Source organism: Lytechinus pictus, unplaced genomic scaffold (assembly GCF_037042905.1).
Source record: "Lytechinus pictus isolate F3 Inbred unplaced genomic scaffold, Lp3.0 scaffold_30, whole genome shotgun sequence".
In the NCBI taxonomy this organism is placed as follows: domain Eukaryota; kingdom Metazoa; phylum Echinodermata; class Echinoidea; order Temnopleuroida; family Toxopneustidae; genus Lytechinus; species Lytechinus pictus.
In genome coordinates this window covers 619193-691281 of record NW_026974150.1, presented here as the reverse complement: position 1 = coordinate 691281, position 72089 = coordinate 619193, and the positions used below count along the sequence as shown (strand labels likewise).

General features: G+C 34.8%; 1 protein-coding gene and 1 long non-coding RNA gene across 2 annotated transcripts; one reads left to right on the top strand and one right to left on the bottom strand.

Annotated features, from left to right (window-relative positions):
• Positions 1-28498: 28498 nt before the first annotated feature.
• Positions 28499-30316, top strand: LOC129280204 (uncharacterized). Its single transcript, XR_010296886.1, has 3 exons — positions 28499-28545; positions 29332-29418; positions 29959-30316. It is a non-coding gene; the product is annotated as an uncharacterized LOC129280204 (long non-coding RNA).
• Positions 30317-31465: 1149 nt separating this feature from the next.
• Positions 31466-36669, bottom strand: LOC129281065 (putative nuclease HARBI1). The gene is made up of 5 exons (XM_064115385.1): positions 36589-36669; positions 35834-36047; positions 35069-35352; positions 33910-34058; positions 31466-33539 (listed from the first exon to the last, which is right to left on the bottom strand). Exons 1-5 carry the CDS (start codon positions 36631-36633, stop codon positions 33179-33181), a joined length of 1053 nt encoding a protein of 350 aa, XP_063971455.1. The 5' UTR covers positions 36634-36669; the 3' UTR covers positions 31466-33178.
• Between the last annotated feature and the right edge of the window lie 35420 nt (positions 36670-72089).

Below are 72089 nucleotides of genomic sequence, written 5' to 3'. Positions count from 1 at the left end.
AGACTAGATGTCCTTTCAGTTTCTGTCTGACTTTTCTATTTCTCTCTTTCTGTCTTTCTCCCTCCTTCTCTTTCTTGTTTTTTTTTACACATAATTCTTATATTCTTTAATCTGCAATTTATTGTTTACTTGTGGGTCTTTCTTGTTTCCCTCCTTCATTCCTTTTTTCCCTCTTTATCTTTTGCTACACCACTCTCTACTCTCACCTTTTCACATGCTCACTCTTGCCATTCTTGCTCCCCTTTCTTGCTCCTCACCTGCTTTTTTTATATATACAAATAAAATCTGTCTTATTACATGCAACTCCTCATTCTATTTCTTTTTATACTATTATTGCATTTTAAACATAATGTATATTGTTTTCTTCTTTAATGGTCACTGCATGTTATGTATTTATTTATTTCTTTGTTATGTATTTTTTCAAATGTAAACTCACATTGTTAGTCCTCGGACTTTTTGATGAGTATTGCTTAATAATAAAACCGAATTGAATTTGAATTTGAATTAGTCATAATAATGGATGATGGTCGCCAGTCATAATAGTAGAAAGGGTTCGCCAGTCTTAATGGTAGATGAGGGTCGCTAGTCATAATAGTAGATGGGGTTCGCCAGTCATAATAGTGGATGAGGGTCGCCAGTCATAACAGTGGATGAGGGTCGCCAGTCATAATACTAAAAGGGGTTCACCAGTCATAATAGTAGAAGGGGTTCGCCAGTCATATTGGTAGATGAGGGTCGCTAGTCATAATAGTAGATGGGGTTCGCCAGTCATAATAATGGATGAGGGTCGCTATTCATAATAGTAGAAAGGGTTCGCCAGTCATAATAATGGATGAGGGTCGCCAATCATAATGGTAGATGAGGGTCGCTTATCATAATAGTAGAAATGGTTCGCCAGTCATAATAATGGATGAGGGTCGCCAGTCATAATGGTAGATGAAGGTCGCTATTCATAATAGTAGAAAGGGTTCGCCAGTCATAATAATGGACGAGGGTCGCCAGTCATAATAGGAAAAAGGGTTCAATAGTCATATTAATGGATGAGGGTCGCCAGTCATAATAGTAGAAGGGGTTCGCCAGTCATAATATTGGATGAGGGTCTGGAGTCATAATAGGAGAAAGGGTTCGTCAGTCTTAATAATGGATGAGGGTCGCCAGTCATAATGGTAGATGAGGGTCGCTATTCATAATAGTAGAAAGGGTTCGCCAGTCATAATAATGGATGAGGGTCGCCAGTCATAATAGTAGAAGGGGTTCGCCAGTCATAATAGTGCATGAGGGTCGCCAGTCATAATAGTAGAAGGGGTTCACCAGTCATAATGGTAGATGAGGGTCGTTATTCATAATAGTAGAAAGGGTTCGCCAGTCATAATAATGGATGCGGGTCGCCAGTCATAATTGTAGAAGGGGTTCGCCAGTCATAATAGTGGATGAGGGTCGCCAGTCATAATAGTAGAAAGGGTTCGTCAGTCATAATAATGGACGAGGGTCGACAGTCATAATAGTGGATGAGGGTCGCTATTCATAATAGTAGAAAGTGTTCGCCAGTCATAATAATGGATGAGGGTCGCCAGTCATAATCGTAGATGAGGGTCGCTTTTCATAATAGTAGAAAGGGTTCGCCAGTCATAATAATGGACGAGGGTCGACAGTCATAATAGTGGATGAGGGTCGCTATTCATAATAGTAGAAAGTGTTCGCCAGTCATAATAATGGATGAGGGTCGCCAGTCATAATAGTAAAAAGGGTTCGCCAGTTATAATAATGGCTGAGGGTCGCCAGTCATAATAGTAGAAGGGTTCGCGAGTCATAATAGTAGATGAGGGTCGCCAGTCATAATGACAGATGGGGCTCGCCAGTCATAATAACACATGAAGGTCGCCAGTCGTAATAGGAGAAAGGCTTCGCCAGTTATAATACCACTTATCAATTTCATACATGTAAATCGCGTTGAATTGTTATGTAGTATTTTATGTAGTATGTATTTAACTTCCTGTTATCCTTTCAGTCATTCACCTTCACTTGTTTACAAACTCCCCCAATGTCATCTTAAAATCCCCAAACCCCCAATACCATTTAAATCCTAAACCTTGACCATTAATGACCAACCCCAGTGACGTCAGCTAATTTCAAGGAAGAAGTATGACTCACACTTCCAGCCCGAGTCACTTGCACAGAGCATCGAGCATCACCACACCCCTTATACCAGAGAAAGTTTGATAGACAGTTACCTATAGACCAATCAGAACAAGTTTACACCCCCACCTTAAATTGTTACACCCCCCAAAACTAATGATATAAATAAGACTGTTTGATTATTAGAGAATAGAATACAGAAGAATACTAGACCCACGCTCATCCAGATAGAGAATCGGAAATGTACGCAATTACATAATCAGCTAAAATATTACAAACATGCAGCAGCACTGGCGTAAATCCCGGGGATGGGGGATATACCCCCCCCCCCCCCACTTTTCAAGGAGGGGGAGATGGCCTGTACAAACATCCCCCACTTTTTTTTTTTTTGGTATGTTCTTATTTACATCGTCACTGTATATTGAACAAAAATGAAAAAATAACAGAATGATATACATTAGAATTCAACATAAAAATTGACAACATTATATGAATATAGCAAGAAAGAATACTAGATACATGTTCAATAGTAAGCAAACATAATGCCTAAATTGACTTTTCAATCTTTGTTTTACAATTTTTCCAAAAATATTTTTTTTATAATTGCTCTCCATTTTATTTCTTCTAAGAATATTTCAAATATTTCTTTAAAATTTGATTTTCTTTTTTTGTTGAAAAATTTTATAAGAAGCTAAATTGATTAATACATTAAAGAAAGATATAACGTTGTGTCCATACCACCGTGTCTACCAATCACAATGTCTTTATAACTTATATCCACATTTTTAATATTCAGATTAATGGTAACACAAAAGTTACTGAATTTTAACCAAAAGAGTCTCGAATAATGGCAATCATAAAATAAATGATAATAGTTGTCAATAGTTTTACATTTAAAACAAAGTGGAGATTCTGCCAATTTAAATCGAAACAAATATTAATTTGACATCAAAAGTTTATACAAAAATTTAAAGTTGAATTCAGCTAAACGAAATTCGTCAATGAAAGTAACTTTTTCTTTCCAGATATTGTTCCAAATCAAATTTTCTTTGAAATAAAGTGACCAATATTGTTCAACATTTGGGGTTATAAACTTTTTATCCACAAGAAAATTGTATAATCTTTTAGAAAAATTAACAGATAAATGTTTACTTTGTTTTATATGTAAAACAGGATCATGGTCCTTCAATTGAAAGTAGCTAACAATTGAATGATTTGGGCAATATTTATCTTTAACCAAAATGTTTTTCCATTTTTCTGGTATACAACTCCAAATTAATTTCGATTCACATAAATAATTTCCTTTTTTCTTTAATTTTGCATGAATACGCAGTATATCCAATAGTCCATCGTTGTTAACAATGTCTCCAATCACAAGAATGTCTGAGCATACCCAATGCTTCCAAAACAAACACTTATTCTTATACAAAATGTTTTGATTACCCCATAACAACTGTTGCCTAATATCTCCACCTGTATTCTCAAAAGAGGGTTTGTTGTTACACATTTTCCAAGCAATTATACATTGACGATAAAATAATGGAAGTTGTTTCATTTCAGGCTTTTGACATTCTTTTTCAAAAGACATTTTAAGAACAAGTGAATTCGGTCCAAAGTAATTGACGTGTAGTTCAGGAAGGAACTTCCATCTAAAATTGTGATTCTTGTTTTCAAATAGATTGTTTAGCCAAACTGTTTTTAGGGCGTTACATTGTAAAACAAAATCAGGCATATTTATTCCTCATTTTTCAGTTCTACCAATCATTGTTTTTCTTTTTATTTTATCACGCCCTTTCCATATAAATTTAAATATAATTTGTTCAACTTTTTTATTAATGTGATCAAGCATGGGAAATACAGTCAGTAAATAGGTTATATTTGAAAGAATTAGAGATTTTAGTACAGTAATTTTTCCGAAAAATGTTAAATATCGGCATTTCCACAATAATACTTGGTTTTCAATTTTTGTAACTTTTTTCCTTCCAAGTTTTTTTCATAAGCATCAAACATATTTTTACTGAAATACACCCCTAGAGTTTTTATAAACACACTTTTCCAATCAATCTTTTGAAAAAGATTGCTTTTAAAATTTCCAAAGCTAAAACCCGAGCTTTTCGAAACATTTAACGATGGACAAGCAACTTTGCAAAACCTTTGGACTCTTTCCATTACAGTTTTTAAAGACAGTTCATCCGCTACAAATACTGTGGTGTCATCGTAAAAAAATATTATTGAATCATACAATGCAAAGAACGAGCCAGTTCGCCATTTCCAAACGAAGTACTTATGTCCTTATAATAACATTGAAGAGAAACCCCCGTTTCTTCCAATTCATCAATGTTGGGGTCTTTGGGAAGGGATTAAGATGGAATGTAAAAAAAAAATTGAATGTAATCTCTAATAAATCCATTAAACCGTCATGGGGTAAAAAAGATAATATTGGAAGGGGTTGCCGTATGGACACGCAGTGGCGTAACTACGGGGAGGGGGGGGGGGGCATGGGGGCACCTCCCCCCAATCAGCTGAACAAAAAAAAACGGGGAAAATGAGAAAAGAGGGAGAAAGGAACAGAAACGTAGCGGGAAAGAAGAAAATATTATTCATTATAATGTTATATTATATTATATTAACATTTTAATCATACCTGGTAGATGAGGGTCGCTATTCATAATAGTAGATGGGGTTTGCCAGTCATAATAGTGGATGAGGGTCGCTATTCATAATAGTAGAAAGGGTTCGCCAGTCATAATTGCCACCTTTCGCAATCATCACGGACGCTAATATTAGGGTCCCCTAACACAAAAGTTGACGCTTAATCATACACTTGATTTTTAAGATTGATTGTACATTATAGTCAATAGAATCAAACGTAGAAAACTGCTCTACAATCAATGCTAAGATTTGTGTTACAGGGGGGTTACAGGCCCTACAGATCTGCTTTTCGTGTGCAAATTTTTTTCCCGCGACACCCGCGAGCCATACATGCATGTATTACGACTGATGGCTGGAGATATTCGAAATGCAGGGCCTAAAATATAATATGACATGGATAAGAAAGTGGTTTTTCAAACAAATCGAGTACATATTGAGTGAGGAAAAACTTACTAAATTAAGGCTTAGATATAGATCATTACAGTCCATCGAATCGATATTGCATTTAATGTGGATTATTGGTGGATGATTGGTAATTGATTCCATGGGTCAGATCACCTCTCTAGCCAAACCCATTTCGCATATGTACACAGCGTATGCAATACGTTTGCATGCGGGTTTCTTTTGTTTCTTTTGTTCACTCTTTCTACACAAACGATACGCCTCTAGCACACGATGTAAAGGGTATTATGTTTTACTTTCCCCAGAAATGGGGGTTAGATTCAAAATCCGGGGGGACCACTTCCATTGATGAGTGGATACCAGGCACGACCACGGGGTTTCGAAAAGTACCCTAAACAAGGGAAGCAAGTCTTTTCCAGATTATGAAAATGCATCTTTTAACAATTATTTGGCTTGTGAAACCGTACAAGTATTGGAAATATATCCCTTTTTTCAGTATTTTAATCATCGTTTTTGACACCTTTATAACGTTACATAGGCCTATACGTAACGTACTTACCCACTCTTTCCCTTTTTACGCGTTGTTGCGCCTGGTATCCACTCTTCAATGAAAGTGGCCCCCCCCCCCCCCCCCCCGGGTGGCCTCTCGAGCTCTGGGAGGAACCAAATGTGGATTTGGAAAGTCGTCCTAAATCGGATAGATCGCTGTTACCATAGTAGCAACCATAATTTTGCACACGAAACGCAAATTGAATGTTTCCTTTCCAGATGCGAAACGAAAAAGAAATCTCATGTCACACAATTTGCATTACAGGACAGAGTTTTAAGACCATGACGACGGGCCCAAAAGTCTCTTCTAAAATCAACTAACGTCGTAAATAAGCGTTCGCGTTCTTCCAACGAAAGGTCGTGAATAATGGATGAGGGTCGCCAGTCATAATAGTAGAAGGGGTTTGCCAGTCATAATGGTAGATGAGGGTCGCTAGTCATAATAGTAGATGGGGTTCGCCAGTCATAATAATGGATGAGGGTCGCTATTCATAATAGTAGAAAGGGTTCGCCAGTCATAATGGTAGATGAGGGTCGCTTTTCATAATAGTAGAAAGGGCATACGTCTTCATTGTTCCTGGTGCTCGCATTGTCTGTTTCACGAGATATATAATCCTGTTGTACTAAAACATCCCGTTTTCAAGTCAATATAGACCAAATATGTTTCCTAACACTTGAGTTATCATTGTTTTATTTAGTGACATATGCTTCTTTTTCATGACCCAAAACATGATTGCCCCATGTTAAGGTCTTCGTATATATGAAACATTTCCTTCCGTGATTACGTTCGCTTTAGTGGATTGGTGAGATATGTCAGCTCTTCATGAATTTCTAAAATCTGTTCTTAAAATGTCCCTTCTTCTGATCTGAATATCAAAAATTTTCAGCTCTCGCTCGCATGATTTGGTTAATGAAATACGTATATGGTCCTAGTTAATTCTTACAAAGAAACCTTAGAATGCCCCACTTCAGGTCTACATTATCTAAATTTTCAGCTAGCGCTTCGCGCTCGCAATATTTGTCAGATGCGTATGATAATCATGATTACAATGACTACAAAAATTGTTTCACGTGTTCAGATGTAATTCTAATAAAATCAGCAAGCGCTTGGCACTCGCATTAGATGACTATGGTGAGATATGCATACTCTTAATGGATTCCAAAATTATATTCCTTAAAATCTCGCTGTTTGTGGTCTAAATAATTATACGAAAATTTCAGCTCGCGCTTCGCGCTCGCATTGCTTAGCGAGACAAGTACCTATCATGATTATAATGTCTCTTTTTAGGTGTGAATATAAACAAATTTCAGCTCGCGCTCGCATTATTTGATCAGCGAGATACATATCCGTTTAATGACATTGACCTTGACATGTCTCCCATGTTAAGGTCTTCGTATATATGAAACATTTCTGTTATAAGGTCAGTGATTCAAATATTTTGCTGGTGCCCCCCCCCCCCCCCATGCCGTGACCCACGGTTCGCCACTGTGGAAATATCAGTGACAATTCCTTGAATATCTAAAAACATGATTGCAAAAAAATGCCAAAATATTTCAGTTATCTCCCCACCCATCAACACGGATTTACGCCAGTGTGCAGCAGTCGAAATGCATTGTACAATATCATTTATAAATATTAAAAATAAACCCGGGCCTAATAGTCCCCCTGTGGAATTCCAACTGTAAAATCAATTGGGTTTGACTGTTTACCATGACATCTTACTGATTGCTTGCGGTTTGTAACTTTTGAGCCACAAAAGTTATTTACCAGGTACCCCATACTTTTCTAATTTCAATAACAACATTTCATAATTAAGTGTATTAAGATATATCAAAAAAAAAAAAAAAACAGCGCCTACCATTTCGTGATTATTAAGTGCTTCATACTAGTCATCTAAGACACGATGGAGACAAGTTACTGTAGAGTGATGTTTTAAAAAAGCAGACTGATCACAAGTTATCAAGTCATTGTCAATTAAATAAGAATGAAGACATTTCTGAACTAATTTCTCCATAATTTTGGCAAGATGGCATACAACTGAAATCGGTCTATAATTTGAACATGAATCCTTTGACCCCTTTCCATTATAAATAGGTGTTAGACTTGGATACTTCCAGTCATCAAATACGATTCCATTTTTTAAAGAGAAATTTAAAAAATACAAGTCAACGACGAAAGTATGAGAGATGATGATATATTAGTTTACTATCAAAATCTAAAATGTCTAAGTTGCTTTTCTATTGCAACTAAGATTAGATAAAAGCTTGAAACCCTCACTCTCGGATATAATTTTCATATCAAAAGTATGAATACATCTTTGGTTCTTCCAATTCGGTAGTTTGCAATGATTAAAAGAATTAGTAATATTTCGTCCAACATTAGCAAAGTGTTCGTTTATGTTTTCAGGACTTAGGACATTATGAACAGAGTTTGAATATTTCAAATTACCAGTAGCCATATTAAGTTCTTTCCAAAGCTTTTTAGAGTCATTTTTAAACTTAGGTGAAATTTCAATACGGTATTTCTTTTTTGCTTCACGAATAGACGAGAGAACTTTATTTCTGACTTTACGATATTAATCTTTAAATTCATCATTATCATCAGACTTGTCTTTAAGGTAGTCACGTTGATATATAAGTTTGAGAATATCACTTAGTCATAAATCGAATGTAAAATTTAAAAATGTTATACAATTTTAATGTTTCGCTTATTTAAAGAAAATAGTTCCAAGCACCACTCAGAGGCATGCAATGAGACAGTTGATGATGTCCCTCAATCACTATTTCTTTTATTATATAATAGGCCTATATCATTTTTTCACCAATTTGACTGAACCACCATTGGTTATATAACAATGTTTTTTTCCACATATTTAGGGAGGAATAACACCCTGTTTTCTTGACAGCGAGGGGAAAATAAGAAAAAAAAATATATGCATTAAATAAAATACAAAAGAAATAGTGAGTGGATGATGTCATGAGTTGCCTCATTTGCATGTGCACTGTTTTGTGAAATTAGGCGAAATTTTAAAATGCCATAGGCCTAACTTTCTTATTTTACATCCTATTTTGGTAAAATCTTCACTGTTATTCTTGTGGGATTTTTCTCTTTTTATTCAAAACAACTTTTTGTTGAGGTGAAATTGTCCGTTAATGTGGATATAAAAAACATAACAATCATTGAAACACATTTTCACAACATTATAGGCCCATGAACGGCAAAACGCTGTTGCTGTTTTTTGTTTATATGTAGGTGGCATGCGCGCAATTTTTTTTCATTTCTGCTGTACGTGAAAGGGATTCTAGTTTTACAAAATATAAAACATTTATATAATCTATATGGGCGTCTTTGTTTTACAAAGTATTATCTTTAATCATAATTCGACCGTATGCCCCGGACGTGCCCTTGCCATTAGAAGAAAAACAGTACATTAAAATAGAACATATGAAAAAACGAGAAAATAACCATCACTGGAGTGAATGGGCATATTTCAAAACAGTTTTCAATTCATCTGTTTAGTACAGCAATTTACTTTATAAAAAGGCCATTAGTGAAAGGAGAGGGGGTCAACTTGGGCAAACAATCATGCTGGGCCTTTTTGCCTACCCCGCGCCGCGATCGGCGGGCATGGCTATAGGCCTATATGTAACGGGAAGGGGGGAGGGGCAGTGGCCACAGCAGAAAATTCAAAAACCTACATTTTTTCATTGACAATTTCAAAAAATTCACCAAATGTGTATATGAAATCTTTCTATTTTATTTTAGAAAACTGAAAAAAATTGTTTCTTGGCCATCCCACCAAGCCACCGGATCAAATATTGCGTAGGGGCCAATGAGAAGCCAATGCCCTTTTGAAAGCAAAATTGGGCATAAAATGCCCCTTGAATTTATTGAATTATGGGAAAGCGACAAAAGAATTATCTTATAATATAAAAAATTAAGATCTCGCAGCAACTTCCCTGAAAAAGGGGAAGAGTTTGAAAGCAGGTATTTTACAAAGGGGATTTTTCATCCTGAAAATGCAAGAATTATGCTTTTGAAAAAGGAGTACTAGCAACACCCCGAGGGGGGAAAACAGGAGATATATTACAACGGCGGGGGAGATGCCCCATTGTCGTCATTTAATTTCCACCGTCCCTGTAATTTTATCCCAACTTATACTGTATTGAAATTTGTTGATGCTGGCGCCATGCTGTTGGCCGGATGATCCATCGATGAGCATGCATATATCATTGTTAATTCGTCGCACACATACGGTACCGTACGCAACGTTGCCAGAACTGGCATAATTATGCTTTCTGACATTATTTCGACCCTTTCAGCATAATTCATGATGCCTGGTATAATTAGCCTTTTTGCTGGCATAATTTCGACCCTTTCAGCATAATTTGGCATAATTAGACTTTTTAAAGCAAAGAATCTTGCATAATAATAGCATATTTAGCATAATTCTGATTTTTTTTTTTAATTGAAGATTGATGACCTTTTTTTTGTTTTTTTTTTGCTTGTCAATTTCTTTGGCGGACGGTTTTGCCCCCCCCCCCCCTGTGGAAAATCCTAGGTACGTGTTAAGGGTCCAAAACGGTTTGGCATAATTTTTCGCACTTTAGCATAATTCCGCTGCTCCTCTGGCATAATTGGATTTTTCACTGCCCAGGACCAAAATCCAGTTGAAACCAATTAGAGCAAAACCAATTGAAACCAGTTGGCCAACTGGTTTCAATAGGGAAATTGGAACCAATTGAAACCAGTTGCCAACTGGTTCCAGTTAAAACCAATTGGGCAACTGGAACCAGTTGGCCGTTGGTTTCAATAAATGGTTCCAGTTGGCAACAGGTTTCAATTGGTTCCAGTTGTTCCAATTTCCCTATTAAAACCAGTTGAATCCAATTGGAGGCAATTGGTTTCAATTGGTTCCAGTTGAAACCAATTGGAGGCAACTGGTTTCAACTGGAACCAGTTGGAAAATTTCCAATTGGAAACCAATTGGAAGTAATTTTCAGTTACCCAACTGGATCCAGTTAGGATTTCCAGTTACCCAACGGGTTCCAATTAGAATTTCCATTTAATCACCTTTTCCAGTTACTCAACTGGTTCCAGTTAGAAATCATTTCCAGTTGGAAGTCATTTCCAGTTACCCAACTGGTTCCAGTTAGGATTTCCAGTTGCCCAACGGGTTCCAGTTAGGATTTCTAGTTGCCCAACTGGTTTCAATTGGTTTCAACTGGAAATTGTTATATTCCAGTTAAAACCAATTGAAACCAGTTAAAACCAATTGAAACTAATTGAAACCAATTGGAAATCCAACTGGTTTCAATTGGATTTTGGTCCTGGGTGGCCACGCTGCACATACGTGTACCGTATGACCATCATTGGTCCATGTGATTGTTGGTCCATGTGATTGATCTACTATTATGAAAAGCGACCCTCATCTACTATTATGACTGGCGACCCTCATCCACTATTATGACTGGCGAACCCCTTTTAGTATTATGACTAGCGACCCTCATCTACCATTATGACTGGCGAACCCCTTCTACTATTACGACTGGCGACCCTCATCCATTATTATGACTGGCGAACCCTTTCTACTATTATGAATAGCGACCCTCATCCATTATTATGACTTGCAAACCCTTTCTACTATTATGACTGGCGACCCTCATCCACTATTATGACTGGCGAACCCCTTCTACTATTATGACTAGCGACCCATATCCATTATTATGACTGGCGAACCCTTTCTACTATTATGACTCGAGACCCTCATCCATTATTATGACTGGCGAACCCTTTCTCTTATTATGACTGGCGACCCTCATCTACCATTATGACTGGCGAACCCTTTCTACTATTATGAATAGCGACCCTCATCTACTATTATGACTGGCGACCCTCATCCACTATTATGAATGGCGAACCCCTTTTAGTATTATGACTAGTGACCCTCATCTACCATTATGACTGGCGAACCCCTTCTACTATTATGACTGGCGATCCTCATCCATTAATATGACTGGGGAACCCTTTCTACTATTATGAATAGCGACCCTCATCTATTATTATGACTTGCGAACCCTTTCTACTATTATGAATAGCGACCCTCATCCACTATTATGACTAGCGAACCCCATCTAATATTATGACTAGCGACCCTCATCTACCATTATGACTGGCGAACCCCTTCTACTATTATGACTGGCGAACCCCTTTTAGTAATATGACTGGCGACCCTCATCCACTGTTATGACTGGCGACCCTCATCCACTATTATGACTGGCGAACCCCATCTACTATTATGACTAGCGATCCTCATCTACCATTATGACTGGCGAACCCCTTCTACTATTTTGACTAACGACCCTCATCCATTATTATGACTGGCGAACCCTTTCTACTATTATGAATAGCGACCCTCATCCATTATTATGACTGGCGAACCCTTTATACTATTATGACTAGCGACCCTCATCAACTATTATGACTGGCGAACCCCTTCTACTATTATGACTGGCGACCTTCATCCATTATTATGACTGGCGAACCCTTTCTACTATTATGAAAAGCGACCCTCATCTACCATTATGACTGGCGAACCCCTTCTACTATTATGACTGGCGAACCCCTTTTAGTTTTATGACTGGCGACCCTCACCCATTATTATGACTGGCGAACCCCATCTACTATTATGACTGGCGACCCTCGTCCATTATTATGACTGGCGAACCCTTTCTACTATTATGAAAAGCGACCCTCATCTACCATTATGACTGGCGACCCTCATCCATTATTATCACTGGCGAACCCTTTATACTATTATGAATAGCGACCCTCATCCATTATTATGACTGGTGAACCCTTCCTACTATTATATATAGCGACCCTCATCCACCATTATGACTGGCGAACCCCTTTTAGTATTATGACTGGCGACCCTCATCCACTGTTATGACTGGTGACCCTCATCCACTATTATGACTGGCGACCCTCATCCACTATTATGACTGGCGAACCCCATCTACTATTATGACTAGCGACCCTCATCCATTATTATGACTGGCGAACCCTTTCTACTGTTATGACTAGCGACCCTCATCTACCATTATGACTAGCGAACCCCTTCTCCTATTATGACTGGCGACCCTCATCCACTATTATGACTGGCGAACCCCTTCTACTATTATGACTGGCGAACCCCTTCTACTATTATGACTGGCGACCCTCATCCATTATTATGACTGGCGAACCCTTTCTACTATTATATATAGCGACCCTCATCCACCATTATGGCTGGCGAACCCCTTCTACTATTATGACTGGCGAACCCCTTTTAGTATTATGACTGGCGACCCTCATCCACTGTTATGACTGGCGACCCTCATCCACTATTATGACTGGCGACCCTCATCCACTATTATGATTGGCGAACCCTATCTACTATTATGACTAGCGACCCTCATCCATTATTATGACTGGCAAACCCTTTCTACTGTTATGAATAGCGACCCTCATCCACTATTATGACTGGCGAACCCCATCTAATATTATGACTAGCGACCCTCATCTACCATTATGACTGGCGAACCCCTTCTACTATTATGACTGGCGAACCCCTTTTAGTATTATGACTAGCGACCCTCATCCATTATTATGACTGGCGAACCCTCATCTACCATTATTACTGGCGAACCCTTTCTACTATTATGACTGGCGAACCCCTTTTAGTATTATGACTGACGACCCTCATCCACTGTTATGACTCGCGACCCTCATCCACTATTATGACTGGCGACCCTCATCCACTATTATGATTGGCGAACCCTATCTACTATTATGACTAGCGACCCTCATCCATTATTATGACTGGCGAACCCTTTCTACTGTTATGAATAGCGACCCTCATTCACTATTATGACTGGCGAACCCCATCTACTATTATGACTAGCGACCCTCATCTACCATTATGACTGGCGAACCCCTTCTACTATTATGACTGGCGAACCCCTTTTAGTATTATGACTGGCGACCATCATCCACTGTTATGACTGGCGACCCTCATCCACTATTATGACTGGCGAACCCCATCTACTATTATGACTAGCGACCCTCATCCATTATTATGACTGGTGGACCATTTCTACTATTATGACTTGCGACCCTCATCCATTATTATGACTGGCGAACCCCTTCTACTATTATGACTGGCGACCCTCATCCATTATTATGACTGGCGAACCCTTTCTACTATTATGAATAGCGACCCTCATCTACCATTATGACTGGCGAACCCCTTATACTATTATGGCTGGCGAACCCCTTTTAGTATTATGACTGATGACCCTCATCCACTGTTATGACTGGCGACCCTCATCCAATATTATGACTGGCGACCCTCATCCACTATTATGACTGGCGAACCCCATCTACTATTATGATTAGCGATCCTCATCTACCATTATGACTGGTGAACCCCTTCTACTATTATGACTGGCCAACCCCTTTTAGTATTATGACTGGCGACCCTTATGTATTATTATGACTGGCGAACCCCTTCTACTATTATGACTGGCGACCCTCATCCCCTATTATGACTGGCGACCCTTATGATTAATGTAGCCTCTTCCTTTTTATGACTAGCGACCCTTATCTAGTATTATGAATACCGACCTTCATTGTTGATTATGACTAGCGATCCTTATGATCAATTACCCTCATGGTCCATTACGAATAGCGACCCTTTATCTTGCATTATGAAAATCGGACCTTATGACTCATGGTCCTTATGACCTTATGACTAGTGACCCCTTTTGCCTATTATGACTAGCGAGCTTTTGGGTATAGGATTTTACACGTTATGACTAGCGGTCCTTATGACCAGTTAGTATTATGACTTATGGTCCTTATGACTGACGAGCTTATCCCCCACGAAGACGGTATATATATCAATAATGCATTTTTTTTGGGCATTCCGACCTAAAAGAATGGTAATTCTAAGCACTTTTTGTATTAATTAATGGGATAGGTATGTAACTAAACAATGGATGCGAGCGCGAAGCGCGAGAGGAAAAAAAATGAAATTTTAGATCTAAAAGCGGGACACTCTATTCATATTTTGTAAAACATAAATAGGATATAGTTAATTGGGTATCATTAATAATGCGATCGTGAAGTGTGAGCAGACAATTATTGATATTTTGATGTGAAACTGGATAATTCAAGTAGATTTTAAATAAAGAACATGCAGGCTATCGCGCATGTTTTAGATTTAGACCTAGAATCTGGGTATTCTGAATACATTTCTTTAATGGAACATTATGGAATACATGTAGACAATAAAAACTTGGCAAATCAAACAATGTGACCATGCAGCGTGAGCTTAAATGCTGATATGTAGACAATAAAACGGACATTTTACAGAGCACTTAAATTTGTAAATGAAAAAAATAATGAAAGATCGATGTCCGAGCTAATTATGTTTTGTATAATGACTTCAAAACTTGCTCCAATCAGCCTATTGAGCAAGATATGAATCTCGTCGAACAGGCAAACATTTTCTATAGTAACATGAATTTTTTTTGGGGGGCAAGTCTTCCCCTCACATTATTTCACATTCATTCGTCTTCCTTCTCTTATTTTCCTCTTCTTTTTTTCTTCTGTCTTTCTTCATCTTTTCCTTTTTTCTTTTCTTCTTTCTCCCTTTTTTTTGCTCTGCCAATTTTTTTTCAGGGGGCCACGGGGGGGGGGGGGGGCACACCAAATATCAGGGGGGCACAAGCCCCCCCCCCCCCCCCCCCCCCCGTAGCTACGCCACTGTTGTGTTATTAAAGGAGAATGAAACTCTTGGAGCAAGTTAGCTTTTTTGAAAGCAGAAAAATCAAAGAATAAGATCAACAAAATTTTGAGTAAAATAGGACTAGCAATAGAAGAGTTATGAGCATTTGAATGTCGAGATCACTAATGCTATGGAGGTCCTCCTATTGGCAATGCGACCAAGATCTATGATGTCACAGATGAACAACTCTCCCCTTTAGGACACTGAAAATATACCCCAAAACATATCTTTTTGCTCATTCTAATCATATGACAAACGATTCATCAATGGTATAATGTTGTGAAACCTCTGTTCTTGTCCTCTCATAAAGAGAACACCTCACCTTGTGATAGACTCTATAAAAGTGAGAATATAAGTGAAATAAGTACTAAAGTAATGAGGGAGTTGTACGTGTGTGACATCACAGATCTTGGTCGCATTGCCAATTGGACGATCTACATTGCATTAGTGATCTCGACATTCAAATGCTCATAACTTTCTTATTATTCATTCAATCTTCCTCAAACTTTCAACAATATGTTTCTTTGATTTTTCTCTTTAATATTAATTCAGCTGGTTTCAAGGGTTCCATTCTCCTTTAATTTCTTTTCCCTCTTTTTTTTTCTGTTTTCTATTCAGATTTCATGTTAGCATTTTCGCATCCCGTTTATTTTGGCCTCTTTTCCTTCCCTTTCCCGCCTAAAATTTCTGTTCCACTTTGCCATCTCTTTATTTCTAACCCCTTTCTCACTTGTTCATTAGTAGGCCCTATTTCAGGATGATTAGATTTGTTCATTCCAATTATTGGCCTTTCCTTTCTCCTCTTGTTTTTTCCTTCTCTTTCCCTTTCCCTTTCTCATTTTTTGTCTCGCACACCAGAGGTGAAGGCGGTACTAAGATTTCCAAATGTCGTCCGCCCGTCGATCCCCAGAGAGAGTTAGCCGATTATGCGGTGCAAGATAAACCAAAAGCCAATTCTGCATCGGCTTTTGGTTCTGAACCAAAAGCCGATGCACGTGTAAACAGGGTAATTTTTTTCCAAACGCGTACTGCATGTTGTTGTCTCGAAATGTACGCGTGGGAACGTCTCGGGTTTAACCGCAAAGTAGTATCCAAGCAACGCGCTTGTGTTTGATGTGCACCGACCGTATGGAAAACATTGCATACCGAAAACAACATTCTACAAAGGCGCGCTTGCCACCTGTCGATGACATTGCTTTCTATTACAATTAGGTTTATTTTATACGGAGCCTATAAAGTGCCATCGACGACTTGGCGAGAAACTTAATCATGCCATGTCGACACAATAACCTTATTATAAGTCGACTTGAAGAAAACGAAATACAATTGCACGAAAGTGTCCGTAGCACACTATAAGTGGTAATTAGCTAGACGAATGAAATCCCCGGTCTTCGTTTTCCAGACACCCAACAACAGGTTTTGAAAACGAAAATCGAAGACCGGGGACCTGCGTAATGTCAATGGGGGTAAAATTGCAAATGCCAGCTGAGCCTGTCCGTTCGTGACTGAGCAATCAGGGTGTATCATCATTCACATTTCTGCCCTGATCACGATATTTACACAATTAACCATTATTAACTTATATCAGCCAATCATAGCTGAGTATCCAAGATCAGAATAGGGCCTATTCTTAAACTTGAGCTACATAGGCCCATAGACCTTAACTCTTAGCCTGCCTCGTTAATTTGTATTGAAATTGTGGATTGTCTTTTTAAAGTTCATTAAAGTACATGTATGTAAAAGGCGTTGCTTGGTATAATGATCGACTGGAAGTTTAATCCACTCACCGGTTGTTGTTTTTTAAAGGCCTGTACCTGCCCGTATGAAGACAATGATTGGCATAATAACAATAATTGCACGAAAATGTGTCCGTGGCAGGCTATAAAGTGTATCTTAGCAGTGCGATCCCCGATCTTCGTTTTCCAGACACCCAACAACAGGTTTGGAAAACGAAGATCGAAGACAGGGGACGTGCATTGTCAATGGGAGAACATGTGTAGGGGGCAAGGTCCAAAGTCCATTCCAACTCGCGCACGTGTATTGTACACACTTTGTACACACTTCGTGAGTGAACTACAAACGCTTTCACACGAATGTAATATGAGTCCCCGGTCTTCGGTCTTCGTTTTCCAGACACCCCTATAAGTCCAAACTAAGATACGATAATGATACTCCAGTGGAATTAAAATGAGAATCATATGAGGCGCCGATTGTACCAATAGTATATAGAAAAATTATTTGTTATATAATCATTATTTATTAAATAATAACTATTATATACATTTATACTATTTATACATTATAATTACTATTATATATAATAACATTTCGAATTATTTATATATAATTCCAATTAATACTTCATTATTTGTAAATAATAATAGTTCGACATTCCATTATTTATAAATAATGGTTATTTGTTTTTCATTATTTATAAATAATGATTATTTGATTTTCATTATTTATAAATAATGATTATTTGTTTTTCATTAATTATAAATAATGATTATTTGTTTTTCATTATTTATAAATAATGATTATTTGATTTTCATTATTTATAAATAATGATTATTTGTTTTTCATTAATTATAAATAATGATTATTTGTTTTTCATTATTTATAAATAATGATTATTTGTTTTTCATTATTTATAAATAATGATTATTTGTCTTTTATTATTTATAAATAATGATTTTCGTTTTTCATTATTTATAAATAATGACACTACATACTTCATTATTCATAAATAATTGCAATTCGTTTTTCCATTATTTATAAATAAGCTTTCTATTTTTTATAAATAATAATTATTTATTAACAATGCCAGTGCACATTTCTTTATTTATAAATAATTTGTTGAGTTTCCCATTATTTATAAATAATGATTATTTGTTAAATAATGAAAACGTCTACTTCATTATTTATAAATATTTTTTTCGAGTGACTGGATTGATGATAGGGATGAAACGAAAGCTTTAATTAGAAGGTATTATTCTGTTAGACCAAATGTGATTAAAATGCACAAGCTGTTTAATATGAGAAATACAAAAGACTTGAAAAATCTGTCAAGGTTTTGTAAATGTATTATGTAAAAATTTTAATATCATCTTAAATGTAGTTCCTGTCTTGGTTACTTTCTCGTATTAGGGCATGATTTCAGATTTTGTTGGATTGCGCCCACACGTGTTCAATGGGGTATGTGTCTTTGTACCGGTCTCCAGATACTCTCTGGCATGTCTGGGGTGGGGTGATTAATTTGTGCCCGTTTCTATTATTGCTTTTGTATTGTACATATGTTTATTATCATCATGTTTGATTCTTTTTTTTCTTTATTTTTCTTTATTTTTTTGTTACCTTTGTATTTTTCTTATGCCTATTATTGCCATTGTTATAAGTTGTTATATTTCTTCTATGCCCCCAGGAGCGACCGTCAAAGAAATAAAATCATTGTCATTGTCATTGGGATGTCCCTCATCATGATATTATGTAATATGGGACTAAGAGTACTTCCTTATAGGAGTCAGTTTTGCATTACATATATTTTGTATTCACTCTTTCCAATTGTAACTTGGAATTTGAAAGTTAATTGTAGAGAAAAGTTAGCATATTACCCTTTATACCACACTGCAATAGTTTGGAAATGAGACCTTTTATCCATGATCTATCGTATGCCTTTTCGACGTCTAAAAATAGAGCCAAAGTATGTTCACCATTGTTAATAGTTTTTTTAGGTGTTTTCCAAATCAACAATACTATCAGTGGTGTTGTGGTTTATTCGGAAGCCGCTTATTATGGGAGGCAAAATATAATGTTTTTTAATGTACCATTCAAGTCTTCCTTTAACCATACATTCAAATATTTTGGAAAAGCACGAAGAAAGAGCTATATGCCTATATGAAGAGACGGTTACACTTCGTAATTCCGAAGGTTCTTTATTCCGGAGGTTCGTAATTCCGAAACACGTTAATTGCCTATACCTTGATGTTCGTTAATCCAAAAACGTAAAAGGGTTCGTTAATCCGAACATTTGTGGCGTTATTCCGAAGGTTCGATAATCCGAAAACGAAATAAGGTTCGATGTTCCGAAGGTTCGTTAATCCAAACACGAAATAAGGTTCGTAGTTCCGAAGGTTCGTTAATCCGAAAACGAAATAAGGTTCGTTGCTCCGAAGGTTCGTTAGCAGTGGCGTACCTAGGATTTTCCACAGGGGGGGGGGGGCAAAACCGTCGGACAAAAAATTTGACAAGCAAAAAAAAAAAAAAAAAAAAAAAAGTTCTTCAAGCTCGTCAGGGGGGGGGGGGGCAAATACGGTTTTCAAACTCGTCAGGGGGGCAAAAAGGGTCTTCAAGCTCATCAGGGGGGCATGGATACGTCTTTTGCATGGGTTGTGACTCGTCAGGGGGGCAGACTGCCCCCCCCCCCGTAGGTACGCTAGTGTTCGTTAGTCCGAAAACGAAATAAGGTTAGTTAATCATTTAGTTTTCGGACTAACGAATCTTCGGAATTGCGAACCTCATTTCTTTTTCGGATTAACGAACCTGCGGAATTACGAAACTCACTTCGTTTTCGGACTAACGAACCTTCGGAATTACGAACCTTCGGAAATACGAACCTTCGGAATAACGAACCTTCGGAATATCCGAACCTTCGGAATAACGAAGCTTCGGAATTACGAATGTATGCGTGAAGAGACAAGTTTAGGATCTTTCTTTTCCTTAAAGGCCTGGTCACACCGCCCGAGCGTTGTTGTAGCGGTCGTAGAGCGGAGAGAAAAAATCATCACCGCTCGTTACCGTTCACCATTTTCGATTTCGATTGTTTTTTTTTTTTTTCGATTTTTTTTCCCGATTTTTTTCCCCCAATTTTGTGAGCGAAATTCGACCCTCTCTCTCTACCTCTCCACGACCGCTCCAACAACGCTCGGGCGGTGTGACCGGCCTTAAGAATCGGAACGAGAGTAGAATGTTTCACTTCATGGGGTATATCTCCCGAGTCCCAAATTGTGTTCATTATTTTCAACATTACTTTTTTAGGTTTAAGAGGAAGATCTTGATAAACGATATAAGGGCTGTTGTCTTTACCTGGGGCTGAATTTTTGCAGGTTTTGAGAATCTTTTCTAGTTCCAAAATTGTGAAAGATTCATTCATTACTTGATCTAAACCTTCAGATTGTGCCTGAAAAATCTCAAATTCAAAGTTGGGCAATAGTTTTTTTGTTGGAAAGGTAGATGATCCTATTTCCTAGCAAAGAAATATGGTATAGCCTTTGTTACAGCCCCGGTTATTTCAAAATAGCAAATCATAAAGAAAAATATTAGCAAAGACCCCACAATCTTATTGATGTTGAATACTTTGAAAATGTAGCAAAGTCCTTCTTCAAGTGCCAGATCTTTCAAATAACAAATGATGAATTATAATAATAAATTCAAATAATTAAAAAAACAAAGACCCACGATCCTATTTATCTTGAATAACATGGAAATATAGCGTAGTCTTTCCTCCAGACCCGGTTATAAAAATCATTAAAAACACAATAACAACAACAAAACAAAGACCCTGCAATCTTATCAACATTGAATAGCATACCATTCCATTCTATTCCATTTCTTGATTGACTATTTTTGCTACCTAAAAAGTAGGGTAACAATTTTAATTTAGTATTATAATTCTTTACCTTTTTTTTTTAGTATTTCTTGTATATTCCTTCCTTTTTCTACGACAAAAAAAAAACATTTAAATACATATGAAACAAAAAAATGAGGAATAAGATATCAGCACACAATAATACTTCCCGAAAACGATAAGGTTGTTGATCGAGGATCTATGAGATATTATATAAAAGAAAATCATTCTAACAAGAGGGAATAGCGTTTCAACAACTTTTTCGGTACTTTAAATTTTCAATGTACCAAGCACCATTTGTGATATATTTTGCGTTTTTTTTTTTATAATTCCAATAATCTCAGTGGCCTAAGATATATTTTCTGGGGTTATATTGACCCGTAAGGTAGAGAGAGAGAGGGGATTTATGTGATCAAGAAGTGATAAAATAGGAAAAAAAATTATTTGAAATTACTGAAAGAGGGACAGGCAAAGAAAGAAGAGTCCCCTCCCACACCCGTACCAGAGTTACGGGGTTACGACTGTCCCGTCGGTGGATTTAGGTCCATCAACATCTTGAGGTTTGATCTTTCCAGGGGACAAACGCCTTTAGATATGGTGTAGTCTTGCTCCAGACCCAGTTATATAAAAATAGGAAACTATAAGAAACGATAAAAAAAAAACGATACGATCAAAGACCCCACAATATCTTTGATGTAGAATAACGTTGTTGGTGTTGTTGTTATTGTTGTTGTTGTTATCTTGGGTTTTAAGGTGCTTATCATTCAGATATGAATATTTACGCCTTTGATTAATTTGTCGTTTTGTTGTATGCGTTACCACAGGGTTTTTATAGTTTGGGAGATGCAGGCGTCTAAGTTTAAAGATTAATCTTTCGCTTAAGTTGTATATTTTAAGGAACTGGGTGTACGGTAACGAAAACACTCTAAACCCAAGCATTTTAATTGGGTTTAATTCTAAAGATTGGTCTTAGCTTTGATTTTTTTCAATATTTGTTTAAATAACCGGGTCTAGACGAAAGTCTAAGCATAATACTCCACAGGAATAAGAATATTAAAAAGTCTTATGTTTTTAAGATTGTTTAAATTAATATTTAAATGACTGGGTCTGGAGTAAAGACAACACTTTAGGCAAGTGCTTTTCTACATGGTCTTAATTCGGAGGATTCCTGTTCTTAGATTCGTTGTTGGGGGTTGGGTTTTATTGCCTTTTTATTCTTGAAATAACTGTATCTGGAGGAAAGTATACAATCGATATTCATGTTATTCCACAGTAGTTAGATTATTGGGTATTCGTTTGAGAATATTTGTAAAAACTATTTTTTTTTAATAAATACTAAATCTCGAGAAAGGATGTTTGTTTTACCCATACATTATTTCAATGTTTTGTAGGGGTCTTAGTATCATTTAAAAATGGGTGTGGAGTAAAGACACATCTTTTAATAGGTGTAACTTTTGAAAATTGGTCTTAGATTTGAATTGATTATTAAATAACCGGGTCTGGAGGAAAGAGTACGTTTTAAAACTCTTGTTACTCCAAAAGAATAAGAATATGATAGAGTCTTACGTTAGGAGGTTTTTTCGTATTTTTTAATGATTAGGTCTGAAATAAAGACAACGCTCTTAACCTCTTTTTAAAACAGGTTCTTATGTCGAAGGATTGTTTGGTCTTAGATTTGGAGTTATTTCTGTTATTACTATTAGCGTTATTTTGAAGAAAAACAAATTAACTAGGTCTGGCTGAAAGACTTCGCTATATGTCCATGTTATCCAGCATTAATAACATTATGGGGTCTTTATACTGTTTTTGTTGTTGTTGTATTGTTATTTATAATTTTTGATAACAGAGTTTGGGGAAAAGACAAAGCTCGATTTTCATTTTTGTTCTCCACTGGAATATCATTATGATATCTTAATTTGGACTAATATTATAAATTTTGAAACAACCGGGTCTGGAAAAAAGACTTCGGACTTTTGTGCTATATGAACGCATAACTGTAGGGTTTAGCTTTTAGTTTTAAATAACCGGGTCTGGATAAAGGACTAGGCTTGATTCTCAATTTATTCTTAGCACATATATTAACAATACGTGCCGTTAAAACAACAACAAAGTTAAAACAACAAAGTTAAAACAACAACAAAGACATTGATTCCACCAGTTTTAATTGGAGAGAAGCTCGATTCTCATTTGTTTTTCCTCTTGAATATCATTATTGTATCTTAGTTTGGACTTATATTACAATATTTGAAATAACCGGGTCTGGAAAAAAAGACTTTGGACTTATATCATAATTTTTGAAACAACCGGGTCTGGAAAAAAATATTGGACTTCTATTACAATTTTTTAATTAAACGGGTCTGGAAAAAAGACTTTGCACTTTTGTGCTATATGAATGCATTACTATAGGGCTTTAGTTTATAATTTTAAATAACCGGGTCTGGAGAAAAGAGTAGGCTTGATTCTCAATTTACTCTTAGCACATATATTCACAATACATGCCGTATAAGTTAAAACAACAACAGAGACATTGATTCCACCAGTTTTAATTAATTGGATCTGGAGAGAAGACTAAGCTCGATTCTCATTTTTATTCCTCTGGAATATCCTTATTGTATCTTAGTTTGGACTTATATTACACTATTTGAAATAACAGGGTTTGGAAAAAAGATTTTGAACTTATGTTATAATTTTTTAAACAACCGGGTCTTGAAAAAAGACTTTGGACTTATATTATAATTTTTTAATTATCCGGGTCTGGAAAATAGACTTTGCACCTTTGTGTTATATGAACACATTACTATAGGGTTTTAGTTTATTGTTTTAAGTAACCGGGTCTGATGAAAAGACTACACATGATTCTCAATTTACTCTTGGTGCTTATATTCACAATGGCCGGTATTCTCAAAGGAGGTTTAGTTAGCCCGGGTTAAAATTTAAACCATGGACTAATTAGCCCGGGCTAAATTTTAGTCCATGGTTTAAACCTCGGTGGTATTCACCAACGGTGGACTAACTAAACCATGGTTTAAATTTTAGTCCATGGACTAAAATTTAAACCATGGTCACTGAGCATGCTCAGTTACAGGATGATTTCTGAGCATGCTCAGTGCAAACTTTTGTTGCATATTAATTAATTAATAAATAATCATGGAGGATACGGGAATTAATAAGAGGGACAGGAAACAAAATTGGCAGAATTGTGAGAAGAACTATTTGATTGAATTAATTGCAGATAGGATTCATATAATCAATAATAAGGCTACAAATCACACAACAAATTCAAGGAAAATAAATGCATGGAAAGAGATATATCAACTATTTGTTACTAAGTATGGACAGAAGTGGAGCATGACTCAAATGAAAGATCAGTGGAAAAGGTGCAGGGTTACTGCGAAAAAGGAGTATGGGGCATACGCCAGAGATATGAGGAAAACTGGGGGTGGGCCTCCACCAAAGACCCCCTCCCAGATGACTGAATTAATCAAGGACATTTGTCCACATGATTTCACGCAATTATTCAATCCCTTCGATGACGACGCCGATCAGGACAATGACGCGATATCGGCGTTGGAGTTCATCGTCGGTCGTGATCGCGGGTGAGCAGACGATCGATAATTAAATTTCTCATTTACCGGTACTCAACTCAAGTTCACTTTTAGAAACCGAAAAGTGTCACTTTTCCTGCCTTAAATCTATGAAGCATATTAAGGTGATACAATAATCTCCCCCCCAAAAAATAAAAAAAAACTCTACCCAATATTAAAGAGCACACTGGATAGACAGTACATAACACTGAAGCATTGAGAAGTCTTAACTAAAATCATGTTTCCCAAGTTCAAACAGATCCGCAGCGCTGAAGTGAATAGTCCCGTACAAGCAAACTTGTGTCCTGACGATTACGTTGCCAAAACTTGAAGTTAGTTGAACTTGACAAAAATGGTAATCTAGATCTACATCAAAGTTTAAGAATTGTCATTACCTTAATTGGTACAAACTCAATCTTATTTCAGCCCACGAATTTGTGGCATTGATCCTTAGCAATTCACGTAGGAAGTAATGATTTCGTTTACTCAATTTCCGTCAATAACAAGTGGTGTAGACTCTAGATCTGATTCGATTTCGTTTAAAATCGAGTTCAAAATGGGCGCTATATATGGGATGACCGATGACCTGGCGCAGACTGCTTTAATTTTTTATTGAGAGAGTTCAAGAGTCATCAATCAGACTGTCTAGCTCCGCGCACAAAAGTCAAGACTTTTCCTTTATATTCTTTCACAAAGAATTTCCCATTTATTTGGTCTTCTACATTGTTAAATTGGATTGTGAGGGGGAAACAAAATCTGAAAATGCCACATCTACGTTAGATATGAAATGCTTAATTTTCCGGTATGATTGATCAATTTATTTGATGTTTGTTCATGATAAATTGTTGCCATTAATTTTATCGGCGTATAACCAACTGGATGACTGGATTTACTCAGTTGACTCGATTAAACATAGATCTACATCCCTCCCTCAATATACGGTACTCCCTCTCATACCCTTCCTGAAACTTTGAAAAAACTATAGATGTGGATTTGATTTTATTGATTAAAAGTAGCATAGGCCGCGAGGCATGATAAGCCCAAAATTTTGAGGGAAACAAACATGGTTTCGAGAAAAATTTCTTAAAATCAGTGGCAGCACCAGGATTTTTTAAATGGGGGGTGTGCGAAAGATTTTTTTTTTTTGGGGGGGGGGGCAGAAAGCACCGTAAGTATTTTTTTTCTGGGGTCGGGGTTAATATACGTGCGTAAATATTTCGGAGAATCTCGAAAGCGAGGGAACAAAGCAACCAAGCTATAGTCATGGGACACTTTTGCATTTGAGAAACTGTTCGAAGGATCCGATCGTGCACACTTTTTTGTGAATTTATGAAAATTTTCAGTAAAAACAGGAAGTTGTCTAAATTTCGGTTAATGTACCCCCCCCCCTTGCATACATTTTTTTTTGCTTGTATTTACCATACATTTTTTTTAAATATTTTATTCAGGGGGAGGGGGCTACGGTCCTGACTGGGGAGGCAAATGCCCCCCTTGGCGCCACCACTGAATAAAAGTTGTGGGTGGGGGAAGCGTTAACATTTTATTATGACAACCCAATTTTCTGTTTCCCCCTTTTCCTTTTTCCCTTACTCCCTTTTTTGCCCCCCCCCCCCGCAATCTATATGCCTGTAAAATATAGCACAATTATCCCCTCAGGTAGGCCTACATGGACAGTTTCGTACATATGGGGAGAATTTTTGCTTCTTTGATCTGAACCCCCCCCCCCCTTAAAAAATAAATAACTAAATAAAATAACATTAAAAAATAACAATTAAAAAAAAGTTATGAAGAAAACATACAAATCACATGCTTCTCTGCATTTCCCTGTTGGATTTCCTTATAAGCTCTGTCAGAAATTAGAGGATCATCTGTTGAAAAGGGGGCTCATTCGTCGAAACGGGCAAAAAGTAAAAATAATGGTTGAAAGCCTCCACTCCCAGATTCATGACTGAAACATGGGCTTTTCATCAGAAGCGTTGTGTCAAAATTCAAAATTTTGAGGGGATTGGTTTTTAAAAAATCTAAAAAGTTGCAAACGAGTAAGGCGAACAAGTAAAAATGCTGTCCCTTATTTTACATTAAAAAAACAAATTTTTTGATAGTCATATCATATTTTTAGTCTTTTTATTTTTTTTTCATGGTCTTGAAAATTTTGGGTTGGTCCACGGTCGCATCTGTACGGCAGCGCTTTCAATTTCATTTCATTTGCTAATTAAAATTCATCATTGCATTTAAAAATTTAACAATTTTGAATTCTTTTTCCTTTCAAACCAAGGTCCTGCACACCCCCACAACGATCATGTACTCCCCTCATGCCCCTGGAAGTCGATTGCTCCACAGATCTAGAGGATGGTGAATTGAGGTAACTTAAAAATGTATTATCAACAATCTCCGTGAATTTCTTGATAACTATGTCTATCCTCTTTTCATGGAAACATGAAAACTGAATGTTTCGAATGCTCTACTGGTATTCAGAATTAAAAGTATTTTGCTATTCCAATACCATCCTGAAATTTATGCGATTGGAATAACTGTTGGATTGGATACAGAATATGTACATATAATCATGGGCTTAAGCATGATTTAGTCGGAACATATAGTGGACCCAAAATTGACCAGAAAGGTATGTGGTAGGTATTCAAAAATAGGTGGTCGGCCCGCAGAGCAGCTCGTCATGAAAGTACTTGTCCATGGAACTTGTTAGAATGTTTCCAAAAGAGAGTCCTTGGTACTAATTTAGTATTAAAAATTGACTGGCATTAATAAACATGAAAATTTATGAGGAAATATTTGTTAGGGTTTCAATTAATTACATTTTTCCATTCTGAAATATGCATGTTGTTTTTCTAATTACCAGCCCATACATTACTATTCTTTACTCTACTCAGCTACCAGCAAAAGAATGTCCAATCTGCAAATTTTGCATCCCTGGACTTAACCGTCAACCATCAACCATCAACCTCTGGAGCAAGGTATTTTTAAAAGGAATAAGAACTCCTATTCATTAAATATATTCAATTAACTGAGAGATGAAAATTAACTTTTTATATCACTTACTTAAAATTTGTTCATTTTATTTCAATATTTGATTTAATCATTCTTTCTTTCTATCTTGATGGTGTGGGGGGGGGTGGGTATGTGAACCAATGTCAACACTATGGAACAATTTTTATGCATGAAAACATTAGAATTAATCAGATGAATCTTTTTTTTTTCTTTCGATAATAATATAGGAATGCATGTAGAAATAACCATCAACCATACGTTACTATTCCTTACTCAGCTACCACCAACAGACCGTCCAATCTACGAATTTGGCTTCCCAAGACTTAACCGTCAACCATCAACCATCAACTTCTGGAACAAGGTATTTTTCTAAAGGATTAAGGATTCCTATTCATTGATCTATTAAATATATTCAATAAGTGGAGATGAAAATTAACTTTTTATATCACTTACTTAAAATTTGTTCATTTTATTTCAATATTTTATTTACTCATTCTTTCTTTCTATCTTGATGGTGTGAGGGGGGGGGGTATGTGAATCAGTTTCAACACTTTGGAACACATATGTATGAAAATTGATATGATGAATGTATTAATTTGTCTTCTTTCCGTAAAGATATATAAATGCATGTAGAAATAACAGGATAATGAATGATTAATTTATAACTATCAGCCATACATTACTATTCCTTACTCAGCAACCAGCAACATAATGTCCCATCTTCCCTAACTGACTTAACACCGTCAACCTCTGGAACAAGGTATTTATTCATTTCAAATTCATTGTTTCATATATTTTATTAATTATATTAAGTGAGCTGTGATGGCAATTAAAGGAAAATCTAACCTTTGTCTGAAAGCAGAAAAATCAAACAATCAGATAAACTGAAGTTTGAATTAAAATGTTAATTGAAAATAATTAAATTAATCACTTCAGGTTATTTCAATAACTGAGCATAACAAAGTAAATGGGGAGGGATGGAGATTCCTAAGCCTGACTCATACACCATTCACCAACTGTCATCTTCTTCATCTGCTAACTACCTGAAGCAAATATGAATAAAGGATAGTTAATAAATGAAATTACATCCTCTCACAATCTTCATAACCAATCCAAGTTGATCAAACAATAGTTTACCAGAGTATGACAAACATTTTAATTTAATGTTGAATGAAACTCAGGTCACATTTATTTAAAAAAAAACAATTGCTACAAAGCTTGTAATATTCTGAAATTTTAATATGAATTCAACATTTACAGACCAGAATTCAAACAGTAGTTGGTATGTAAATAAAATCATCAAACAATAGTATCTTGGAATCCCTTAATTTGATTGGCTGTAGGTTTTTACCATGGTAGTTACCAGTCAACAGTTCCATGGTTGTAGACCACAATATGTTAACATGCATAAAAGCATAATTTAATGTTATTTTAATTTATCTTGAATTCATCTACATCAAAATAAAAATAAATTGCAGGAATTCTATTCTTGAATTCACCCTATTCACTCTTTAAACAACTTATATTGCACTCTTAATTCAAATAGGGGGACTTCAATTCCACCTATTCTTCCAAGAAAAATTACCAAGCCTACTGGACCTGGATCTACTCTGCAACCAACAAACCCCTCAAGGTATTGTAATTTTATTCAAATACTTTAAAGTCCATCATATAAATGAATTGATTTTGAAAACTTTTTCATGTGAATTTGCCTTCTTGCAAATATATGACAAAATTCATGTGACAATTTAGATAGTGGAAAATACATGTACATTTATAAACACATAAAGAAATTCATCATTAGCCCAGTTCTAAGAAAAATTGTGATACCGTACAATGAATTACACATGAATACAATAAACAATATGAAATATATATAATAAACAAATAATTAAATACTTTATAAAATGAAATATAACTGTAACTTGAAATTGAACAATGCACCAATGTACTTCAAAAGCAAGCATCTTCCTTATTCAACAATGAAATAGTATGGGGAAACTAATTTTGTAAAATTGGGTTGTGATTGAAATGCATGCTCCATAGCACAAAAGACAGAGATATTGGGTTTCATATTATTTAAATAGTCCAGGATATATTGGGATGAGAACTTGAAAGCCCAAAACCTTGTAGGAAAAACACATTAAATGTTTTTATTCTAATTAAATTATAGGAATACAGGAACCAGACCATCTGCCAAGAGAAGCTTGCATTATCTAGAACAGCTGGAACCAAACACAAAGAAAAAAAGTCTCAGTCCAGCACAAGAAGTAATGATTGAATTGGCAAGAGAAGAGCATGCATGGCTCAAACGTGAGCATGAATTAAGAGTTGAAATCCTTCAGCTAGAAATACAAACTGCACAATACAAGGAAGAGGAAGCTCGTAGATCACTTAACAAGGTCAATGCTAATTTGAATTCAGATCCTTAAACTATCTATTTCATATATTACAAATTAATAATTTGGAATAATATAAATGTGTATTTAACTATGCATACCATAACATTCTTAGCTTATCTACTTGTCTACTACTACTACTGTTCATTGAATCTTTGTAAAAAAAAACCCTTTGATTGAAGTTAACTAGAGTATAATTATTTTTTCCTTCTCATCTACAATGAATTGAGTAGAGGAAGTGTCTGATTCCAGAGAGCCTCTGGTCTCTTCTCATGATACACTATTGCAATGCAACCATGACATGATAGTTGTTCTTATCTACTTTTTGCAATTTCAATAGAGTACATTGTATGAGCAGCATTTATCTATATTTATCAATTGACAAATGTTTGTGTATTGAATTTGTATATACCACATCGGAAGAATGAAATATAATATATTCTATACAATAAAATACATAGTTTACTCATTGCAATTTGAACTCTAGAGTTTATCATATGCGTAGGAATAATCTATAATTCTCAAATGATGGTTGTGTATTGAATTTGTATATATCACATTGAGGGAATAGAATATGATATACACTTTTTTTGTTCACATGGTTATTCTTTGCAATTTGAACACAAAAGTATGAGCAGGAATAATATATATTTATTGAATGATAAATATTTGTATTGAATTTGTATATACCGCATTGGAAGAATGAAATATAATATATTCTATACAATAAAATACATAGTTTACTCATTGCAATTTGAACTCTAGAGTTTATCATATGCGTAGGAATAATCTGTATTTCTCAATAATTGTTTGTGTATCAAATTTGTATATATCACATCGGGTATGAGCAGAAATAATATATATTTATTGAATGATAAATATTTGTAGTGAATTTGTATATTCCACATTGGAAGAATGAAATATAGTATATTCTATACAACAATAAAATACACTACTTTGTTCATAATTACTCATTCCAATTGAACTCAAAAGTTTATAATATGAGTACAAATAATCTACATTTTTCAAATGATAAATGTTTGTGCATTTAATTTGCACATCGGAGGAATGGAATATGATATACACTTTTTGTTCACATAGTTACTCTTTGCAATTTGAAGACGAGAGTATGAGCAGAAATAATCTATATTCATCTATATTTGTATAGAATTTGTATATACCGTATTGGAAGAATGAAATATATGTATATATCAGATTGAAGGAATGAAATTTATATTCTATATGACAAAATAAACAATTTTGTTCACATAGTTATGCAAGCTACGTTTCCATTCTTTAAATTTCATATATTGGTGACTACAAATAAATCTGCTGAATTCAATAATTTGACCAGAAATCTCTTTTATAGTAAAAAATGTTTAAAAGATGAAAACAATACATCTTTTGCATATTTTATTCTGGAAAAAATTCAATTTGAGCAATTATCATATGTTATGGAATACACTTCATCAACATGCTTGAAGAAATCAGGAGAAACACACAATAGATTGATCCACTACTTGTCGTAAACTAGTCAAAGGCCTCGTGGAGTATAAAAAAAAGGCAATTGTATGCAATGGTGACAAGGCAAAATTATCGGTCACCGTTTGCTCGAGTCATTCAAGATGGTTTTGAAACTAAAGCAAAAAGGAAAGTTACATTCAAGAGTTTACAACATTGAAAGAAGACTGAAAAAACCAACAATTCTATGAATGCTACGGCTAACCAGGTGTGCTTGGTGTACATATGAGATATGTTTACATCAGGAGTGAATGGTGGGAAACAATAAATGCCAATTAATGTATAAGCTGTTCGTGAGCAGGGTTTCATGCAGCTACTATCTTATCACATTCCATGTAAATTTGAGTATGATTACTGGATATTTGCTCATCATGACCATGATGCAGCTGACAAAAGGAAAAACTAGATAAAGATCATATTCCACTGAACTATTACCTGCTTGGTTGATTATGAAATAATATCGGGTAACAGATTTGATATTTACAGATTGAGATAAAACAAAATAAGATTTAAAGATAAATTCCAGCTGTGGGAACGACCTCAAAATGACTTTTTACAGAATCAAATAAAATGAACACCATGGTGTCTGCTGGTATGAATAAACTAAAAATTTGAGGTGTCCAAAGGACACAGATGCCCCCACTTAACGCTAGGTTACTACGCAAAAACCAACTTGTATATATGAGCTATGACCTTTGACCTGCGGACTCCGCAATTAAACTTAGCCTGCATTTTGGTGTCGTCTACCTACACTCCACAATTTATAAAAAATCTGTTGAATATTTCTTAAGTTATCATGGTGAAACCAACTCGCTCATTTAATAAGCTTTGACCTGCAGACTTCAAATTCGAACTTTGCCTGTATTTTGGTGTCATCTACCTGCACACCCACATTTTTAAAAATCTATGAAATATTTTTCAAGTTATTGCGCAAAAACCAAGTGAGGGGTCGGACGGACGGATAGAGGCAACGCTTAATGCTCCCTGCGGACTTCGTCTGCGGGGGCATAAAAATATGTGCCAAAGGATTCTGGAAGAAATTGTGAAATTACAAAGAAATTAGCAAAACGAGCACGGGATTCAGGTCAATTGTTGGGCATTTTTCAAAACAATAATAAATACTGTCCCACATGTGCTTATCTGAGTTGCTGATCTTGAGTGTGATTTTTCATTTTTCAGCTTAGATTCAGAGTGTCACAAACTTTAGTTTATGTAACTGTACCAGACCTAGATCCACAATGTTATAGTGACAATTAAGTTTGGTTTGCAGACTTTCTCGTAAAATCAGTGTTAACTGCAACCACTTTCATTTATGAAGCCCTATTACATAATAAAATGTAGCTGCGTGAAACCCTGCTAGCTGGAAATATAACAAGTACCTTGACAGCATCATAATTCTTGGAATTTCACTGGAGTAACTGAAAGAACAACTGTTGCCTGAGCAGATGGTACCGAGTGGCTACTCTGGAGATTCTAAGGGTGGGTAAAATGGTCCTCAATAATCTGTTCTCTCCTGAGCCTACCAGCGACAGCATCACGGAGGCCAGGAGGAAGGTGGTCAGGTGGCATTGCATCATCAATTGGCTCAAGTTCTTGAATATCTTGCTCTCCACGAGTGAGAGAGATATTCCAAAGAACCGAGCATGCCACTATAATAGTAAAGGTAGTGTCCACCTTCACGCGCAGATCATTGAGGCAAGGGAACCTCCTCTTCCAACGGCCAAAGGTGCGCTCAATAACGCACCGTCCTCTTTTATGGGCATTATTGTAGCGCATCTGTGGCCCTGGATGAGGATGTAGGATGGGGGTCATCAGGAACGGGAGGCAGGGGTACCTGAAAAATGAAGAAAAACAGTTATATTTCAACCAATTTTTATTAGACATTACATTTATGAAAAATACTAAAAATCTAAAAAAAATACATGAGATATTCCAAGAACCAAAAAAATATATTAGATTCTAAATTTATTTCCCTTTTCTTTTTATAAATAGCATTTTCAGCCAATTAACTTTGACCTTCACAATCTGACCTGAAACTCATGCAAGTTGATCAGTGATACTTGGTTACCCTCATTTCTATGTTTCATGATCTAGGTCCACATACTTCTTAAGTTATGATGAGATTTCAAAAACTTAACCTCTATTAAGATTTCAATGTTGACGCCTTTATAAAATGTATATAATCACATAAAAAATCTCCTTACCCACTATCTCCAAGTAGCCACCCAGTACCTTCTGCCCTTGCCTCCAGCTGTTGTTTCAGCGAACTCTCAGAGAAAATCCTTGAATCGTGAGTGCTGCCAGGCCACCTTGCCACGATACTTGTCATTTTCCCAGCATGATCACAGACAACCTATTCATGATTCGAAGAGAAATAAAATGTTCAAAATAGAATGGTCAAGAATAAACAATATTTAGCCCCCCCCCCCCCGGATCTCTGGGCTTAAAGGTCAATGTATTCAAACTAGCTCCTATGTAAAAAAATAATGTGTAATTTAGATAGTTCATCTTATTCCGTTTCAAATGATACCACTTGCATGAAATTCAGACTGCCAGTTACCGTGCAAGGGCCATTAGAAAAATGGGAGGTCACGCCCATTTTGTTAGAAAATCAATTACCCTATAAACTGAATATGAGCAAATTTGGAGACAGTATAATTAAGCCCTTTGGGTGAATTGACCCAATGACATTTTCAAAAACTTAACCTTGGTTAAGATTTCAATGTTGACAACACCATTGCCATCAGTAAAATGGCGCCTGTAATAGTCTCGCTTTGCTATGCAAGTGAGACACACAAAAAATATCAAAAACTTTTCCTTATGTATTTTATTTTTTAAAGATCTATATGCATTTTTAATCTTTTTTAGTTTGCTTTTTCAGTATTTTTTCGATGGAAATTGTTGGTGATACTATTCAGTCATAAATAACATGAATTAAATTGTTTTTAGGAACTTACAAAGTTTGGCTACATACAGAATTTGCATTGGATGTGTACAAAAATTTTGTGTTTGAGCAAATTCATGGTCAGTTGTGAACTTACAACAGGTCACATGTACGTAACTTTGGAATTGCGTACCCTAGAAAATTTGGTATTAAAAGTTGTGCAATCTTTTAGTGTTAGAGATTTATCGAGAAAGGTGTCAAGGGTGGGGGGGGGGGGGTAACAAAAATCAAATTGCAAGTCATCTGCAATCTAACAATAATGAATATAGTATTTTTCCTAAATGAATACTACTTATGTCGAAGAATTTCCCATTTCCAAAATGAAATAAATAAGCATATCAATCCATCCCAAGACTAAAAAAACATGGCTTTTTTGAGAAACAATTTGAGATAACTGTTAAAAATACAATCATTCTAACCTGTACATTAACTGAATACCTGTTTTTCCTGTTAAGGAAAAACAGGGCTTGTTCCCCACCAGGACTCCTGATGTAGACATGGGTCCCATCTATAGCACCGATGACCCCGGGAAAGCCGCAGTACTCATAGAATTGCTGCTGCGTTGTTTCAAGTTCGTCTCTCGTTGGAAATCTCATGAATTCCCGTTTCCTTCTTGCAATAGCTTCTGAAACCTTCTTGATGACTCGGCTCACAGATGGCTGAGATATTGATGCCTCATCACCATGCATAATTTGGAATGAACCTTCAATTAAACATGGAATAGTAGAAATCGAAGAGTCATTTTTTTAAATATAGCATGCTTATTTGTTTAATTCTTGTATATAAATCAGAAAAGGCTGAAAATGTTCAATACACTGTTTCAAATGAAGACGTATTTTTTTATTCATCAAAAGAATTGGAATGTTTGGCCTGTATTATGTTAAAGGGCAGTCAAGCAGAACAAAAAGTTGATTCGAATCAAAGAGAACAAGGCAAAAGCTATTTTGTGTCTAGCCCACTTATGAAAATAACCATAAATATTATGATTTGCGAGAGCACGCAACAGAATTGTATCGAAACTTCATTATGAAATGACTGGTATGGAATAACACTTGTCATAAGAGCCTTGCACGTAAACTTTAATGTAGAAGTAATGTTTACCATATCATACATCTGAGCAAATAATTAAAATAGATTAAGGAGGAAGATTCTGTTTAAAATTAGGAAAAAGACGTGATACTAACCTACGGCATAAAAACGCAGAGCAGTCATGACTTGTACCACAACAGGTAGTGGATTATTTCGATCTGTGTTCCTACTGAGATCTCCTTCAAGCATGTTGATGAGGTAGAGTGCTGTGTGTTTTGTAAATCTGTATCGAATCTTGAAATCACGATCGTCATACAATTCAAATGGATTCTTGTGATCTGTGAGTCCCCTCTCTGGCCTCATTTCCGCCTGTACAAGCAATAATTACACGAGAGAAAAAAAATCAAATATGAAAGACGATTTAGCAATTGTCAGTGTAGCTAATCTTGCACAGTATCATGTCAATGAATAATAATGACATCTCATGATAGATATACATGTAACTGTCAAATTCCTCAACTTCCAGTTTGAAGAAAAATTAAAGTACACTGTAGTTAGAGTGACCATTGATTTCTCAAGAAAGGCTGTACCAAGATCAATATCATTTAGATTTAGATCTAGGACAAGCTCCATCAACTTAACTTTATAAATCTAAGCTGAAACACTATCCAACTGTAAATTGCCATGGGACAGTGAATTAATATTGCTAGAATACATGACATCTGGCTGGAATACAGTGCTTATTTTGTTCATCTCTCAGAAATTTGAAATTTCTTCCAGAATTCTTTGGAAAATAATTTTCATTCATACAGACACTTTGGTTGTCAATTTATTGGATTCTGAACATACTCTTTTTTAAATTGTTACAACTTGTTTTGAATCTTAAAACAGAAAAACCTTAAGAACGTACCTCTCTGACCCTGTCAAGCTGACGAAGGCGGTAGAAATTTGCCATATTCTCAGTCCAAAAATGAATGTAGCAGTGATTGTGTTGATGACAGGGAAAACGCCAGTGGATGCTGCCCCTGTCAGGGCCAAGATACAAAAGGTAACCAGCTTAGTCGTGACTCCTTCAGAAAAAAAGGAAAATGTCACAGCATTCATGATTACTAGTGATATGGTCTCCTTTAATCCTAACAAGATGAGGGGGGGGGGGGCTCACTCAAAATTATTATTTTAGAGGCATTATTTAGTAAATTATAGCAAACTTTTGATTTTATGCATAAATTAGCATAATTGATTAGCAATGAGATTTTGACCTTAGAGTCTTGTAGATTATGCCATGGGTAACACACACGCCAATTTTTGTCGTGATCGCATGATCGACAACAAAGATCATAAGGGGGGGGGGGGCTTAATCAGCCCCATCCCCCTTGTCTTCCTAGGCATCGAAATAGCCCAGTCTATTTAGGGTTAAAGTATGGATAAACATTGTTGAAATTAGACAAATTTGCTAACTGACAGAATGGTATATAGAGTATAATAGAGTATATTCAACAAAACATGAGACTTATTGGAGACAATTTTTGGTGAATTCTGTTTGAAGTTATCAATAAATAACTTACTGCTTAAGGGGAAGTAGTCTTTTGCACAGCTGCTGTGTTGGAGACAACCTGCACTACTGTAGAAGTGATTGCATATATGTTGATGGCAGGGAAAATGCTGGTGGATGCTGCCCCTGTCAGGGCCAAGATACAAAAGGTAACCAGCTTAGTCGTGACTCCTTAAGGAAAAAAAAAGAGAAAAGGAAAATGTCACAGCACTCATGATTACTAGTGATATGGTCTCTTTAAAGGATGGATAAACATTGTCAAAATTAGGAAAATTCGCTTCTGACAGAATAAGAGGTACAGGGTATTGCATATCTTTTTCAAGAGTACATTCAACAATACATGGGAGTTTTAGATGAAATAAAACTCTCCAGAACAAAGCAACAAATAGACGTTTGCCGTACGCCATGCCCGATACCACCAAGCAGGCAGAACCTGTGTGTGGACTGGAGCAGTAACTTGAAACACACAGAGAGAAAAGCCAACCCAACAAGAAGAATTTTTCATGGTATTATGGTACACTGAGACATGAACTTTTTATCATCAATATCTTGATATTTGAATATAAAGCTTAAGTGATTCCTGTCTGACCTAAAGGTTTGCAATTTTAATTGCAACAAGAGTTGAAATGGTGATTTAAAAAAAAAACCTATCATCAACAAAGTTACAAACTGGGTTTAAAATCCAGTTTCATCCATTACAATATTTCTAACATTATTCAATCTTTGCTATTATTTTTTACAAAAAATTCAAAATTTATTGCTTTAAAAATACTTAAAAATCTTTCCATTATGTACCTGATTAAAATACAATATATAAACTATTTAATCTCTGCAATATACCGGTACAATCTACAGTATTTCAAAGAATGAAATGAGCTGAAAATTTCTGGATTGATATCTTTGTCTGTAGCATTCTGATATTTGTAAGATAATCTTATTTTAAAGAAAAAAAAGGGTCTTTAACCAAAAATGAAGGATTTCGTACTGGTCAGAAAAAAATTTGACAAGCAAAAAAAAAAAAAAAAAAATCTGCAAGTACAAAGGAGCGGCTCATCAGGGGGGGGGGGGGGCAGGGATACGTCCCTTTCATGGGTTGTGACTCTTAAGGGACACCCCCCCCCCCCCTAGGTACGCTAATGCCTAGATCTTGATCCAGATCTACACTAGAATCTAGCCTAAGCTAGATCTACATGTAGGCCTAACCTTAAATAGTACTCTAGTCTAGATCTAAAGTTAGATAAAAGTTATCTAAGTTAGATCTAAAGTTAGTAAACTTTTTGTTAGATCTATAAATGTTAGATCTCGTCTAACTGGATCTAACTGTTGTGTTGTTAATACAGTTGACAATCTTCCTGATTTAGAATAGAAGTCTAGATCTAGATCATGTGTCACAGGGGAATATAACTGAGGACACTCACACATATTGCGAGGTTAGTATACTAACCTTGTGAGGTTAGTTATATACTAACCTCAGTCCTCACAGTCACACCATGAACCGCGTTTGGCAGTGGATTTCTAACTAACGTTAGTGGGTTGCGCGTGCTGGGATCCCACTTCTGCTGGTGTCCACAACACGCGACTTATACATGGCTTGATTTTTCTGTGCGCGGCAGCATGTACCGTAAGGGCACTATATAGTATTCAACCTGTTTGGACAGTTTCCTCAAATATATAGAAATATTGAATTTACCTTAATTTTACACCCATCTTATTTCCAAGAGCAAATGCTGGTTATTCTTTTTCCTTTATTTTTTTCTTCAACCAGTCGACTGTGTGCGCGGGCGATCAAATTATACGGCGATGGTTTTTGGCACTAGTATTCAATCCGTCGGCACTAGTATTCAACCTAGCGATGAAAGATGGCCCTAGCTGTCACTCAATCTGCCCTTGTCCCATCCGACTATGGACTAGACCATTTGAGATGAGACCAAACAGGGAATTAATCAAAGCCAAAGGCTTACATAGATCTAGATCTAATATTCAGCAATCTAAACCCTTTTGAGATTCGCTATCTATCCTCACTAGGTTGAATACTAGTGGCATTCAGTGCAAAAGGCCATCGCCGCACAATTCGATCCTCCGCGCTTACAGTCGACAGATTGATAAAGAAAATACCGACAACAGATTATCCTGGAAATAACAAAGGTATGGAATTAAGATAAATTCCCTATTTCTAAATATTTGGGGGAATATGTCAAAATCTTTGAATTTTGCCGGGTTGAATACTAGTGCCCATACGGTAATGAACCCTTGGGTGACCGAAGACAAGGTTTTATTAACCTTGTCCTTGCAAATTGTAATTGCATAAGTGATGTGAACATGTGATCTTCGCATCCAGATTCCATGACAAAGAAAATTGGTTAGCTGGGCCTGAGGCCCTGGCTAATAAAGCAGGGGCAGATCCAAGATTTTTCAAATTTTTTGACAAATTATGCGAAAAAAAAAAAATTTCAACCACAAATTAAGGATATTTCGTAGTTATCATTCATACCAAAAAAAATTTGACAAGTCTTAGTCTTACTTAGTCTTAGGCTCTTTTCTTACTTGGCCCTTGGGCGGCTAGCCTAAGTAATAAGTTCAAACTCAAAGTCAAACTCAAAGTTAAATTTCATTTTCAAAACAAAAGAGGGAACACACCTCAACATGTATTTAATGGCATTTCTACATTACAAATTTTAATTTTGCCTCTCAATAAATGTGCCCCCCTGGATCCGCCAGTGTTTAGCTAAAACTTTGCTAAGCCGGCCAGGGCCTAGGCTAGCCGAACCCCCCCCCCCCCCCCCCATTATCAGAAATCTTCCAACACGTAAACGTTCGAATGGGACTGTAGGCGAACTGTTCGTGCGATAAAAATAAACATTCGATAGCGAGAAACATCATCTTGGTTAATCATCGTTTATACTATAGAATAGTAATTTGTAGTACAGAATCGCACTCCTTAATAAAGAGGCAACAAAATACTTACGTTTTCGGCGAAAATTACCAAAAACTGGTTCAGTGAAATATACATGTAACCCGAATCTAAATCGGTCTCTGATCTGTCTCCGATGAATTTTGAGCGGGAAAAAAGGGTGAAAAAAAATTGCAGACGATTAAGCAACTACGCATGCGCACGAAATTTAGTCCATGGACTAAATATTTTAAACCACCCACGACAGCTGACTAAAATTGATGACGTAAAACGACGCGTTTAGACCACGGACTAACTTAACCCCCGACTAAATCACCTTTGAGAATACCAAATTTTAGTCCATGGACTAAATCGGAGGTTTAAACCACCGATTTAGTCCATGGACTAACTAAACCTCCTTTGAGAATACCGGCCAATAAGCGCCATATAATTTAAAACAACAATAAAGACATTCATTCCACGAGTTTTAATTAACAGGGTCTGGAGAAAAGACTAAGCCCAATTCTCATTGTTATTCCACTGGATTATCATTATTGTAACTTAGTTTAGACTTATATTATACAATTTTGAAACAAAAGGGTCTGGAAAAAAGACTTTGCACTTTTTGCTATATGAACGCATTACTATAGGGTTTTAGTTTTTAGTTATAAATAATCAGGTCTGGAGAAAAGACTACGCTTGATTCTCAATTTACTCTCTGCGCATATTTTCACAATACGTGCCGTATAAGTTAAAACAACAACAAAGACAATGATTCCACCAGATAAAAATTACCTGGGTCTGGAGAAAAAATTAAGTTCGATTCTAATTATTATTCCACTGGAATATTTTGATCTTATCTTAATAGTTTGGACTTATATTATAATTTTTGAAATAACCGGGTCTGAAAAATATACTTTGGACTTATATTACAATTTTTTAAACAACCGGGTCTGGAAAAAAGACTTTGGACTTATATTATGATTTTTTAATTAACCGGGTCTGGATAAAGGACTAGGCTTGATTCTCAATTTATTCTTAGCACATATATTCACAATACGTGCCGTTAAAACAACAACAAAGTTAAAACAACAACAAAGACATTGATTCCACCAGTTTTAATTGGAGAGAAGCTCGATTCTCATTTGTTTTTCCTCTTGAATATCATTATTGTATCTTAGTTTGGACTTATATTACAATATTTGAAATAACCGGGTCTGGAAAATAAGACTTTGGACTTATATTATAATTTTTGAAACAACCGGGTCTGGAAAAAAATATTGGACTTCTATTACAATTTTTTAATTAAACGGGTCTGGAAAATAGACTTTGCACTTTTGTACTATATGAATGCATTACTATAGGGTTTTAGTTTATAATTTTAAATAACCGGGTCTGGAGAAAAGAGTAGGCTTGGTTCTCAATTTACTCTTAGCACATAATTATATTCACAATACATACCGTATAAGTTAAAACAACAACAGAGACATTGATTTCACCAGTTTTAATTAATTGGATCTGGAGAGAAGACTAAGCTCGATTCTCATTTTTATTCCTCTGGAATATCCTTATTGTATCTTAGTTTAGACTTATATTACACTATTTGAAATAACAGGGTTTGGAAAAAAGATTTTGAACTTATGTTATAATTTTTGAAACAACCGGGTCTTGAAAAAAGACTTTGGACTTATATTATAATTTTTTAATTAACCGGGTCTGGAAAATAGACTTTGCACCTTTTTTCAATTCAATTCACTTTATTCACATCCATTAAAAAATATACAACATACAATATTATATGAACAATGAGAAACAATCAATACATAAACAAATCAATATAATTACAAATAGAAAGAGTAGCACCAACATGCGGTGGATGTAGGGGATTGGCAAAGGCCAAAGACCTATCGAGGCCAATCCCCCTTGGTTCCGCGCATTGGTTAAAATATAACAAATTAATGGTGATTAAACAGTTATAACATCAACATAAACAAACAAAAGAAAAACGTTAAAAAAAAAATTAAAAAAAAAAAAAAAAAAAACACACAAGGCTCCATTTTACTTAAAAACTTATGGTGAATTGGCAAGATATGATTTATATTTACGTTTAAAAGTGATTAGTGAGGGGCAAGTTTTAATTTCAGATGGCAAATCATTCCAGATGACAGGTCCTTCGTATCCTATAACAGTTCTAGAAAAATTATATGTATATTTTGGCAAATAAAAGTTATTGATATTTCTTGTTGAATACATATTTATACTACTATTAAGGGTGAACAAATCATTAAAAATATCAGGTAAAGTCCTTTTAGAATAAGAATACATAAAACAAGCAACAAAATAGCAATGTAAATCATATATATTCAAAATTGAAAGCTTCCGAAACAATGGGTCTGTATGGGCAAGAAATGTTGAATTGGTGATTATTCTTATTGCACGTTTTTGTATTAAAAATATTTTTTTTAATAAATAAGATGCGGTGCTTCCCCATATTATATTGCAATAGGTTATATAAGGCAAGATCATTGTATTATATAAATTAGTGAGAATAAAAGGTGGCAATGTGAACTTTAGTCTACTTATGACACCAACAGCACATGACATTTTATACGATATTTCATTAATATGATCTTTCCACGTAAGGTTATTATCAATTTTAACACCAATAAATGTTAATGAATTTACCTTATTTATTTCTTTGTTATTGATAAGCAATTTAATCAAGTCTTCGTTAATTTTCCTGTTTTTTGTTTTGAAAATTATATAATTATTTTTTTCAAGATTTATCAATCATTTTTTTTTTTTTTTTTCAATTTGTTTCCCCTCCACAGGGATTTTATTATTATTCAAAACATAACAAGATATCTTTTCAATGACAAATCAAATTAATAACAACGAAATACAATACAACAGTAATTGTAACAAATATATAAATTGAACTGTCAGGTTTACATAATAGTAAACAATTTAAGGAACAAGCAAGGAGTAAATGAACAATAATATTCATATGTATCATTGTACATGGAAAGGGAACTGAACAGATCACTTCATGTAAACATGGCACGTAATTGAAACCATTTCTTTGTAAACTTTACCATTTTACAATTTGACTCTGCGATATATTTTTCATTCTTGAAATAATTCTGAAGTGCAAATTTGATATTATCAAAAACAGGTAATTGATGTTTTACTCTGGAAGTATAGATCATCTGTCGTATCACTATCAATAAACAATTTAATGCATAATTACTTGAACCTCTTAAAATAAATAATTTTTCTTTATTAGAGAAAAAAATTCTATTTCCAGTTTTAAGAAATATCCATTGTTCAAACCTGTCCCATATATGTTTAATACATGTACATTCACAAAGTAGATGAGTAACTGTTTCACGGTGTACATTACAAAAAGTACATTCTTTTTGTTGAGCTAAATTAATTTTAAACAATATTTCATTTGTATATAAAATATGTTGCATTATTTTGAACTGAAACCAACGTAAATTCACATCGGTAGTACAACTGAATCCAATAGAGCAATACGATTGCCATTGCTTGTCATTCATATCGAATATACACTTCCACTTAAGGAAACTTTTACATTCCACTTTTCTTTTCTTTTTAAGAATCGTATAGATGTGTGAACAACCTTTATTATATTTCATAACAAGTGCTATTGTATCAGGGATAATAGGTTCTTGGAACTTGCTAAAGTGTGTGCCATTGCTAAATCAATAATTTATTGGCAAGAAACCAGGAATGCACTTTACTTAGTTCAGAGTTGATTAAAAATCCTACGTTTGAAGGGTCATTACTGGCAAGAAAAAGGCTTGTATCGTCAGCAAATAAGATAAAAGATAAAATATTGCTAACGTTTGGCAAGTCATTTACATATAAAAGAAACAATAAGGGTCCTAGTACTGATCCTTGAGGAACACCAAGAAATATGTCTAAAGAAGAAGAATTAAAATTATCAATATTTACAAACTGTTTTCGATTATTTAGATAATCTGTAATTAATTCTAAAGCAATACCCCTTATACCGTTAAAATACAATTTTTTTATTAAAATACCGTGGTCAATACAATAAAATGCCTTAGAAAGGTCTAAAAATATACCAGTTAAAAATTTCTTCCTTTCAAAAGATTGAGCAATTTTTTTCAGTAAAATCAATAAGTGCATGGAAAGTACTATAACCTTGCCTAAAACCATATTGCCGACGATATAAAATGTCATTTTGATCAATAAAAGATATCAAATTATTGTAAATTATTTTTTCAAATATTTTGCTAAAAACTGATAAAACTGATATTGGACGATAATTAGTTAAAAGTAATATGTTTCCTTTCTTAAAAATAGGTTCACCTTGGCAATCTTTAACGAGTCAGGAAAGACGCCCTTCTCAATGGCAAGATTGATAATATTGCACAAAGGTTTAACAATTGCATAGCCTGATTTTGTAAGAACTCTTGGATGAATATTGTCGTAGCCTGGACTCTTATTTGGATCTAACTTATCTATAATTGATATAACATCATTAGTAGCAACAGGTTTGATAAATACAGAGGATCTATAATTTCCTTTTAACCACTGTGAAATATCTATATGCGTATTATTTTCAGTTTCTGTGCACGTAGTACTGAGTTTATCTTGGACAGTTTGTCCAATATGTACAAACAAATTGTTAAAGGCATTAGCTATATCGAGTCTGTCTGAAATATTATCCCCATTAACCTCATCTTCTCGTACACTGTTCTGTTTTGTTTCTCTTTTGTTCAAGACATCGTTGACTATTTTCCAAGTTGCTTTCATATCACGCTTAGCGGTGGCGAACTTATTACAATAATAAGTGCGCTTTTCACTTCTTATTTTGCTGTTCACACAATTTCTACAACATTTGTATTTTTCATGCAGGTCTTGGGAAGGGTTTTTTACAAACTTCTTAAATATCCTATTTTTACGCTTTATCAATAATTTAGTCTCTTTTGATATCCATGGTTTAGATTTCTTACAGTGCTTCAATCTATTGCGAACTGTAATAACAGGAAAACATTATTCATACAATTGCTTATATAAGAATATAAAGGTATCATACATACTGTTCACATCTTGTATAGGGTTCAAGAATTCCCAATTAATTAAATCCAGTTTGGTACAAAATAAAGCAATATTTGTTTCACTTAGATCAAGCTTAGTGTAACTATGGGTGTCATTGGTTGGTACATTATCAAATTCAGTGACCATGAAGGCTGTTAAATGATCGCTGAAGTCAGTTGTGATAATTCCAGATTTCACAGCAATATCAGAATTGTTATAAAAAATATTATCCAAAGTTGTAGTAGATGTATTTGTAATGCGAGTTGGTTTGCATATCTGTGGAGCAAAGGAGTAAGAAATAAATGTATTAAGAAAGTCAAACATAAGTGGATTGTTACTGTTATTTATATCTACGTTAAAATCTCCCATAATAATGCATTCCTTTTTCTCGTTTGAAATTGCATCGAGGTTTTGAACAACTTTCTCTAGAAAATCTTGAAAGTTACTATTCGGTGGACAGTACATAACACCGACTACACATCTTTTATGTTTAGCATATAGTTCAATAAAAATGCTTTCCAGACTCTCACAAAGAACATCAAGATCTGGTCTCCTTTTAAATTTCATATTCTCATGGATATACAATCCAACTCCACCACCTCGTTTGACCAGGCGACAGTTTGCAACAAATTCAAAATTGGGTATACCATAGTATAACGTCTCGTTGTCCCTTAGCCAAGTTTCTGTCACTCCTACTATGGTCATTGGGTCTTGTATGACATCAACCGTACTTACAAATTCATCGAAGTTAGATTTTAGACTCCGACAATTGAAATGATATGCCTTAAAAAAGGACCGGTTGTAATGTTTTAAAACATCACTTTTAAATTCGTCTGGTGTGTAGTATTCATTTTCAATATGTATCTGCGGACAATAATTATCATGAGAAGTATAGTCATAACAATGATCATTGTCATCATTCAAGAAATCATCTTAAAATGTACTCTTACACAATATACAATTTTCACAAGTAAAAGTTGGATGCCTGCGACATAAAAAACATTTACATTTACTTCACATTACAAACTAGAATATTAGTAGATAATAATACCACAATATGTAATGGGGGTGCAACAAGGAATTGTAGCTAAACGTTGGTATTCATATTCCTAGCTTTTCCTATCGTTTAAACGTTCTAAGTTCACATTTCGAGTTTCTCAGTTCACATTTAGAGTTTCTTCAGGTCACTTATTGATGATACTCTTTTCCTTACAGTTGATCCATTGGACGTCTTCATCAGTACGATGACTTTGCCATCAGTAGACCAGGCAGCGACTAATTTGTCCTTTACTTTCACTTCATCTTTTGCTTTGTTCAACAGGTTGCGGTTCGTCAGCGTCAAGTCCTCTTCTATTCCGATGTGAGTTCCTTTTAGTTTCTTTCGACTTTTATATGAACACATTACTATAGGGTTTTAGTTTATTGTTTTAAGTAACCGGGTCTGATGAAAAGACTACACATGATTCTCAATTTACTCTTGGTGCATATATTCACAATAAGCGCCATATAATTTAAAACAACAATAAAGACATTCATTCCACGAGTTTTAATTAACAGGGTCTGGAGAAAAGACTAAGCCCAATTCTCATTGTTATTCCACTGGATTATCATTATTGTAACTTAGTTTGGACTTATATTATACAATTTTGAAACAAAAGGGTCTGGAAAAAAGACGTTGCACTTTTTGCTATATGAACGCATTACTATAGGGTTTGAGTTTTTAGTTATAAATAACCAGGTCTGGAGAAAAGACTACGCTTGATTCTCAATTTACTCTCTGCGCATATTTTCACAATACGTGCCGTATAAGTTAAAACAACAACAAAGACATTGATTCCACCAGATAAAAATTACCTGGGTCTGGAGAAAAAATTAAGTTCGATTCTTATTATCATTCCACTGGAATATTTTGATCTTATCTTTAATAGTTTGGACTTATATTATAATTTTTGAAATAACCGGGTCTGAAAAATATACTTTGGACTTATATTACAATTTTTTAAACAACCGGGCCTGGAAAAAAGACTTTGGACTTATATTATGATTTTTGAATTAACCGGGTCAGGAAAAAAGACTTTGCACTTTTGTGCTATATTAACGCATTACTTAGGATTTTAGTTTAGAACGGATTTGCCAAAAATCCCTTCATTTTTTTTTTTCATTTGTGGGTAAAGTCATTTTTACATTTGTGGGTAAAGTGCATTGTTACATTCGTGGGTTAAATTATTACATTTTTGGGTAAAGTGTTATTACATTTTTTGGCGTTATTAAATTTGTGGGTGCCACTGTCCCCCACCCTACCATTTCGGATAGGGGGGGGGGCATAATATCAAATGTCCCCCCTACTATCTGTGGTCTTTTATTATGAAAAAATCACAATCGAAATTATATACATGTATCCTCGAATTTCGAAATATATATAAGCAGATGGAAAAACTTGGAAAAGGCATACGAGCCCGACTATTCTCGAATTCGCATCTAGCCCTATATGCCAGCCAAAGAGTGATATCATTGATGATATCAATGGCCATTGTCAATTTCATAACTAATAAAAATGACGAAAAAAGAAAATCTCTTCTGGATACTTATTAGTAAATTTAGTGCATGGATGGGAAACAAGAATGTTCCATCCCCAGTATAAGCATACATTTGTTAAACCAATTCATTTTCCGTTTATTCCAAATTTACTTGGAATATAAGAATGATTTCATTGTTCGCGTACTCAGTAAAAAGAAAAGTTTTCATGAGTTATGGTTAATCATTCACAGTGAATTCTAACTATGTTTAATCCCCCAAATCTTTGTTTAAATACTCTATTAACGAGACTTTTAAATTATATTTTTACACAAAATTTCTGCCGTGGGAGGAGTCATCATAGGTAGATCAAGGAAGCGATAGTGTTCCTGGATTCAGATTTGTTTTCTGAATTACGAACCTTCGGAAATACGAACCTTCGGAATAACGAACCTTCGGAATTACCAATGTATGCGGAAATGACTAATTTTCAGCAATCACTTCGCACACGAATCTAACATTGTTTAGTGAAATTTCTATCCTGTTCATCCTGTTCATATAGTAATTGATTAGATTCCTACCCTGTTCATACTCTTTTTAAGGTGCTATGAATGTCCAGTTATTAGGTTGGAAAATAAGCAACTTTCAGCTTGCGCTTTGCATTTATTGTTTAGATTCCTATTTCGTTCATTATTGAGTGCTAAGAATGTCCAGTTTGTAGGTTGGAAAATAAAAAACCTTCAGCTCACGCATCGCTTTAGCATTACTTTATTAGATTCTTATCATGTTCATATTCTTTTTAAAGTGCTATGAATGTCCAGTATTTAGGTTGGGAAATCAGAAACTTTCAGCTCGCGCTCGCATCTATTATTAAGTTGAATTCCTATTCTGTTCATGATTTGAAAAAGTGTTACGAATGTCTAGATTTTAGGTTTGAAAATCATGAACTGTCAGCTCGCGCTTCGCGCGCGCATTAATGGTTTAGGTAGGTTTGAATGTACTTCATAATCACAAAAACAAATGTTAAGAGTGTTCAATTTCCAGGTCACAATTTATGAAATGTCAACATATTTGGGGTTGCACTTCGCGCTTTCATTATTCATTGAGGCCTTTCATCTTTAGTTTGAATAGGAATACCTCACCTGTGTGTGAGTTTGTGTGTATGTGTGTGTGTGTTTGATCGAGTTGGTAATTCTGTAACACATAATTAAGGAAAACTCAATTATGTCCCCCTACCTTTAAGGAGAGATTTCCGCCCATGTGAACAATGGTAAATTATTGAAAATAGAAATTGCAGTTAATGGGAATAATCCTTTTTTTGTATTCAGATTTAGGGTATGGTATTTGTAGACGATTTTTGGCGAAATGTCTAGTATTATAAACAATGAGTCGGATACAGTGCCAGCCGCGGGAAACATCACAGCGCACCCTACGGTGAACGCGGTAGCCCGTAGGCGCGTTTCCGTTTTACACCCTGGCGAAGGCATTTTCCGGAAAAATAGCCACAAAGCGACTAGTGAAGAGTCTACGTCTACGTTTGTTTACATAATCAGCTGGGCGCGCGATCCAAAAGTCCGCACCGAAGATATCCGCAGAACATACGTGCAAATGCAGCTGAGCTTATAGACCAAAAGCTTCAGTCTCTGTATTTTGGTTGTTCCGCTGAACTATATACGTTGGCTTCATGATTTTTTTTTACTTTATCGCACATGATCGTTTATATGGATGAAAACGAATAATAGCTAAAATATTGAAAAATAAAACACATAATTACTTTTTTTCATATTATATCTATCCTTATATCTATCATATCTGTCTATCCACTATCTATGTTATAAATCAATCTATGGTACTACATGATAATCTGTTAATTTGTCTATCTTCTCTGTCTCTCTCATTCTTTATCTATCTATCTATCTATTTATCTATCTATATATATATCTATATATAACATCTCTCCATCTCTCAAGTTCTCTCCCCCATCTATATATCTATCTATCTATCTTTTATCTATTTATATATCTATCTGTTAATTTATCTATCTTCTCTGTCTCTCTCATTCTTTATCTATCTATCTATCCATCTAACATCTACCTATCTCTCAAATTCTCTATCTCTCTCTCTCTCCCTCTCTCTATCTATCTATCCATCTGTCTGTCTTTCTCTATTTCTCTCTATCTATCTATCTTCTATCTATCTATTTATCTATCTATCTATGTAACTACAGTATATATATATCTGTTAATTTGTCTATCTTCTCTGTCTCTCTCATTCTTTATCTATCTATCTATCTATCTATTTATCTATCTATCTATATACATGTATGTCTCTATCTATTTATCAGTCTTCTATATCTATCTTTCGGCATCGAAGTGTATCAATCCATCAAACTTCAATTTTCTTTCTATTATATGTATCTGTTTATTTTGTCTGTCATTCTATTCATTTAGTTAATAATTCATATTTAGAAAAAAAAAACTTTTTCATAACTTTTCATTAAAAAAACGTAACTGCAAAAGCATGTTCGGATTTCACTCATATGACTGCTCTCTGTACATGAAGTGCCGAGGAACTCTATGCTCTGATCAGTAACTGTGCAGATTGCATGCGGTGGTGTGGGACTCGCCTGTGTCGCACGCTGCAACCAGCGACGTTTGTAGACTCTTCACTAGTCGCTTTGTGGCTATTTTTGCGGAAAATGCCTTCGCCAGGGTGTAAAACGGAAACGCGCAGCCCGTAGCGGGCATTTGAGGGGAGCGGACGATGTCCTATGCCTGCGGTTGATACCCTAGGGTGTATGTGTCCTAGGGTGTTTACCCTAGGTTATTCACCTGTACATTCTTAGTCTAGATTAACACATTCGTTCAAAACTATATGTGATTTTAATCCCATATCAAGCATGTGGTTTTAATGACGTTTTTTCTAAACATTCATCGTGGATAAATGTCTCATAAAGATTTAAAAAAAAATTGGGGAGATAACTGGGATTTCTTTTTTTTCACCAAATCAATCATTGTGTTCGAATACACACTGACATCGGCGTAAAGGATCTTTTCCCATTAATATTTTTCCCGTGGTCGTCCGTTATTTCATTCATTGGCATCGTTAATCGTGATCGTAAATGAGTCTCTGACATTTGTCGATGTTGGCGCTACCTGTCCGAACTTCGTGCTATAAATATTTACTGTATTCGTTCCTTGCATGGTCATCCTTTATTTCATACCCTGATATCGTTTAGGCGAGGATCCGTGGATTGCAGATAAGGGGTAGGAGAGGAAGAAAGGGGAAATGACAAAAAAAGGCGAAGAGGAAGGGGATGAAGGGAAAAAGAGGAGGAAGTAGTTAAAGAGAAATATAAAAAGTGAGCGATAGGGAAAAGGACAGAATGATACAATAAATAGGATAAAAAACCGACACGGAGAAAGAGTGAAGGGGGGGGGGGGACAAAGAGAATCTTTAAAAAAGTGAAAAGGAGAAGGGAGGATAAGGAAAGGGGAAATAAAAAAGATGAAGAAATGAGAGAGAAAATAGAAGGGAGGAAAAGGCGAAGGTGAGAGAGAATACAGGGAGGGTGGAGGGCAAAGATAAGAAAGAAGGAGAAAGAGTAGGAATAAGGGGGGCAAAATATGTTTTAATGTAGGAAATAGATGGGAGGGAACAACGAAGGTTAGAAAGAAAGGGTAGGGAAAGGTGAGGACAAAGAAAAGAAAAGAAAGATAGGAAAAGAGAGCAAAAAGATGGCTTAGGGAGGGGAATTTAAAAAGGAAGGGGAAAGGGGAGAAAGATAAGATAGAGGGGAGAAAGGTACGAAAAGGGCGAAAGAGAGATGGAAGGGGAGGACAAAGAAAACAAACAAGGAAAAGGGGAGAAAAAGAGAAGGGATATTACTATTCTCATCAAAATGCTGGACATCTTTTTGAATTTTCCTCATTTTCTTCCCTTCCTCCTTTCCCTCTATCCATCTATCTATCTATCTATCTATCACAACTACTAGCTCTCATCTCTTCGAGATCTTTATGGTTGGACGTCAGTTTATATGCGCCTCTTCATCAATTTTTCATTTCATTTCTCGTTTGGTTTCTCTCTCAATCCCTCTCTCAAACTATTTTGTTTTCTCTTTCCATCATGTAATGCCATGTGAAAAATATATTTTACATACATGTATATCCGTATAATATAAGAAACTGTTGTTTCATAATTATATATACATGTGATGCATTATCTAGTTATGAATTTTATTTTACTTAGTTAGGCACACGCATGATGATTTACAGGGGGGTATTCGACTCGGGGTGTGCTGGAATGGGGCGGTCGTACTTGATCTTTGCTTGACTAACTCCTTTGTTCCCCGCAAAGAATTAATGGTTAGGTTTAATTATGGACCTATGAATAGGTCCATGGTTTGATAGTAAGCTTGGGCTTGAGCAACCCCTAAACTCTTAACAAAAGAAAAAAAATTGATTGTACTGTGCGTCCCACAAAAAAACGAAACCGAGATTTACCGATGATTTGTCATAACTTAATCACAAATACAATAGACAAATGACCTACCATTGTAAAACTTAGAATCTCCTCTTTCTTCTGAAGTTACTTAGATTATTTCTCATTTACGCATAAGTAAGCAAAAAAAAAATAAAGAGAGGATACCAAAAAGTAATTTGGCGGGTCATATCTGGGTTCCAGAAAAGAAAACCACATTTTTAAAAGGTTCAATATCTGCTCTTTAATTTGATACCTCAATTACAGGAAATGGTCAAGAAAAAACAAAGTTCTGGTCATTTGAAAGAAGGCTTGAATTTCAATATTTCCTAAAATGAAGAGGTTTTACAGTTTAGCGTTCAAACTCATTTGACACTCCTTTTTGTCGACGGTCAGCCATGCATCAAGTCTTTTGTTACCGTGCGATAGCTTCTGAGGGAAACCTGAAGACATGTTTATTTAATGAAATTATGGAAATACAAGCATTGTTTCGAAGAGTCATAACTTTTTTTTTACTTCTTGAATTTTTTTGTATTAAGGTATCAAATAAAAAAGCAGATATCGAACTTTTTAGGCATGTGATTTCATTTTTTGAAATTCAGATACCCCCCGCCAAATGAGTTTTTGGTATCCTTTTTCTCAAATTGTTTTTACTCACTCATGCGTGAATGAGGCATAATCTAAGTAATATCAGATGAAAGATGAGATTCTGAGCTTTATATTGGTAGGTCTTTGTCTATTGTATTTGTGATCAAGTTATGATAAATCATTGCTTAATTCTAGGTTTCATTTTTTTCTGGGACGCACTGTATAACTCCATTCTTACTTTCTCGGCAAGTGTTACTTCACGAGTTGCAGTAAGTACATAGTTGCTTTCGAAAACACATACTATACGTTTAAACGTTGAAAGTAAATATATCAAGAAAATGGTCAATAGTTATCATATTTAGATCTGCCGCAAAGTGCACTCTTCTATATTATAACAAGCTGTAACTTGGTTTAATTATTTTTTATTCATTGAGCTCCCCTCTCATTTCATCAAATTCACATCACTCCTTTCAATTGAAGTTCCATATACAAATATTGACATTTCTATAGAAACACAATCCATAGCTACATGGATATATTTAATTACCATTTGGTATGCATCCATGTTATTTTTTCCCGTTACGACTCATCCAAAATGGTATAGTTTATTTACAACGAAATTGGAATAATTAATACCGTATAGAAAATTTATGAAAAACAGACCTAATCAATATCATACCAAGAAATTGAAATGATCGTTATATTTATCCCCACTCTCTGCCTCTTCATGTTCAGTTACGAAAATAGCGTCATGAACATTACCGTTTAATAGGATTTACATAAAGGTTTACTGTCTTTCACAAGATATTATTTGTATATGCTTTTCATTCGTTCCTTTCCATTATTGATCTTCTCTCTCTCTCTCTCTCTCTTTCTCATTTTAACCTTTCTTTCCTTCCCCTTTCCCTTTTCCTTCTTCTACTTATCTTTCACACTTGTCAATCTTTACTTTCTCTCTCTCTTTCCCTTTCTATCCTCCATTCCTCCCTTTCAAATGTTGTATCTGGTTTATCCTCCTCCGTTTTTCATCCCTCTCCATTTTCTTTCTTCCCTTTCTTTTCTTGTGTCGATCCCTACCTATCGTTTTTATCCATTTTTTTTATTCCCTTTCTTCTATTTCTTTTAAATTTTCTCGCTCCCTTCCCTTTCCTATTTTATTTTCAAAGGGAGGGGTTGTTAGAGACCCGATTTGAACTGTATGAAAAAAATATCCTTATTTATTGTTGTTCACTCATCAAAAAATGAATGACCCCTTCCATTTCTAAGAACATCCTGTCATGATTTGGGAGGCTGATGTGATCAAAGGAGATGGGTGCGTGAACGAGAACAAAACAACAAAATATCGATGAGTACAGCCAGTTTTGCAGGTGTTCGCTTTGTGGCACGTCTATCATTTCAACCTTTCATTTACCTCACTAGGGTTTTTAAATAACTGTTTTTATCAAAGAATTGATGATGCACGTTTTCACATAATGTGAATTCACAAATGCCTATAATGTTCAGAATTCTATTTTATCTAAGGTTTGTCATATGTAGTGTTTATGATGTGTGGACTTATTTTAATAACTTGTCAATTTTGATTTACATAAAAATCAAGTCTGCTCTTTCTTTTTTCCACCCTGTGTCCCCGTTAAAACATTATTTTGATATCTTATCTAAAAAGCTCCAGTGGCGTAACAGGTGGGGACAGGGGCGGGACAAGCTGCCCCCTGGAAGATATAACCGGGAAAATTAAAAAAAAAAAGGATAAAGGGAGAAAGAGAGAAAGGGGAAGGAAAGAAGGAAGAAAGAAATAAAGAAAGTAAGAAAAGGTATAAGGGGAAACGGGAAAGAGAAAAATAGAAAAAGGAAAAATTAAAAGAAAGGGAAAGAAAAAAGAACATAAATAGGAAAACGGAATTTAAGAAGAACATGTGGGGAAGTACAAAATACTAATATATAAACAACAGAAAAAGGAAGGCCCCCGTCAATCGAATTGCTGTAACTTTTGAACCGAATTATTTTGAGATATGATATTTCATAGGTGGTTTTTTACACTCATTAAACAACTCCTGGGGAAAAATAAAATCGATCGGTTGAGTCATGGATGAGCAATTAAAGATTGAATTAAAAATGACCAATTTTAAAAGCCACAAGAGTCGTTTTTTCAGTTTGTTCAAATACAAAGTTGGGAAAAAGTTGTTTTTAGGTGAATTTATGGTGTTATACTGTTTTACTATCCATCATTCAACCACTTCAGACCAGATTTTGATATCGTATGTTTATGGTTGAGTGAGCACAATGTATTGATTTGATTTGATTTGAATTTATTTTTCTTCTACATAACAATATAATATAACATAAATGTAACAAACATACATTGACAATAAATCAGGTATAAATCATTTAGCATAAAATTAATAGCAGAAGATGGATTGCCATAGTAAGCAAAAAAATGCTTGAAAATTATGACAAATCGAAACATATTTTAACCATATAATCATATTATGAGCAGAATGGACAATAACAAATTATTAAAGTATCAATTAAGTATAATATAAAAAGAGAAGAACAAAATCTAACAATCCAAAACTTGCTATAATATATATAATCAAGTAAAAAAAAATAATAATAATAATGATAATGACAAATGAAGATGAAGAAGATGATGATGATGATGATGATGATAGTGGTGACGGTGGTGGTGGTGGTGGTGGTGGAAATAATGTAAATGATGATGGAAACGGAATATTAGAACATGATTATGACACAAGAAAGTTTATTTTACATATTCCGATAGTAACATGACCTTAACTTTAGCTTTGAATGAGTGTAGGGAGCAAGAGGATTTAATTGAGTCTGGGAGAGGATTCCAAAGATCAGGACCATGATGTCTTACGGATCTCTGGGCAATACGTAGTTTTGGATTGACTAAATGTAAATTAGAGGAATTACGGGTGGGGTAATCATGAATGGTTTTATTCAAAGTATAAAATTTTTTTAAAGAAGTTGGTAGCATCCCATTTAAATACTTGAAAATGAACAGTAAACTTTGTAGTGTATTAATGTCAAATACTGTCAGAGTTTTTAATTGGTAAAATAATGGTTTGGAGTGAGATAAATATTGTGAACCGGTACAAATGCGAAGCGCTTTCTTTTGCAATAAGTGAATAGAATTTATTTTTGTTTTGTTTGTTGTGGCCCATACTAAATTACTATACGTTATATACGGTAAAATCAATTAATTATAGAGCAACGCAAGTGTTTTGCAAGGAATACATTTCTTTAATTTTTATAGTATACCAACATTCCTAGAAATAGAAGTTATTATATGGCGTATATGTTCGTTCCAATTTAAATTTTCGTCAATGACGACACCCAAAAACTTCGTTTGATGCTTTCTATCAAGAGGAACATTATCTATAAATATGTTGTAATGTACGTCATTTATATGAGATTGTATGTGTTTAAAATACATGAAATTAGTTTTGTTGATATTGAGAGACAATTTGTTACATTTAAACCATAATGATAATTTCAGTAACTCATAATTTAGTGTGTCAACTAGAGTGTTAAGGTTGTAATGTGAGTAAAATATGTTAGTATCATTTGCAAATAATATAAACGATAGAAGAGAAGTTGTATTAGTTAAGTCATTGATATATAATATAAAAAAAAGTAATGGGCCTAATATCGATCCTTGTGGGACACCGCATCGGATTGGTAGAAAAGTTGAAGAAACATCATTAAATACAACATATTGTTTTCTATTGGTTAAATAGCTTTGAAACCAGGAAAGAGCAACACCACAAATTCCATAAGAGTAAAGTTTTTGAAGTAAGATTTGGTGGTCAATCGTATCAAAGGCCTTTGATAGATCCATAAATACCCCTATTACATGTTCTTTATTGGCTATAGAATCTGTTATTTTATCATATAAGCTAATCAGCGCAAGGTCAGTTGAATGACTTTTTCTGAAACCATATTGATTTGAATTTAATAAATTATGTGTATCCAAAAACTTGTATAGCCTCTTGTAAATAATCTTTTCAATGATTTTAGATATACTAGGGAGAATCGATATAGGTCTATAATTACTTATTTCATGAGGGTTGTCTTTCTTAAAAATAGGATTTACTTTAGCAATTTTTAAGCACTCTGGACATTTCCCAGTATTGAGTGAGAGATTAAAAATATGAGTCAGAGGGGGTGCAATAAAATGTATAATTTGTTTAAGGAGAAAATTACTAATTATATCGTGGCCCTGTGCTTTACAGGACTTAAGAGTTTTTGTTATTTCTATTATTTCATTATCATTTGTGGGATTCAAAAACAGTGAAGCTATTGCAGGTTCCGGGAGAAACTTAGTAAAGCTTTCATTTGGTTTACTAAGGTTTTTTGCTAATTTAGGTCCGATATTTACAAAAAAAGAATTAAAAGAGTGAGCTATGTCTTGGGAATTTATATTCACATTATCCAATGTAAAATTATCAGTGGGTGATTCTTTTCTTTTCTTACCAATTAAATAATTTATAACCCCCCATGTAGACTTCATATTTGATTTTACTCTGTCAATTTTTTCAGAATAATAGCTTTTACGAGAGGAGCGAATTATATTAGTTAATCTATTTCGGTATGTTTTATATTTATTTTTATTATCATCAGTTGGGTTTCTCAAATATTTTTTATATAGCTTATTCCTTTTATGTATAGATCGTAATATCGATTTCGATATCCATGGCATTTTACCAGTCTTATTATTTTCATTTATAGGTACAAGAGGGAAATTTTTCTCGTAATACTTCTGTAATTTTTTATGAAAATTTTCATACGAAATATTTGCATCTAATTCACTAAAAACATCCAACCATTCTTCATTCGTTAGATCACTTTTAAAAGATTCATTTTGTTGGGCTGTTACTTTTCTGTACATATTCGATTTGTCTGACTTCTTAATTGATATATCATTATTACACATTACAAAAATTGGAAGATGGTCAGATATATCAGAGTATAGAAGTCCACTGGTAACTTCTTTATCGAAAATATTGGAAAAAATATTGTCTATAAGAGTAGAAGAATGACTATCAATCCTTGTTGGTTTATTTATATGTGGATAACAGCTATTAGCATATATAGTGTGAAGAAGGGTATCATGATAATTACTTTGCGATAACAAATCAATATTTAAATCACCCATTAAATATAAATGTTTACCTTCCCCCGTAAAAGAATGTAGGCATTTATCAAGATCTTCGCAAAAGGAATTAATAGCACAATGAGGTGGTCTGTAAATTAATCCAATTATTATGTTTTTGTTATTGGAATTGATGATTTCTAAAAATAAGGATTCAGATTGTTCTAATGATATTTCTTTACGGAGTTTGAATTGCAATTGATCATTAATATAAAACGCAATGCCCCCTCCTTTCTTTTCTTCACGATCTTTCCTAATTAATGTATAGTTTTTCAAGTTGAATAGGTTAGGCGAGGTATTATGAAGCCATGTTTCCGAAACACCAATAACTGAAAAGGGGAAATCATTGAGGGTAAAAATCATTGTTTCGAGAGAATCAAAATTTTTACTAAGACTTCTAGAATTCACATTTGGTAAAATCTTTGGTCAGTTTTATGAAAATTAGAGTTAAATTCAGAAGCGGAATAATAGTTACTATCAGATGATAAATTGTTGGTATTGTAAATCGAAAACAAGTCGAGGTCAGTATTCACAGAAAATTTGTACTAAAACCAATATTTTGTGATTAAACGCATAACAAATATTACGCAAACAAATCATCTGTGTCATTATACATGTAGTATAGTGATAATGTTCATGAGATGAAAGGAGAATGGAGCAAAGATATAATGGTGAAGAATGACATGATGGTGAGGGGGAATGAAGATGGGGATGATGAAAATGATAAAAAGCTTTTAAGGAGTACATTGAAATATTATTTGGCATAACGTCAAAATCAATGGTTTTGAGCATCTCAACCATAGAAAAAAAAGAAACTGTTGGAACCCTTTTACATACAAATACTATGTCTCAGCACGGCTGTATCACATCATGGCATGAAAATGTATTGTTTATTTTGAATCTATATATAGTTGATTGATAGTGTCATAATTAATATATTAAGATTTAACATGTCTATTGGATTTTTTTACAAGAAATGAATTTAACCCGGCATTAGAGGGAGGCTGATAATGATAACGAAAGAGAGCAGTGCAGAGACAAAGATTGTACATGTTATGTATAAAGGATATAATAAATACATGGCATAAAGTAATATCCTACATATACATAACATAATCGGCTATAGCAACATAATCGTATTAAACAGGAGAAAAATCCATTCAGAGCAGTATATCGATTCATGATGAAATAATTATTATTGCATGCTAGGCAATTGTCATAGGCAAAATGTAATAAGCTCCTACTTTGTTCATTTTCATAGGCATAATATAATAAGCCCCTATTTTGTTCTTATAAAGTATTGTAGGACAAACTGTGCAAGTTGCAATAAGAGACTATAAATGTTGTAAGAATATTTTCATAATCATATGCAATGTCTTTTGATAATATATTTGCAATATATTATTTTTTAACATTAACAAAATTAATGGTTCAAAAATCAATTGTATATTAAAGAAAAATTAAGTTTTTATTACTCATGTGATATAAAATGTTTAAAAATACATTTTCTATACGCTATCAACATGCACTAGAAGAAATAAAGTGGTTATATCATCATAGCAATATAAACACTTGTGAAAGTAAAGAAAAAAACGTCAATAATCGATTCATACTGAATCCGTAAAGACTCATCAAAACGAAAAATAAATTTAAAAATATTGTTCTAACAGCTTACACCTTACAATCGATATTATACTTCGAATCAATATATTCCTTCTTCTTTAAAAGAAAAAAAAACAGCAACAACAAATGATAAATACTATCGGAGCAAGAAAACTCAACATCACCTGTACACGGCGTCAAATCGTACATTGGATTCATTAAGTAAGATTGTATTTAATGAATCGATGTAATATGGAGAAAAAAAAATGATTTGATGCAATAAAATAGAAATTACTTTTTTCTTTCGGGTCCAATAGCCAAATATTGTATATATATCTAAGTCCAATTTCCAACATTTATATTTTTATCCAAAATAGTGTAATTTGGAACATACATTGAGTGTAATTACACTTATTCATTTTTTATCGTTTTTTATTTTCTTACCATGCTTGAAAGTTGATGTTGTCAAGCGAAAATCTTTGATGAAAAAATAGTAAAATCGAACAAATTTTGCTTTAAATTATTTTAATTATCTTAAAAAAAATTAAAATTTCACTATTTCAAGTACCTAAATTGTACTTTTTATTCATATTTTTTTTTTCTATCATGTACGATTTTCCTAGCACAAAAATGATATTTTCATCTTAAAAAGGACGAAAAAGAAAAGAAAAAAAAACCCAAACAAACAAATAAATATATACGTACACATATACACATACATATTCATTATGTATGCATGTACATGTATATACATTTGTATTCCGATGTATGATCGGTTCAAACTGAGCTACATCATAGGCAGATTGGATAGATAAATATATTTTTGTTTTTCTTTAAATAATAATGATACATTATAATATACATGTGACATACATTAGTGCTGATTGAGAATAGAAAATTCCAAAAGAAAAACAAAATGCATTGCAGTATAGCATTTGACTTACACTATGAAGCAAGTCATTAATGTTCAACCTGAATAATAATTACATCTAAAATTACATAATTGATATCGATCCAGAAAAATAAGACGTGTCCACCTCTTTTAAAATAAATTCTATATGAACTCTATGCCATAGAGGATAGGAAAAGAAAAGAAAAAAAAATCTCAATTTGCTGTTATCAAACATTTAAATGATATGCATGTATGATATACGATTGCAAGTGGCTGCAGAAGCGGGGGGGGGGGGGGATGAGCTTCAGCCCCCCACTTTTCTCCAAAAGCATGAACATAATTGTAAAAATGACCATACGATTGTAATTTTTTGCATGGTCAGCCCCCCTCAGTTTTGGCTCAGTCCTCCCCCCCCCCACTTTGAAAACCGTTCCGCGGCCCCTGTATTGTTAGGTATCATCATATGGGTTTATGGTTGTATCCTCTACAACTTGTTAGATCATGTAAAAATTTGAAAACGTTAGTGGCTCCCCCAATTATAGGCCCCTCTCCCATTTTAAAATTCTGGATTCACCACTGATTTGTCCATACATTCAACTGATCCTGAGAAATTGTTAGGCAAAGAATACATTTATGCGGTATCCTAAGTTTTCGAATGTGCTCGCTCAACAATGAAAATGTTTAAGGTTCGGAAAGTGTGTAGTGATAGAATTGATGGATTATAAAAAACAACAGCAACTAAAGTCACATTTGAAACCGAATTTGACCCCAATATTCACATTATTACCCTTTAAAATGATTCTGTGACAATGAAAATACAAATTTTCCCACTTTGATGCGTGCTCGTTCATCCATAAATAAGAGAATCGATTTCATTTTTGCACATAATTTTGCCCATAGGTTGATAAACATACTGCTAAACGTCATTGCTAAAGACATAGTAGGCGGCAAGTAGTAAGAATTCCAAAAAATTTCTGTAGAATCTTATTTTTTGTGTTTATCCCCCTATTTTTAGGGTGCTGAATACGAATCTGCTTGTTGCCAAATTCATAAATGCTGTCTTCGACCGTTGCCATGGCAACCGATTAATTTCTCAAAAATAACATGTATTCCCATGTAAATGATAGATAAACATAATATAAATTAGCCAATTGATTGAATTCAAGGTTCCAGTTAAATACAAATGAAATTCATCAAAACAGTTCCAACTGGCCCGTTGCCATGGTAACCGCTCATTTTCCTCCAGAAAAGTAAAAATTTTGATTTAAAGTTGTAGAATCTGTTTTTTGTTTCATTTTCCCTGCGATTAGGGTGTTAAACATACAAGTAATATGTTGACCTCACTGCAGCTTATGACACAATCATTGAATACTCACAAGGAAAGTCTTTGAGATGTCAAAGGACCTTAAGCTGACACAGATGATTCAGAACATGCTCTCAAATCAGCGGTTTTTGTGAATCTCAGTGGTTCCAGTAGCAGATGGCTGACACACAAAAAGTCTCACACAAGGAAGTATCATCGTCCCACTCTTTAGCATCTACACAAATAACCAACCAATCCACAAAACAATGAGAACTTCCTGTACGCTGATGACATTTACATTGCTTCACAGAATTAGTCCTTTGAAGAAATGAAAAAGGACTCAGCGAAGCTCTGGTCATGCTGGTAGGCCTGACTCCTACTACGCTGCAAATCATCTCTGGGCAAATCCAGAGAAAACCCAACTCTGCTTTCCACCAGTAACTAAGGGTCAGATGATATAGAAAATGGTTGGAACACAACAGTAAGCTAATCTACCTTGACGTCACCATAGACAGTTCCCTTACCTACAAAGAACATGTTGCCAAGACAAAGGCTAAAGTTGGAACTAGGAACAGCATCCTGAAGAAGCTTGCCAACACAAAATGGGAACAGATGTCAAAACCATCCGTGCGACAGCTCTTGCTCAATGCTACTTGACTGCTGAGTATGCAGTCCCCATCCCTTTTAGGTCATCACATGCTGCAAAGATTGATGCAGCCCTGAATGCTGCTTGCAGAGCAATTACTGGCTGCGACAAAAACAAGAGCAGATGATCTCTACCTACTGCGTGGTATTGCCCTTCCACACATCAGAAGAGAGGTGTCAGCACAGGTGGACAACAAACGCAAGAAAATCACCTTCTTCAACCCGCCAAAAAGATACTCTAAACAAGATGTAGCTTCCTCCACTCGACTGAATCCCTTGATGGCTCTGCTCACAATCAAATGGTCACCCTATTGTCCAACCACGTACAGTCTGTGACGCACAACCAATCCTTTGAACCTAGCAAATCGCTTCCCAGGTTCAAGTGATGAATGTGGAGTGTAAAGATCCGTTTTGGACCATTTGTGCTCTAATAAATTTTATGAAAAATAGCCAGTATCATCAGTATGCCAATTTTTCTAAGGGTTTGTGAAATTTGGGAGAATTCAGCAAGAGACCATTTTGAGAATATTTTGGGCCATTCGGCCCAAAAATCTGACAGAAATATTGATTTAGGGGTAAAGTTTTGAAGAAATAGGCATGTCACATCTATTTGCTGAATTGAATTACCCCCAACTTCAAACTCCAGGTTGGCTGCCAATTTAAGGGTCACAAATGTCTATATTTGAAAGCTAATGGTTAATGGGCTGAAATACATTTGCTAATCACATTCATGTATGATTTGTTTCTGGGCAATTAATTGTATGAAAAAATACTGACCATGAAATTCGTATAAAAACTTTAAAATGGCTGTGGGGAAAATTTTTGAAAAGTAATTTTGGGTGGATTTTGTTATAAAGCTGATCAAAATATTATAAAGAATGGGTTTTATAGGGGAAAAGGAAATCAAAACCTTAAGTCTATTCGATGAGTTGAAGTGGTCTTGACCTCCTGAACAGAGATTGACTAAAATAAAAATATCCAGAGTGGCTGCTGGTGGGCAGTTAGAAAAAAAAGGATTTTGGGTTGATTTGTGCTATAAATGAAAATAGCAATATGGGGATTTTGGGGGTTAGGAAATTAAAATCTTAAGTTCATACAGTTAACCGACCTAAACTTGACCGCCTAATAATAGATTACTGCCATGAAAAATTCAACCTGACAGCTGTCTGTCATTTTGAAAAATTACAATTTTAGAGGGGTGATTCCATTTTGATAGAGAGTTCTTCAAAATATTTATTTTGGGGTTTTAGAATCAAGAAATCAAAATCTGAACTACATTTGACACACTGACCTGGCCTTTAAAACAAATGGCGGTCGGTAGCCATTAAAAAAAATGGTCATGGGTTGCAAAATGGTGTTCCTCAGGGTTTTGTACTGGGACTTTTACTTTTCACTCTGTATTTATAACCACTTGGGGACACTTTGAGGCAGAATAATGCTGAATTTAATTGCTTTAGATCCCAAATCTGCAACTTGTTTTCACAATGCTGTTATACAATATTGTGTTCAGGAAATTAATGAATCAGTGATAAGAAATAAAGTTGAGCCTAATCTTGAATGAACAAAAACTCATAAACGTACACACTATTTACATGCCCATGTTCATTAGTTAATTGGTAATTCTGAATCTGTCAGAATTCTAGGCGTTGAACTTAATTTGTCATGCTTGGCATCATGCTGTTCAATCACTGGTGTTCAGCCGCCTGGATAATAGTCACTACAGCACATTGAGAATTGAGCAGTCGGTACCATTTCAACGGCCAGAAAGTATGATCATGTGTTTCCTTCGTTCAAAGAGCTTCACTTGCTACTTGTCAAAAACAGAATTATATAAAAAATTGCTTTGTTTACTTGTCAATTGATAACCTGTCACCACAATACATTTCATGTTGGGGTGTTTTCCAGACCCTTTCCTATCCCCTAACTTAGGTCAACAGTGCATAATTTTCACTGGTCCCAGTATTCAAAATCCGTTCATGTCCTTCTGTACAATTATTTTTTAAAAAGCTTAGAAACCTGACACCCACTTTATATATTGTAAGCACTTGAAGAGTAAAATTATTTATTTTATCCATAATAATAAATAAAATAATATAGGATTTGTATAGTGCTTCTATATTAACCCGGCTAAGCTGGTCTACCGCATCTGGTGCTCACAGCTTTTTAAGGACTTACTTCCTGCAGGTACCCATTTACCTCACCTGGGTTGAGTGCAGCACAATATGGATAAACTTCTTGCTGAAGGAAAACGCACCCTGGCAGGGAATCGAACACATACACCTCAGATTGAAAGAAACAGTCTATAAACCATTAGACCACGACGCCCCCACAATGCTATGTTATATTGGAAAGTGCTTTGAGTATGTTTACATGAAAAGGGGCTATGAATGTTAAAATGTATGTATTTATTTTAATAGAAAGCTGTTCAAGATAATCTAACTCCAAAGTTTATTTGGCAAATTGACATAATCCTGGCCTCCTATTAGATACAACTCACCTTCTGAGGATACTAAGGTAAAATTCTTCCATTTTCTAATGTAGACTCAATGTAGGATTTTCATGAAAAACCCATTCATTTTATAATAGAATCCTAAGGGTTTTTTGTTTACCTATAAAGACCCTTGACCTTCACCTAGTGACATGATATCTACTTATCTTGAAAATTAATAAACCTAAGTAAAGTTTTTGATGTTGATACCACTGTACAGTCAAAGTTCATTGACCATAATTTTAACCAGAAACTCATGCACAATGATCAGTGATAGTTGAATATCTTTATGTCCAAGTTTCATGAAATAGATTCATATATATGCACTCTCAAAGTTTTGCCCTTTCAGAAACTTGATGAGATTCAATGATGATAATACAACATGATCAAATGTTGGTGATAGTAAAATACCTCAGACCTTGATCATATGACCTGAAACTTGTGCAATATGATTAATGATTTTTGTCTCACCTGCATAGCAGAGTGAGACTATAGGCGCCGCTTTTCCGACGGCGGCGGCGGCGGCGTCAACACCAAATCTTAACCTGAGGTTAAGTTTTTGAAATGACAGCATAACTTGAAAAGTATATAGACCTAGTTCATGAGACTTAGCCATAAGATTAATCAAGTATTACTGAACATCCTGCCTGAGTTTCATGTCACATGACCAAGGTCAAAGGTCATTTAGGGTCAATGAACTTAGACCATGTTGGGGAATCAACATCAAAATCTTAACCTAAGGTTACGTTTTTGAAATGTCATCATAACTTTGAAAGTTTATAAATCTGACTCTTGAAACTTGAACATAAGACTAATCAAGTATCACTAAACATCCTGTGCGAGTTTCAGGTCACATGATCAAGGTTAAAGGTCATGTAAGGTCAAAGAACTTTGACCACGTTTGGGTTATTTGTTGAATTGCCATCATATCTCTATAACTGTATTGGTCTAGTTAATAAAACGTGGAAATAAGAGTAACCAAGTATCACTGAACATCTTGTGCGAGTTATAGTAGTTTTCAAAATCAGCACTGCTGCTATATTGAATAGCGTGATGCAGGTGAGACGGCCAGAGGCATTCCACTTGTTAATGATTATTCAATGTTTTGTTGAAATTTCATGATATAGATCCATATGGTGCCAGGTAAAAATGGCAGAGGTAATAATGACAGAGGTAAAAATGGCAGAGGTAATAATGGCAGAGGTAATAATGGCAGAGGTAATAATGGCAGAGGTAAAAATGGCAGAGGTAAAAATGGCAGAGGTATTATGGCAGAGGTAATAATGGCAGAGGTAAAAATGGCAAAAGTAAAAATGGCAGAGGTAAAAATGGCAGAGGTAAAAATGGCAGAGGTAAAAATGGCAGAGGTAATAATGGCAGAGGTAAAAATGGCAGAGATAAAAATGGCAGAGGTAAAAATGGCAGAGGTAAAAATGGCAGAGGTAATAATAACAGAGGTCAAAATGGCAGAGGCATAAATGACAGAGGTAAAGATCATGACATGCTACATCAACAAGGAAAAGACAGAGCCTTTCCGGTTAATATTATTAATAATTATTGAACTTGAATTGACTCCTCTCGACGAAATGAGTATTATGAACTAATTAGATATTATATGGATTTTTTGTCATCATTTTAGGTCTATACTTTATCGTTCATATGATTAAACTCAGACATTTTCTTGCCAAAATGATTTCAATTAGTGATTGATGAAAGGATTTATCTTGGCCAGTTCGTATATAAAAAAAACACCTCATCCCATACATATGTAAACACCAATGTGCGCTACTATTAACACACTTAATTAGATATTTCGGGATTTCTTTGAACCACTTGCATAACTTGGATAATTAATTAGCAGAAAAATATATTGGTGGTTTGTAGAAAGTTCATCAAAAACTAAGAAAGTGATTAGAAGTTTGAGTTTTTGATCTGTGACGTCATTTACTAGCAGCTGCCCCGTATTTTATGCACCAAAATATATATTCTTCAATTTTTAATCAATGGTTCATGATTGCCCCAAAAAAAATTTCAGGAGCGGATGTGAAATGATTTGTAAGTTGATATACTTAAGAAAATGACATTTCATTTATATTTATTATTTCACCATATGTGGGAAAAACTGCTCGGAAATGGCGTCAATGTTAAAATGTGAAATTCTAATAGCTCTTTAACTCTTTGATGGACTCCTAAAACCCCCACCAATATCATTTTAATTTTTTCTGTTATTTCTACAATAAACTTTATGTCAGAGTGAATTTCCCTGTAATAAAGAAAGTATAATATAGGTTTTCCCGTCCAATTTCATCAGAGTTGCATTTAAATTAAGGATAGGACGTTTAAATTCGAAAGATTTAATGTCCACCCTCTGCACACATGGTTCATTTTCATTCATTTAGCCTCCAATTTCGTTCCATATCATTCCTCTGAATTTTGTAGAAATTAAATGTAAAGAGAAATTCGTTCAAATTAATGGCCCAAAGTTGTCATTTAATTTCGCTACGACGGACTGATCGTTTAATTTCGCCTTAAATACCATTTTAATTTTCATTTATCGGCACACATATTTGTAATTTAAACGTCCAAATTCAGATAGCATGTTCTGTGTTCATTTTTTATCACGTTATAAAATATCAATTCAAACTTTATCTTATCTTTCTATTTTTTTCTTATTTTTTAGTTCGATTCATTTTATTCCATTATGTTTGATAAAGACGTAATTAATGAAACACTTATAGGATATGGTTGTAAACGGTTATTATTTTAGTGATTGGTGAGTGGGTGGATGACCTCTGCCTATGGCAGGTGTTTTCTCTTCATCATCTTCTTGTTCTTTTTTTTTACATAATTGTTATTTATATTGTGTTGGGGAAGGGAATAGAGACATAGTATTGACCACAGTCTACAGTTATGAACGTATAACAAAAACGAGTTGTTTTGATGATGGTTTGTCAGATGGATAATAAATTTCAGTAAAATGGTAAACATCAAATTTTAAAGTAAAACCCATTTCCATAATAATTCAATAGAAGTTTAAGAAAACACACCAACGAAAAACACTGTCCATATAAACACTGTCCTATAAATATACGTAATTGCATTTAGGATTTTGAATTCCTAAACGTGCGCGAGGAGGGTATCGGTGCGAATTTGAAAACACTTCTTAAGCTATTTTAATTTGATCATTCTTTATACATGTATCGTATGCCAATAATATTAAATTGCAGTGGCGTAACTACGGGGGGGCATGGGGGGGGGGGCACGTTCCCCCCCCCCCCCCAATCGGCTGACAAAAAAAAAAAAAAAAAAAAAAAAAAAAAAAGGGAAAAGGATAAAAAGAGGGAGAAAGGAAGAGAAACGTAGTGGGAAAGAAGACATTATTGTTTATTAAACTGTTATATTATATCATAATTATGTTATGTTATATTACATAAGAATTTTTTTTTTCATAATTTTATGAAACATAATTTGATCACGGCCTATGTCTTCATTGTTCCTGGTGCTCGCATTGTCTGTTTACCGAGATATATAATCCTGTTATACTAAAACCTCCCGTTTTCAAGTCAATATACACCAAACTGCCAAATATATTTTCTCGCACTTCGAGTTATTATTGTTTTATGTACAATAGTATGCTTCTTTATCATGACTACTAAAAGTGATTGCCCCATTTTAAATATATAAAACATTTCCTGTCCGTGCTTACGTTCGCAGTAGTGGATTGGTGAAATATGTCTGCTCTCCATGAATTCCTAGAATCAGTCCTTAGAATGTCCCTTTTTCTAATCTGAATATAAAAAAAATTCAGCTCGCGCTACGCGCTCGCATCATTTGGTTAGTAAACTACGCATGGTCTTCGTGAATTCCTACAAAGAAACCTTAGAATGCCCCACTTCATGTCTAAATTATCTAAATTTTCAGCTCGCAATATTTGATTAGTGAGATGTGCATGATAATCATGATTGCAATGACTACAAAAAGTGTTTCATGTGTTCAGATGTAATTCTAATAAAATCAGCAAGCGCTTGGCACTCGCATCAGATGACTATGGTGAGATATGCATATTCTTAATGGATTTCTAAAATATATTCCTTAAAATCTCGCTGTTTGGGGTCAAAATATACGAAATTTTCAGCTCGCGCTTCGCGCTCGCATTGTTTAGCAAGACAGGTACCTATCATGATTACACAAATTTGATTATGATGTCCCTTTTTAGGTCTCAATATAAAAAAATTCAGCTCGCGCTCGTATTATTTGATAAGTGAAATACATATCTGTTTAATGACATTGTCCTTAAAAAGCCGTGACCCACGGTACTTCACTGCGGACATATCAATGACAATTACTTGCATATCTAAAAACATGATTGCAAAAAAAATGTCAAAATATTTCAGTCATCCCTCCCTCCCTCCCATCAACACGGATTTACGCCAGTGGTACGTATCATGATTAAAAAAGATTGATTACAATGTCCCTTTTTAGGTCTGAATATAAAAAATTTTAAGCTCACGCTTCGCGCTCGCATTATTTGACCAGTGAGAGACGTATCCGTTTAATGGCACTGTCCTTGAAATGTCTCTATTATGTCAGTATACCTGGCAACTGGGCGCGCTTCGCGCGCCGACTAAGTGACTCAAAAGTTGTTGCTGGTGCCCCCCCCCCCAATGCCGTGACCCACGGTACGCCACTGTTAAATTGAATTAAGTATTTGGCCATTTAAATGTTGATCTTATAGGTCATTCAAATTAGTTGCAAATTGAATTATTACATCATTAAATCGGTTGAAATTTTGACGAAATTGGACGGGAAAACCTATACTTGGGATCAAAATTCAAATTTGATTATTAGAAGAGCGATTTGACATGAGAAGGCCGTGCATGTAAGTCCAGGAAAAAGTAAAAAATACCAACTCACGTGTTATCAATTTGTTGCAGAAGATCTACAGTAGCATTTAAAAATGTTATCCTTTCCATTAGTCAAACATAATTCAAATTTTATTCTCAGCACCTTTCTTATTTAATCTACTGTATGCATGGAGGGGATTTGGGATTTTTGGCATGGGAGTTTAAGACTGACCATTTATACCTCTGTCATTTTTACCTGTGCCATTTTCACCTATGCCATTATTACCGCTGTCATTTTTACCTCTGCCATTTTTACCTCTGCCATTTTTACCTCTGCCATTTTTACCTCTGCCATTTTTACCTCTGCCATTTTTACCTCTGCCATTTTTGCCTCTGCCATTTTTACCTCTGCCATTTTCACCTCTGCCATTTTTACCTTTGCCATTTTTACCTCTGCCATTTTTACACCGAGCCGATCCATATATAATCAAAATTATGAAAACATTTCTAAATTTACTTTTTTTCAAAAGGACATTAGCTGCCATGTTGGATATGGCAATAATCTCAGATTAGGAGGTCAAGACCACGTTACCTCCTTACATAGATTTTTAATTTTCATTCATCAAGTGTATACCCCCCTATTATTATGTTGAACTCTTTTTAGCACAAATCACCCAAAATCACTTTACTTGAAATTACTATCTGTCCATGTTACGTCGAGAAAATAAACTGTTACCATGGCTTATGGGAGGCTTGCAACATACATACATGTATTTATATTTATATTAAATGCAAGTGTGACCAATGCAACAGCAATTCTTTTCTTTCTAATTAACTCATGCAGACCACTTTTTTTTGTTCAATATTAAACGAATGGTTCAAACCTATTACGCATGTAGATTGTGATTTTTATGGTATTTTCCACCATTATCTCCCCCCTTGTTATTTGGTTTCCATGGCAATGGCCTAAGATGGCATTTATACATTTAGCAACAAGCATATATAGATCTAGCATCCTATAATTAGGGAAAATGAAAGGAAATTCAGATTCTACGATATTTTTTATCAAATGTATACTTTTCTGAGAAAAATAAGCTGTTACCATGGCAACGGCCAATTTGCAATATTGATATTATCTTTAAATTCAAGCATTGTCAAGGCAACATCAATTCCTATCATTCCAATAAACTCCTGCATAACACTTATGTAGTTTTTGTTCTAAATGTGAGGGAAAAACCCAATGCATGTAGATTAGGTTGCTTTTATTGTATTTCTCGCCATTATCTTTTTTTTTACCATGTTATTTGTGATATTTTTTTAAAACCAAATTAGGTATTATTTGGTTGCCATGGAAATGGAATGAGAGTGTATTAATACATTTAGCAAAAATCACTCCTATTTTTAACACCCTAAACGCAGGGAAAATGACACAAAACAAATTCTACAACTTTAAGTCAAAATGTTTACTTTTCTAGAGGAAAAATGAGCCGTTACTATGGCAACGGGCCAATTGGAACTATTTTGATGATCTTAAATATTTTTAAAGTTCATTTGTATTTAACTGGAACCTTGAATTCAATCTATTGGCCAATTTATATCATGATTATTTACCATTTACAGGGGAATACATGTTATTTTTGATAAATTAATCCGTGTCATGGCAACGGTCGAAGATGGCATTTATAAATTTGGCAACAAGCAGATTCGCGTTCAGCACCCTCAAAATAGGGGAAATAGCACAAAAAATCAGATTCTACAGAAATTTTTTGGTAACCTTTAATATTATGATGACGAGCTGTGTAAAACAGCCTTGAAAAAACGTTCCACCATATTGAATAAGTGTTACTTATTCTTAAACATATGCACCCATAGTGTACACAAGTCTATGAGAGAGGAAGTCAAAATTGTAACAAATATGAAATGAGGGTTTGTTTCATGGACGGTTTTTGTTCCTTCTGCCAACTGTTATTTCATGAAACATCGCACATGGCTTCAGAGTAACACTATCCGAAAGGCGCGCGCACCAAAATAACCATTCGATACGGCACAGAGTGGGGCCAAGGCCTTGAACTTTCTACTCATTTGCATAATTTTCGAGTATTGTGTGCTCACTGATGCATTAAACATCGGAATTTCCATAAAAAATCAAATCAAATGAACTATGCAAGGAGGTTTGTGACAGATATCCATAGTTAAAAATTGCATTTTTTCCAATAACGTAAAAAGAAATAATCATCATCCACATGTTCATTTAAGCGCGAATGTCTAATTAAATGCCTGTGAATCATTGAAACCTGTTAATTGGTCATGAACACAACAAAAAAAGTTGAGAAAAGATCATTTT

Excerpts from the sequence above, each read along its gene's own strand:
- LOC129281065 (XM_064115385.1), bottom strand. The coding sequence starts at position 36,633 with ATGGCAAATTTCTACCGCCTTCGTCAGCTTGACAGGGTCAGAGAG. Across the intron at positions 36,048-36,588 it reads AGCTTGACAGGGTCAGAGAG|GCGGAAATGAGGCCAGAGAG; the intron begins GTACGTTCTTAA and ends TTGCTTGTACAG. Across the intron at positions 35,353-35,833 it reads TCTGCGTTTTTATGCCGTAG|GTTCATTCCAAATTATGCAT; the intron begins GTTAGTATCACG and ends GTTTAATTGAAG.